Source organism: Neovison vison, chromosome 10 (genome assembly GCF_020171115.1).
Source record: "Neovison vison isolate M4711 chromosome 10, ASM_NN_V1, whole genome shotgun sequence".
Lineage (NCBI taxonomy): Eukaryota > Metazoa > Chordata > Mammalia > Carnivora > Mustelidae > Neogale > Neogale vison.
The window spans coordinates 57,748,920-57,807,553 of NC_058100.1; the positions used below are offsets into that span (position 1 = coordinate 57,748,920).

Sequence of the window (58,634 nt, forward strand, 5' to 3'; positions counted from 1 at the left end):
GACAGGCGTGAGGAGCACAGGTGCACTGAGCACCCCTCCAGGAGGCCCACAGAGTTGCCCCAGGCAGAGCCAACCCTTAGCTCAGCAACACTGGGGGACAGCCTTCCACAGAGGTAGGGAGTTCTGTCTGTATATTTGTAAGGGCATAAGAGACAGTGTTCAAAAGCAACAAGTATGAGGCCAGAGACCCAAGCTCAAGTTCCATTTCTGCCCCTTACCACGTCTGACCTCAGCAATCCAAGACTCAGCTTCCTCATCCATGAAACGAAGATAATAGTGGAATCTAATGATCAAGGTCATTGTGAGGATTAAATAAGACAATGAATGGAAAGCAGTGAGATGTGGTAGCACACAGTAAGCAATAAGGGGCTAGCACATAGGGCTCTGCTGAGTCATACTTGAGCCTGAGATGGAAGGAAAACTCAGTACGACTGAACTTGTCTTTATTTGAAATCTTGATAATTTGTTCATCATGAAGTTTTTGCATTGCTCAATTTAAAAAGAAATATCACATTAAAGAATTGCTTATCTTGGTTGTTGAGGGTTTCTTGCCATCCCCTAAATCTTGCACATGCCTACAAATTCAGGAAATGTTGCTTGTTATCACTTTACATCATCATACAATGACTGCACAGCACAATTTAGTACTTAATTATCCAATGTGTCCTATTAGCCCTTGTTCCAAGTGCTTATGTCCTGTTTCTCCAACTAATTTGTACCCTTATTAAGGGCAGAAATGATGACATATGTCTTTTATGCCTAACACTGCTCAGTACATAAGAGATTCAAGTAAGTACATGTCCAGCGCTTGCTTATAGCCTATGGTACACAATTCACCACTCTGCTGGGCTCAAATTCTGTCCTGTGCTCGAAGATTTTGTTCCGTGATCCTTGCAGCCAGGGATGACATCTGACATTATCCTTTGCCATGTCTGGCACAAAGATGGAAGGAAAAAATCAAAGAACAGGCACGAGCTTGGAGTTTATCTCATCCCACCTGCTCACTTCACGGATAAATTATTTGACACCCAAAGAAGTTGAATGATGTGCCCAAACCAATCAGTGATAGCACTGGGATGAGAATTTCGTTCTCCTGGGCTTTTTCCACTCTGATACTTTGTGAATTTCCTTTTATCTCTCTATTCCTTTCAGCACCAAGCGCAGAGCTTTGCATGTAGGAAAAATTCAGTAAATGGTGTAGACTATTGATTCCTAGACTTGAGTAATCTTTGCTTAAAGGGGGAGTACAGAGTCATTGACTGGGAAAGCATAAGTATATTTAACAAATCTTCCCAGCCCCTGGCTCAGTGCAGTAAGGTGGTTAAGAGAATACTGGGTTCAGAGTTAGACAGCTCTGAGTCTTGTCCTGCCTTCACTATGTGGCTTTGGATAAAATGAAGTTTCTTAACTTCCTTTTCCTCATCCAAAGTATGAATATAATGGTACTTACCTCACAGAGCTGTGGAAAAATTACACAAAACAAGACACGTAAAGGAGCTGACAGACTGCCTAACATAGGAAGTGCTCAACTAATAGGAGCAATTATCACTCTAAAAATAAGCTCTAAGAGTTAGGCGAGCTGGGCAGATGGATAGTGTTATATGCATCATTGTACAATATACTCCTATTCTTATATTATCGTGGATTAAAGTTTGGAAATGGGGCAGCTAAATCATCAGTTGAGCATTCAGGATTATGCTAAATCTATCCCATAAAGCCTCATAAATAACTCTAATACCAATTGTATTCTGTGGGATCTCAATTTCATAGCAGCATGACAAGGACTCGACCGCCCCTACCCCCTTGCCCCTACCAGCTTCTCAGCTCCTGAAATTTCACAGAGTTCCAAAAGAACCAGGAGCCCAAACCAGCAGACGATAAAAAGGGACCTGTCGTAGACTCAACAGTACCTCACGGTGATGTCATTTTTAGTTCCACTGCAAAAGAAAACAAACCATATTAGTAAGGATGCCCGATCAATAAGCGGAAGTCTAAATATAGTAAAGACATTTCGCAACTTGAAATGTTGCCGGCTCACACCCGCGACTATCAACAATGGTCAGAATAACACGGGGAAGCCAACCTCACAATTCGCTTCACACAATACCTCTCCGACATTTGCTTCCTTCAGAAGCATATCCAGTGGTGAAGGTACTTGTTGGGTATGTGGGTATTATCAAGGACATTCCTCAAGCTTTTTGGCCACTTTAGCATCTGAACCCTTTCTGTGTTTGGGGAGTCCCTCTCCCTATAATGCAGAGCTGGTCTACGGAGGTGAGCTATGATAGACACTGCCGAAGGAATGACCATGAACTAGGCTCCACCAATCACCTCCATCTAGTCCAGACTTGAAATTGGAAATTCATGGTACGTAAGAGCAGGAGTCACACAGAATCCGTTCTGACAACGCAGACAGCTCCATCCAGTTGACTGACGTACCAGTGACACCAGACCCGGGGGCATTTTCCAGCCCTTTGACTGTGTGGCCTGGGGACAAGCCTCGGCACCTGCGTTAGTAGGAGCCGCATGGGGCCTTCAGGAGACCAACCAGTTCTCCTGCACAATCTGGATCATTCCCTTAGCCACAGATTCCTCAGCACACAGCAAGACTCTGAGCCCAAACCTCCACAACTTCACAGGAAGATGTGAGGTAGAAGTCTCTGTGAAATGCAACTGTGTTTTAGTACTTAGAATCTGGGGGGAGGAAACGGACTGGAGTACCTCAAATTTCCAATCCAAGACCACAGTATTTTGCATCTTTGTCCAATCTTTATTCCGAAATCCTCACACCGCTTCAACTTGTCTGGCATTACTATCCCAAGGAAGCCACTAAGGGTGCGTAGAAACCACAAAACTTACAGCACTTTGGTAGGAAAAATGAGGGAAGATATAAGGAAAACCATTTCCATCCTGCTTCAAACCCTCCATGGGCACACTGAAAGTTCTCTTAAAATTCAAGCAGGGTGGTACCCTAAATAGGATCCTAAAACAAACAAACAAACAAACAAAGACATTAGTGGGTAAACTGCTGGTAAAACGCAGATTCCATAGCTGAGTGAATAGAATACTATCCACGCTAATTTCTTAATTTTTACAAACACACCACAATTACATCAGATGTTCACATTAGGGGAAACTGAGTGAAAGTATTTATCTTTGAGATCCTTCTGTAAATCTGAAATTATTCTAGAGTTTTTTCAATTTTATTTTTGAAGTAGCAAAATAATAATAATAATAATAGTAAGTCAAGATTTCTTCACTGAAGAGCTTTGGTGGGAAGGCGAAGGATCATTATTTGTTCCCCCCTCCCCCCGGGAAAGGTCTATTAAAAAGACAAAACCTCCAGCCTTTGACTAGAGATCAGCCAAAAGATGGCAACCAATTCCTTCTCCCCTGAAGGTACACGTTGGGAAGGCAAAGAGAGCTGGCTGCTCTAGGATTCAGGCTGTCCAGTCTCTAAAATGGAGAAAACAACTTCTCTCTCAAGTGTCCCTGTGGGGAATAAAGGACACAATGGATGCAGAGCCCTTGACTCATGTCAGGAGGTGGGGGAGGGGCATTGAGTTCCCTTTGCCCCTTCTCAGGAGCCCCACAGGCAGGGCCTGTCAGCCTCCTCTGGGGGGAAAGAAGGGCTCCTCTGTCTTGGCCACCAGACAGGGCTCCCTGTGTTGCTGGCCTCTGGAGAACCTGCCAGATGGCTGAGCACCTGTTCAGCGAGCTGCAGTCTCTCCCTCTGCCGGCCTTCTAGAAAGCAGCTTGCACTCTGCTGGGCTCCTCTCCAGCCCTTTGGGAGTAGCTCTGTCCTTGCACCACTTTCTAAAGCACAGCCCGCCCATCCCTCTGTGGGGATAGGGAAACAGGACAGCCTATCCCTTAGTTACCAATTTGTTTTTTGGGTAGAATGAGAAGGAGACAATGATCCAGGAGCTGAGGCTGGAGGACTCAGCCCCCGCCCCACAGAGTGTCACCAAGCTATGTCACCTGGAAGTTCATTTCTACGGCAGCCTTCCCTCCCCTGGTCTTGACTCAACTTTAAGTTTATCCATGTTGACTCACCATCTCTTGCTTCCAGGAAATGCTTAAATTAACTAGACCTTGTACTGTGTGACCTGCAGAGCCCCTCCGTTCTTCCCGGCATTGTCTGCTCTTGCAGATCGAGAAGTGGTGAAAGTCCCAAGCTTTTATGTTCTACCTCCATACGTTGTGAATTTCTTAAATAATCTCTATTCCAAATATCTGGGCTTATTATCCTAGCAACCATCTAAATGTCCCAGAAATCTGAAATGTTTCAGTGTGTATTCTCTCCCAATGGCCTCGTCTACCCAGAGGCGGCCGCTTGTTCCTACCACACCCTGGCTTCCTTCAGAAGCATACCCAGGGACGCCTGGGTGGCTCAGTTGGTTGGACGACTGCCTTCGGCTCAGGGCGTGATCCTGGAGTCCCGGGATCGAGTCCCGCATCAGGCTCCCAGCTCCATGGGGAGTCTGCTTCGCTCTCTGACCTTCTCCTCGCTCGTGCTCTCTCTCACTGTCTCTCTCTCTCAAATAAATAAATACAATCTTTAAAAAAAAAAAAAAAAAAAAAAAAGAAGCATACCCAGTGGTGAAGGTACTTGTTGGGTATGTGGGTATTATCAAGGACATTCCTCAAGCTTTTTGGCCACTTTAGCATTCTGAACCCTTTCTGTGTTTGGGGAGTCCCTCTCCCTATAATGCAGAGCTGGTCTACGGAGGTGAGCTATGATAGACATTGGCTTACTAACCTCCGCACTGCCGAAGGAATGACCATGAACTAGGCTCCACCAATCACCTCCATCTAGTCCAGACTTGAAATTGGAAATTCATGGTATGTAAGAGCAGGAGTCACACAGAATCTGTTCTGACAACGCAAACAGCTCCATCCAGTTGACTGACGTACCAGTGACACCAGACCCGGGGGCATTTTCCAGCTTTGACTGTTGTGTGGCCTGGGGACAGGCCTCGGCACCTGCGTTAGTAGGAGCCACATGGGGTCTTCAGGAGACCAACCAGTTCTCCTGCACAATCTGGGTCGTTCCCCTGGCCACAGAGCCCCTGAGTCTGGCCCTTTTGACCTTCCTGGAAATTCTACAAGCCAGAGCCTATGAACTGGGATTCATGGGTCAGCAACCTGCGCAGTCACAAAGGGCCCCAGGCTCAGCATGGTCTCCTGCTTGGTTTAATTCTCTGATGTCCGTCTTCCAATTCCTAACATTTTGACCAAAAGACCTCATACTTTCATTTGGCGCGGGGCCCTGGAAGTTATGGAGCCAATCCTGCTGTAAGCTAGCTAATATGCTTTAGGTCAGGGAGTTCTTAACCTTTTGTGGGCCTGGTAAATCCTATGAAGTATATGGAGAACGTTTTGGTTTTTTTAAGATTTTATCTATTTATTTGAGAGAGAGAGAACACAAGCAGGGGGAGGGGCGGGAGGGGGAGGGAGGAGCAGATTCCCCACTGAGTATAGAGCTCAGCCTCACCCAGGAGTCTGGAGTCTCCCCTGCCTCAGGGCTAGATGATCCTGAGTTCAGGACCTGAGCTGAAGTCAGAAGTATAACCAACTGAGCCACCCAGGCATCCCAAGAATGTTTTTAAAATGCGCAAAATACAACAGCCAACAATCCTGAAATATAGTTAGAAGTTTCTTTAAAACAAATATATGATAGCATGATAACTGTGCTTTTTTTATTAGTGCATTAAATAAATCAAGTGGTAGGTCTAATAAACTGCTCTTACGCAGAAGTAATAATGAGCATAAACAACATTTTGAAATGTCTGCCACAACTGAAATTGACTTAAAAATATCTATGATTTCTAACAGTAATAAATTCACAGATCAGAAACCTGGTTTGTTATCTGCATTCAAAACTTATGGAAATGCTAAACTCAGGGTTTTTTAAAGATTTTATTTATTTTTTTGTCAGAGAGAGAGCAAGAGCACAAGCAGGGGGAGCAGCAGGCAGAGAGAGAAGCAGGCTCCCCACTGAGCAGGGAGCTCGGTGCAGGTCTAGATCCCAGGACCCTGGGATCATGCCCTGAGCTAGGGGCAGACACTTAACCAACTGAGCCACCCAGGTGCCCCTGGAAATGCTAAACTCAGTGTAACACTAACCAAAAGAAGTGATTCATTCAACTCGCAGAACCCCTACATTTTAATTACAATTTAATTTAATTTTAAAACTAAATTAAAATTTAATTTAAATAAATTCTTTTTCTGCTTCAATCAGCCAAAGTCATTACTTTGTTGCTTACAACAGAGAAGCCTGTAGGATAGAGGTGCCCAGGGCGACCCAGGCTCCAGGACCAGCTCCGAGTATGCCAGGGTTCTCCCCCAAAACCAAGCCAATATAATAGTCACAGGGGCTGCGATGAGTCAAAGAGGCATCCAACACAGCCCTGCCCTCAGCTGTTAGATCTTCGAGGAGAAAGTGTCACCCAAGGACACTGTCTGCAAATCAGGTGATAAGTTCCACGTGTGGGATATAAACCAAGTGACGGAGGTGGTCAAGCAAGTGGAGATCCCTTCTAGCTGGGAAGATAACTATTAATAACAGTTCTACATCATAAGAAGGGACCTAAGACACATAGTAGGAGAGTTGTCCCTCCAAAACCTCCAGCAAGCTAACAGAATGTGGAAAGAGTCCCCTTTCTCAATGTCCCGAATCCTCACCTAGGAATTTCTGTTCTAGCGTAGATCACCTCTCCAGTGTTTTCAACAGGAGTTCATTTTTTTCAGATCTCAAAAGAAATATGATCAGAACATACCTCCTCATGTACTGTTTCCTTGCCCCCCTTCTACTCCTTCTTTTGGGACAGGCCACTCAAAAGCCCTTTGAGGCAACAGGAGGATCTACCTTGGGGACAGAGGTGAGAAGCCTGGGTTTGTTTAGCAAAACTAGAAAACAATTCATCTGCAGATATCTTGAACTTTTCAAACTTGTTTCATAGATATTATTGCACTTCAGTTGTAGGCGAACAGTGTTATGCCCACTTTATGGATGAGTAAACTGAGGGTCAGAGAGGTTGTGACTTGCCCAAGATCACCCAGGCTTTTTGCCTCTGAGCCCAGTGTCCTTTCCTGGGCCTATGCATCTGCTGTGAGTAGATCATAAAGGCGAGGCTGTCTCCAAGAAGGAAGTACATTCATGCAGATCATTTAAAAACCAAGATACCCGCAGCCCAAATTCTCTAGGGCAGGTGTCAGCTAATAGAGGAAAGGCTCAAATAAGAAAACAGACCACTGGGTCCTCTGGCGCTGGAATAGGTTTCCAGATCTGAGCCCCCAGCACAGGACAGAATTCATTTGGCTGGTGACCAGCACACAGATTCCTTCCCATTCCTGCCTGGGAGTTACGCTCATAACAACAGCAACAGCAGGAAAAGGGCTTCACGAACATAAAAATAAACAAACTTTCTATTTTTAGCAGGGCTGCAGCTGTGAGAGCTTCATTATTTGCATTTTAGCTGCAGCATTCTGAGGGAGGAGAGGGGAGGAGAGGCAAGGCCAGAGGGGTAGGGAACGAGGACAACTGGGGGCCGTCGCTCTGGGAGGCAGATTTTTCCAATGCTGAGCCCAATTACACAGAGGCCACAGAAACCAATGTCCAGCCTGCAAGTCTCTGGAGTCTGCAGGTCTGGAATAACTGGACAGGGTCAACCAAGAAGCCGGCCCATGATTGGGCTCTTTTCTGGCCATATATAGAAATAAATAATCTTTTACCCACATGGTATTTAGAGCCACAGAAAACTGTTGCCTAGTGACTCCATCAGAGGACTAGAAGCTCACTCGGAAGTAGAGACGTTTTTTGTTTTAACTCAGGCTCTCAGAACCTACGGGGATCTCACAGGAACTCAGCTCCAGCGTGTTCCAGGTTTAAACACTGTGTCCGGAATTCTCAATGAGCCGGCAGCGTTTTCTCCTGCCCACCCCTCCCTGACAGCCGGCAGCATCGGGAACTTGACAAAGGACAAGCCTAACGCTGGAGGTGGGGAAGGACAGAAGCTATCTTGTTCTTCTTTTCTGTTTCCCTGGAACAGAACCAGGTGTTGTGATCCAAGGCTGCCACAGAGGAGGGGTAGAAAGGTCCTTTCCTTACGATAAATGTCACAGCAGCTTTAGGGAAAGTGTGTACCTGATCTGATTTCAGAAGGAAGTCTCTTTGCCCATGCTAATCCCTTTAGCCCTGCCATGCCTTGACCCCATGTCATTTTTAATTATGTTCTTTTCCCTTCGTGTGTCCCTTTTCATGAATCATTCCAGCTATATTTTCAGCCTGTTGTGAGGAGACAGAGTTGTAGACCCCAATTTCCTGACATAAGAAAGAACCCAGTGTTTCTTCAGGTGCTTACAAGGAGGTAAATTCAGAGGAAGGGCGACATGTTCTTTCACACTTGGGGAAGACTCCACAACCTCCCAGGTTTGGCCCTACAGCCAAGGAACTTCCCTCACCGGCCTATGTTTTCCAGAGAACTGTACCACCCTGCTCATTCAGAGCTTCCAGCCCAGCATTGGGGACAAATAAGTGGTGATTTCCTCACTGTGGGTAGTCTGTATGGTGGATCAGCCCAGAGTCCCTTGAGAATGCAAAGGCCTAGCTTTTTCCTCAGTCTTGGAGAGCCAAGATGTTTTCAGAGATGATGGTGGCTAAGCAGGGACTCAGGCAGGTAGAGATGAGGTAAGGGTAGGAATATCTCTTCAAAGGCTCCTCATTTAAGAGCAGCTGCCAAATAATACGGCAAGAGAGAGCGAGCAAGGCTAAAATAGACAAGAACTAATTTCAGCACCACAAATATAGTTGGTTTCTACCTCCCTGTAACATGTATCTTGTCACCCAATGACATTACTGAGCAAACCAATTGTGATCCAATCACAAGAAAGAGTATCATTCTCTATTGGAACGTGGATTTCCACAGCTAGCAATGTAAGCCCTAGAACTTGGGGTTGAAAGAGATCATATGGACTAAATCTCCAGGGATAGCAATCCCTTCCACAGCATCCCTGAGAGGTGGCCACCCAGCCTCTGCTTGAATTGTTCTAGGGATAGAGAGCTCTACACTGATCAAGGCAACTAGTTAGTTAGTTAGTCAGTCAGTCAGTTAGTTAGTTAGTTTTAAAGGCAGGAGCTAGAGTATATAGTGGCCTCCTACTAGGCTAGAGTTTCTGGCTCTAGTCCCTCAATCTCTCTACACTGCATTAAATCCTACAAAAGTCTACCAGCTTGAATTTTTTTTTTTTTGAGAGCAGTCTGTCCATTGTTCAAAGTCTGCAGTGACCCCCAACTACCACCATACAAATTCTAATCTGCGTAAAGACTAGACCAGCCCGTATCAAAATGTAACCATGGTTATCATTGGTCACCAGATTTATAGATGATACTTGGTTTTTCTCCTTCATAGTTTTGAGTCTTGCCCTAGTTTTCTGCATTAGAGAGACAGAGAGATTGAGAAAGGGTTATCAAATAATTAACGTAATTTACAGAACATCCCTACCATTTATTCCCTCTCCACACCTTTGTCTATGTTGGGTTCAACCCAGAAGGCTTTCACACTCTTTCCCCATCTTCAGATTCTTCTGCATCTCCTCAATTCTGCACAGCCCAGCTCTATCACGAAGGTTTCCATGAATGCTCCAGCCCTTACTTCCCTTAAATCCAAATTTTAAAACTTAGCACCTCGTTATGAGCAGTTTTCTGATATCTGCTAATCATTACATGGGTCAGTTTCACAGCAGATTGTAAATTCCTTAAGGGCCATTTCATAGTGCCTACCTAGCGCAATGCAGAGAACACTGCAGATTCTCCATAAGCAATTGCCCATGGCTGGCTGGCTGGCTGAAATCCCACTAAGTTTCATTTATTAGCTCAGTTGGTTAGAGCACAGCTAATAAGTGTCATATATCGTCTCTTCCTATGCTTCCCAAACTGGGGTGGGGGGGCATCCCTGGAGGTATAAGAAAGTGTGTCAAGTGTATATGAAGCTACAAGATCTCAAATAATGTCTTCCTAAAGCAACAATTTCCTACCCTTTAGGGCTACTTTGGTGGAAAAGTTTGGGAAGCATTTTGTAGCCCATGCATTTCCGAGGGCAGGAATTTTCCAAGGCAGATATCCAGATTCTGCTTGAGTTTATCAGTTTAGGCCTTGCTTCCAGCTACTTTCAGATGACCAGGAGGTCTAACACTCCACCAAGAAATATTCCTGGAGTGCGTCATTCATCCTGCCTACAACAGCACTGGCCTAGGAGCCAGAACACCTTGGTTCTTGTCCAATTATGTGACGATGGTGGGCAACCAGCCTCTTCAGGCCCCAGCTTCTCATCCATCCTGCCCTCCTAATAAAGATCGGGTTAAATTAAACAACACAGGCGAAATGTCTTTGTGAACTGAAACTTATATATAAGCTTCAAGAAGTATTATTATTTTTGTTACCATCCCAGAATCAGATCATTTTGTTTGTGTCCTGGTTGATTAAAGTGGGCAGCCGTGGGGTCCTGAATCCAGAAATTTCTGGGTTCAAGTCTGATCCTAGTGTAAGCTCCACCACGCCAGAGCCTGATACATTTTTGTATATCTCATGTTTCTCATACTCCTGGGAACATACATGTGCTGAATAAATGTGTTCCTATTTCTCAGAATCTTACCATTTACCGGTAAGATCATTACTGACCATTTACCTGCTCTTTGGAAAAAAATTTTTTTTAATTTTCCAAATTAAATTTTCCAAATTTTTTAATTTTCCAAATCCCTGTGTCCTCATCTATTAGACCGGTATGATAGTATGTCACAGTGTTATGAGAAATGTAAAGGCATGTGCCTACACTGCTCCACACATAGAAAACAATAAGGCAATGGTAATAAAACTAGAGAGAGGGGGAGTGTATATCCGCAACTTAGTAAATGAAGGCTATCCCATTATTTCGTGTTTTTGTCAGCCCTTCCTTTTACCTATTATGAAAGAGCCAGCCTAGGGAGAGGAAGTTTGTTGGTGGCAACGTTGAGGTTCTGAGTCACTGAACTAGTTAAGGAAGCAAACTTCAAAGGCACAGTTACTTTACAGGCCCTACAGGCAAGAGGAATAAACAATTTCAGCCTTCACAAAAACTTCTGCCAGAATGAATGTGCTGGGCAGGGCAGGCTGGGGCTTCCCAGACATCTCGCTGACAAAGTGGCCAGAAATGTTTTCTCTCGTCCATGTAAACTCCCTGAAACCCACACACACGGTGGGCTCACTCAATAAAACGATGCGTAAACCCATCCCCAAGAGAAGAACAGAAGACAAGGGGAATCACAAAAAGAGGCAAAATGAGAATACTAGGGGGCTGTCCTCCAGCCCTGAGACCCCCTGCCAGAGGCCTGTTGTTTCCATTTGAACAAAACCAAAGCTGAATTGCACCAAAGAGCGTGGAATAGTAGTGCTGGAGAGTTTAACCACAGCCAGCCACAGTGCCGTAAACATAGCTTCCAAGACACAACTCTGGGGGGCTATGCACCAGAAGCAGGAAAGGAAAACTGAGCCCCTTCACGCCCCAGAGGTATAAACAAAGGGCTTTCCGAGCCAGCCCTTGCCCCCCACCCCATCATCCTTAGTTATGGAAGCGACAGGGCAAGGTGCTCTGGCCCTGGAACATGTAGGAACCCTACAGAAAGCGCAAAGCGCACGCAGCTGTGGGACGTGTATGCATGGGGAGACACGTGGATTATCAAAAGAGACATCCAAGAATTTCTGCAACTTTCCCCAGTGCCAAGATTTGGAGCTACAGCCATAAAAGTAATATTTTTCCTGGCATCCCTGATGCAGCATTGAAGGCATTTTGGATGCTACGTTAAATAGAGTTCCCAAGAAAAGTAATTGTCGCTGCTCTTTTAGGAGGAGCTTTCATAATTAGAGTAATTTCTGTCAGAATTCAACAGTTTAGAAGGGAATGTCTGAACAGAAATCTAATCACAAGAGGGAAATATAATAAATGGTAGGAAAACGGGCTCTCCAGCTCTCTTTAGAAATCCAAAGCCAAAATGAAAAAGCAATGCCTTTTAAAAGGGCTGTGAGGGAAGCTGGTGGGGAGCAGAGGAAATGCTTTCTTAGAATGACTATAATTAAGCTAGAGAATTTGCTGGGGTTCAGATAACCTGCTAAAACTGAAACACGCACGAGACTAAAAATAAAAGACGGTATCTGCAGAAGATCCCTGGCTAAGGTAAAAAGCACAAGGTTTTGCTGCCTTCGTGAGGCAAAGGCCACTGGGACCGGGGATTGGGCAAGGAGCACTGGCCCTGCCGATTGGCTCAAATCCCAGCTCTAGCGAGGCCAAGACTATTGTCCACAAAGACCCCTTATAAGCACAGTGAAATGACCTGGTAGGCCACCCAGGCCACCCGGCCACCCTGAACTCCCCAATCCATGGAGCAGATCTTAGCTTCCTGAAGCTCTCCTTTATGGCTCTGCCATTCACACGTCTGTCCAAACCCTTCTGGAATTCACTGATGTTACCAGCTGGTGCCATCTCTGGGAGATAATCCATTCCATACATTCATTACCTGCTACGTGGTATAGCATTTCCGCTGACTTGTCTTGAACTTGCCTCTCTCGTGGTTCCAAGACACTAATGTATTTCAGGATCTGGTGAACAAGTCTGTGCTCATCTTCTCCATGCCATTTGTAGGCGGGGTCATTCCCTCCAAACAGCCTGCACCTTGTCAGAAGCCCTTCTGACTTCCAGTGGGTTCCTCAGAAAGTCCAGGCTGACGTTTGGTGACTTTCTGGAGCCCTGTTTATGCTTCTAGATACTCACCCAAGTGTCACAGGTAAGAATATGCCACAGTTTTAGGGGAGAGGAAGATAAGATTCTCAATGTAATATTTTCCATACCTGAAGAATATGCCCATTTGGAAGCAGAACTGTCCTGGGCACGAACACATTATCTTCTAGACTCAGGGTATTTGCAAACTGATGGAAGAATGTGGATGGAGGCCACACATGGCAGACTGAGTCTGGCCGGTAGTGCCAGTCCACCTGGCTAAAACAGGGTGTGGCCAAGAAAGAAAAGCCAGCGTAGACAGTCGGCACCTTCATAGCAGGCTATGGCTGGACACTAAATACCCTATTGATTCTCACGACACTGAAAGAGAAGCTTTTTGTCCTCAACATACTGATGTGAAACCAGGTGTTAAATTAGTAGGGGGTGATCACACCAATTTCCAGTCTCAGTTCACATATCTGCTTATTTTGGCTTCTTTTTTTTTTTTTTAATTAGATGTTAATGCTCTGATTCACTCCATTTAGAGCCCACTAACCCCCTGACCACCTTCAAATATCTTTACTGAAAACACGAGAAATAATGAGGCTTAAGCAAAATGTAACAGCACTGCGGTTGCCCGGGGCCTTTTATGAGTTCATCAAAGTTAGGATTTAACTGCCAAGGGAATAAGACAGGAGGTGGGTGCTCTAACCTGCTTTTTAGTAAGGGATACATCATCCGCCCAGTGTGAGAACATCTGGCCAGATGCCCACTCCTCCTTGTCTTCTACTATAATTGCATCTTCCTAGTAAGGTCGGCCAAGGCAGACCTTGCAGCCTTAGCAACCAAGTGTGAGCCAGTTCGCCATCTTGCTCGCCCATGGGTCACTGATTTCTCTGGGCCAGAAGTTGTTGGCTTTCTGTGCTTCACTGAGACCTCACAGAGATACCACCTTACAGACAGGACTCTGATTTTCTTTCTGACATTTGAAACCATGTCCATGAAGCCCTCAGCTCAAGCCAACAGTCTCCATTTCTCCATCCAGTTCGGTTTCTTCTTGTTTCCTCTCAAAGGCAACCTTAAATAGCCAATCTGTAATGTTGCTCTGGATTTCCAGAAAAGTCTTTTCTGTAGCCTTCCCTCGGTAGGACTCATTGCAGCCCTGAACGTTACCCTTGCTCAAGTGGGGAATTCCTTCCCAGAAGGCGAGCCACTTCTCTACTTGATGGTATAGTAGTAAAAGGATGAACTGGGGAGTTCAGAAACACTGGAACTCCAATCAGGGCTCTGCCATCTATTAGTTCTATGACTCTGAGGAAATTGCTTCACTTCTCTGAACTTGTTTCCTCATAAAGCGAGAATACATCTCATAAATGAGTTGTGAAAGGTTTTGTGATATGTGTAAAGCACCTGGCACAGTATCTTGTGTCCTTCCTCAAGATGGGAGGACATATCCATTCCCCAACACTTGGGCCAGCATTTAAGGCCTCACTGCTAACCCCCTGCCACACCCGTCTGGGTTTCTCAATGCCCTCAGACTCTACACCTGGCTCTAAGTTCCGGGAGTGTTAGAGGACCCAAGCCTACATAGGTAGACATCTGCAGGCTCAAAGTATGATTACAGAAGGAGCCACTGGGCAGCGTGGTAAACCCATCGACAGAGGGAAGCCCCTTAGTCTGGACACTTCCAAGCAGCCTTGCAAGCGCAATCTTCCTGTGTCTGCTGGGACTACCTGTTAGCCCACTTGCTTCTTGAACCCGCTTTCCCCCTTCTCGTTCAGATCTACATTCAGTTCACTCCACCTGGATTTCTGGAAAGACAGTCTCGTCTCATCTCCTCCCGCTGCAAGAAAAAATTTTTCTTCCTTATTATTCATTCTTGGCATTTCTGACCAAAGGGCTGGGTTTTCTTTTTGGCCATTCAACTCAGCCATTTGGTTTCTCCAGCACTAACAAAAAGGAGTCTCGTTGACCTCAAGAGTCATTTTAATTCCCACGTGCAGAGAAGGCAAGACCCCGCTCAGCATCTGGCACCTGGTCCCTGAGCACCTGGCAAATACGGTCAAGCGGGCAGCACCTCAGGTCTATGTCATGGAAGGAATTGCCCAGATGACTCTGAGGAGGCCCCTCCAGGGCCAGTTCCTGGCACCACCCCACCCCCAGCCTGCCCCCCAGTAACCTTGCAGACACTGAACAATCTCCCTGCCAAGGGTCCAGATGCTCCAAACTAGACCCACAGAAATCAGAATAAAAAGCGAATGGAGGGCAGCTGAGGAGAACGCGAAGAACCTCTGAGAACTTTCTGCAGGCAGTTTCCCCCTTGGTCTCTGCTCAGACAGTTCAGGTGGTGCAGGGTTATCCTCTTTTTTTTTTTTTTTTTTCCCCTTAAGATTTTTATTTATTTATTTGACAGAGATCACAAGTAGGCAGAGAGGCAAGCAGAGAGAGAGAGGAAGGGAAGCAGGCTCCCTGCTGAGCAGAGAGCCCGATGCAGGGCTCAATCCCAGCACCCGGGGATCATGACCTGAGCTGAAGGTAGACGCTTTTTTTTTTTTTTTTTTTTTTTTTTTTTTTTTCCCCAATTTATTTATTTTCAGAAAAACAGTATTCATTATTTTTTCACCACACCCAGTGCTCCATGCAAGCTGTGCCCTCTATAATACCCACCACCTGGTACCCCAACCTCCCACCCCCCCCGCCACTTCAGACCCCTCAGACTGTTTTTCAGAGTCCATAGTCTCTCATGGTTCACCTCCCCTTCCAATTTACCCAAATTCCCTACTACTCTCTAACGCCCCTTGTCCTCCATGCTATTGGTTATGCTCCACAAATGAGTGAAACCATATGATAATTGACTCTCTCTGCTTGACTGATTTCACTCAGCATAATCTCTTCCAGTCCCGTCCATGTTGCTACAAAAGTTGGATATTCGTCCTTTCTGATGGAGGCATAATACTCCATAGTGTATATGGACCACATCTTCCTTATCCATTCATCCGTTGAAGGGCATCTTGGTTCTTTCCATAGTTTGGCGACTGTGGCCATTGCTGCTATAAACATTGGGGTACAGATGGCCCTTCTTTTCACGACATCTGTATCTTTGGGGTAAATACCCAGGAGTGCAATTGCAGGGTCATAGGGAAGCTCCATTTTTAATTTCTTGAGGAATCTCCACACTGTTCTCCAAAGAGGCTGCACCAACTTGCATTCCCACCAACAGTGTAAGAGGGTTCCCCTTTCTCCACATCCTCTCCAACACATGTTGTTTCCTGTTTTGTTAATTTTGGCCATTCTAACTGGTGTAAGGTGATATCTCAATGTGGTTTTAATTTGAATCTCCCTGAGGGCTAATGATGATGAGCATTTTTTCATGTGTCTGATAGCCATTTGTATTTCTTGATTGGAGAAGTGTCTGTTCATATCTTCTGCCCATTTTTTGATGTGTTTGTCTGTTTCGTGTGGGTTGAGTTTGAGGAGTTCATTATAGATCCTGGATATCAACCTTTTGTCTGTACTGTCATTTGCAAATATCTTCTCCCATTCCGTGGGTTGCCTCTTTGTTTTTTTGACTGTTTCCTTTGCTGTGCAGAAGCTTTTGATTTTGATGAAGCCATCCAAGCCTTGCTCAAAAAATTGAAAAATCCAGAACACACCAGCTGTCTCTACACCTTAAAGAACTGGAGGATCAACAACAAATCAAACCAACTCCACACATAAGAAGGGAAATCATCAAGATTAGAGCTGAGATCAATGAGGGAGAAACCAGAGATACAGTAGAACGTATCAATGAAACTAGAAGCTGGTTTTTTGAAAGAATCAATAAGATCGATAAGCCACTGGCTACACTAATCCAAAAGAAAAGAGAGAAATCCCAAATTCATAAAATTATGAATGAAAGGGGAGAGATCACAACTAACACCAAGGAAGTAGAAACAATCATCAGAAGTTACTACGAACAGTTATATGCCAATAAGCTTAGCAACCTAGATGAAATGGATGCATTCCTGGAAAAATATAAACTACCAAAATTGAACCAGGAAGAAATCGACAACCTGAAGGTAGACGCTTTAACCCACTGAGCCACCCAGGCGCAGGGTTATCCTCACCGCCTTCAGGAAGCAGCACCAAGGCTGTGTGCACTCCCCCCACCCCCCACCGCACCCAGCGGTTGACTGAGGCAGCTGGGTGTTTTCGTTCCTCCAGATAGGGCTTGGGAGCTGGCACTGAGCTGGCGCCCCATCTGTCTCAGGGCCTCCCTCCCACATGCCTTCCACTCCCCCCTGCCCAGAAGGCCGCTCTCTGAGACAACACTGGGTTGTCTTCCCCTAAGCAGAGTTGCCCCGGAATTGTCCCAGGTCCCTGGGAACTTGGTGCGTCTGTGAAATGGACTGAGGACGGGCGCCGCAGGCGGGGAGAGCGCCGGTCCCGCAGGAGGCGTGTTCCGGCCCTGGTGGGGCACCGGCCCGCGGTGGCTGGGCGGGGGCGGAGGGGCGGGGTGGGGGCGGCGGGGCGGCGGGAGTCCGGGAGGAGGGCGCGGCGGGGCGGGGGCGCCAAGTCCAAGGGCACTGGCGGTCTGTGGGCCCGGGAGGGGAGCTGGGGCCCAGCCCAGGCGGCGGGAGAGAGGGCGAGTCGGATTCAGGAAGTTGTGTCTCTGACATCAGGGGCAGGACGGAGTTGGAGTGAAACCTCAAAAAAATGCGAGGCGTGGCCCGCGGGAGGGCAGAGAACGCCGAGGGTGCCTTCCTCCAGGCAAGCGGCAGGTACGCGCGGCGCCCGGCCCCCGCTGACCCCTCCACTTGGCACCTGGCTCCGCGCGGGGGGCGGCCTTCCTCACCCCGACCTTGACCTCACCCGGGACCCCGCCGCTGTCAGACGGGCCGCGCGCGCGGGAGACGGAGACCCCCTTCCTCCCGGGCGCCTGCAAGAAGCCCTCGGGTGGACTGAAAGGTGAGTCTCCAGACTGTGTGTGCGAATACATTTTAACCTGCGTATGTGTGTTTGACTACACTTTTAGCCATGTGTGTTAATATAGCTTGAGCTTGTGTGCCTGTGCGTGGGTGTGGGTTAAGTTGCTCTCTGTTTGGAAGGGAACTTTCAGCTCACTTTCGTTCTTTATAAGGATTGACCGGCCCCAGAGATAAGTGAGATGTAAGGATCGTTTCTAAATAGCCACTTGGCCCTTCACGACTCTGGTTCTAGTTTGTTTCGCTTCTTTGCGAGGGTTCTCTGCAGGCTGACATCTGCTTCTGGGCTGAGTCCACAGGGCTCGGGGTGGAGGAGTTGGGGTGGGGTTCCCTTAGTCCAGTTGACAGTATGGCCTGTAGGTGCTTTGGGACAGTGGGACATTCTATTTGCTACTGAAAAAGTCAAGGCCTGAGACCCACTAAAAAGCATCTCAGTCCTAGATGTTTCTAAATTATTCTAAGTGAAGCCAAATTTTCAACCTGGCTAAGAAACCAGCCGAAAAGAAAATATGGCCTGGAGCCAGAGGTGGAATGGGAACCTGCCTACTAGCCTCTGAGCCTCCAGGGGATTTACTGTGACACGGATTGCTTCCTAATTTCTTTGAATCTCTAGATGGTCCCACTCCCAGCACCCTGCCCCCCAGCTCACCCATGAAGGTAGAATTGAGGACACAAAAAGACCTGTTTCCCTAGTATTTTTAAGAGCTTCACAGAATACATTGTATAATAATCGAGTTAAATAAGCTATATACGTTAGCTAGCAGGAACATGTGTCCTGCCTGACCGAAAGGGAAACCAACCCTGAGGTGCACTGTCCTAATTTCACGGAGAGGAGACTGCGGGCAGCCCACATGCTAGCTACCTGGCAGGACTTCTCCACGGAGTCTGTTCAATGAGGAAGGGGGAAAGAGTGCACTTGAGAAGATCACTCTTTCCTCAGAAACCCCCTTCTTCAAAGCCGTTGCATTCCATTCACTCAACTAAAGTTTGTAAGAATCTGAAGCTAATTTTAAGCAACCCTCATCTAAAAGTCTGGATGAATGATGGGAGAGCATCGCGCTATGAGGAACAGGTCTGAAAAGAACCACTGATGTGTCATTTGTCAAGTTAGCAAGAGTCTTACCATCATCCTCCTACTCTGATGTGCCTTCCTTTTGCCCAGTGCTGGGCTAGCCAGGCAGCTGTGCAGGGAAATCTGATTGAATCCTTCATTTCCTCTGAAATTCTGGCTCCCCATTCCCACCCAAGATACAATCTAGGAAAGAAATACAGGACAAAACAAATGTTTCTCCGGCCTCTGTACTTGGTCAATATTTAGCCTGTAGAATAAAGAAAGAATGACTTCTGCCCTTTTCTATGAAAACTAAACTCTAGAGAATAATAAACACTCAATAAGTTAAGTCACTGACTTCATCCATTCATACAATAGTTACTATACCTACTGTGTGCTGGGCAGCATGCCAGGCCCTTGGACTCCAAAGATAATGAGATCATTTCTGCTTTTGAGGACCCACAATCTGATAAATGACACAAGATACAGAAACAGACTGTAGTTCAGAATAATACACATTATAGTTGGGGCGCCTGGATGGCTCAGTCCGGCAAGTGGCTGGCTCTTGATTTTGGCTCTGGTCATGATTGCAGGGTCCTGGGATCAATCTCCGCATTGGGCTCCATGCTCAGCAGGGAGTCCACTTCAGGATTCTCTCTCCCTCTGCCCCTCCCCCATTCTCTCTCTCTCTCTCTCTCTCTAAAATAAAGAAATAAATCTTAAAAAAAAAAAAAAAACACAGAATACACATTATAGTTGCAGTAGCTATGGGACACTAAAATGATCCAAAGAAGTGAGTGATAAACTCCCCCAGGAATTATCCAGAAGTCAACACTGCAGGAATGATGGATGAGTGAGATGTTGGAAATGATTAGGGAAAGAGCATTTCAGGCAAAGGAAAGAGTATATGCAAAGTCAAGGATACGGTGGGAGAACTGCAAGAAATTGTGGTTCATAGTACTATACTAAGAAAATCATTTTGGGTGTTCAAGCAGAGAAATGGTGTGTTCAGGTTTGTGTTTGGAGAGAGAACTAATGGCCAGGATGGCAGCTGTCTTGGAGATATGGAAAGCAGAGATAAGGAGGACCTCAACTAAAATCATGACAGTGGGAATGAAGGAAAGGGAATAGATGTTAGTGGTGTTTAGGAAGTAGAGTCAAAGTACGCCTCATGACCAAGTCAACGTGGTTAGGGGGGAGTGAGCGGAACAGAGGATGATTATAAGGTATGGAGCTGAGGGGCGGGGGGGGGGGATGCACTCTGATGTCCAGAACGCAGATAGTATGAACTAAGAGAGCAGTGGCCTTGGGAAGTGGATTGTGGGCAAAGGCATCGATTAACACTTTACACACATTTAGGTTAGATGTGACCAGGAGAGGCCCAGGCGTAGACACATGGTAGGTGGTGGTCTACAGATACAGGTCTGGATTTCAGGGAGAATGGAGGGGGCTCCCATTTAACTGCCCCAAATGATATGCATAAAAGCAGTGTGGAAGGTGGCCAAAGAGCCTGTTAATAACATTGCCAGTGAGACTATGTTAACACTGAAGAGGCTTGGATTTGGCCAATACTGATTGGCCTACAGATATTATTTTCATAATATCTATATTTCATAATAATGAAAATAATTTTATTATTTTAATAATATCATAATATCAAGGCATTCCCAGGATGCCTTGAGGGTGACACCTAAATGTTGGCAAGTATTATGTGTTAATGGCACTCAGGCAGTACGGATGCCTTTAACCAAACAAGTGAATCTCCAGGAATCACTTCACCCTATGAGAAATGCATCTTTTAGTTCAACTTCAAGAGCTGCCAAGACCTCCCCAGAGCTCATACCCCAAGCCTAGTAATTGTATCTGTATAGGAGAGTCCTACCATCACTGGACCAAGAAGGATGACTTTCTCAGACGGATTCTAAACCCTCATAGAATAGTACTTAAGGCGTAGCTGCCATGACCCAGATCAGGAAATCATGTGACCCAGTGTGGAAGGGGGAAAAACCCTCAAACTTGGAACTAGACACGCATGGGTTACATTGGGGGCACCTGGGTGGCTCCGTCAGCTAAGCGTCTGCCTTGGGCTCAGATCAAAATCCCAGCAGTCAAGCATTGGGCTCCCTGCTCAGTGGGGAGCCTGCTTCTCCCTCTTTCCCACCCTCCTGCTCTCTCTAGATCTCTTTCTCCCAAATAAGTAAATAAAAATCCTTTTTAAAAAAATGGCGGTAATTGTTACTTTCCAGGGCAATAGTTAGAATCAGAACCAAACTGAAAAAGAAAGATACATGTAATGTATCTGCAAGTTTCTATAAAAATGTAAGTTGTTTTGTTATTATTACTAATCTTTCCTCTTGAAGCTGCCAGCTAGACGGATTGTGTACGTGTAGGATCTGGGGAGTATCATAGGCCCAGACATGCAGCCTTTTAACTATATCGTAAAAGTCTCCTTCCGTCTTATCAATGGCATGCATCTCTTCTGGCCACTTCTTTTATTCCTGATCTCCAGTAGTCAGAGCCCAAGGACGTAACTGCTCTGTTTGTGCGGCTCTAGCACAGCACAAGGACTCCTGGGAGCTCGTGGTTGAAAGCAGCCAGGATTGCACCTGTCAGCCCGGGGACCCAACCGCAGTTGCACTGAGTGACCTCTCAGAGGGGATGCTGTTTTCCTCATCATCAGCACGGTGCCGGGTAAACCAGCACTGGCCCTGAATCTGAGCATCGACTGATGACTTGAGTGGAGCTGGGGTCCTTTTCGGTCCCAACCAAGGAAGCCTGACCTAGTCCAACCCCCGTGAAGCTCAAATTTGACGCCAACACCCAAACTTTCGATACAGCTGACTTCTGATGAGGGCTGGCTGCTGATGAGCAAAAGGAAATAACCACAGGCTCAATGACTTCAAGTGGAAAAACACTTAGAAATGAGCCAGCCCCGCCCCTCACTTCACAGATGAGCAAACTCAGGTTTGAGAGCTGAAGTGTGTCCCTGGCTCCGCAGCTGATGAAGGGGGGCAGGGGAGGGACCACAACCCAAGCTCCGTCTCTCTCCGCTCAGGAATAGCAGACACTCTCTAGGGTTTCTATCACCTGGACCTTGTGTACCTCATTCATGAGGACACACACTCAGACAGCTGGCAGAGATGCAACATGAAAAGACTCCACTTGAGGGCTGAGCTTTCCCCGAGTGGCCTCCAGGGAAAACCAGGAGCGGATCTTCCAGAGAAAGGGGCAGATCTCCTCTTTAAGGCCGTCTCCATACCACACAGATCCCTTCTGTTTCCTTAACTTCTGTCCTTAAACTTCTCAAAAATTTCCAAATACCAGGGCACCCAGGTGGCTCAGTCGGTTAAACGTCTGACTCGGTTTCATTTCAGGTCACAATCTCAGGGTCATGCGATCAAGCCCCAGAACCAGGCTCCGTGCTCAGCATGGCATCTGCTAGAGAGTCTCTTCCTTTCCTTCTCCCTCCTCCTCTGCCCCCTTCCTCTCTCTCTCAAATCAATAGATAAAATCCTAAAAAAATAAAAATGCCCAAATACCCCTGAAAAAAGGAGATAGCACTGGGTGACTTAATTAACCAAAACCCCTTTAATGTTTTATTAAACTTGTCAGGAAGATGGTTTTGAGACGCGTGGACAGGTCAAAATTAAATATCTAATCCTGATTCACACGTCCCCATTCCATGAGAAAGGCTCCAAGTGAATCCCAGGAGTTCAGGGATTCATCCCAGGCGCTGTAAGAGAGAGAAAACAGTGGCAGATAGACTTTTTTCCCCTCTCCAGGCAGCAAGAGGAAAATCAACAGCCAGTTCTTTGAAGGGCGATCCCCAGGGCCACAGACCAGCTCAGGTTTCTGACTTTTCCACCCGCACTGGCCTGAGCCATCTGAGCCGAACACCACCTGGGAACGTGCGTGGACCTCAACGTAGCTGAGTTCCAAAACGAACCTCACACAAACACAACATTTCTCTCTCGGGGCAACTCCCAAGAGGCCATGGCAGTGTCCAAACCAAATCCTGTCCCCTGGCAAGAGACTTACTCCAACGATCGTAAGCGAGCTGCCCCATGGAGCTTGTTGCTAAGAAATGAAAGAAACCCTAATCATTGCTGTATTTCTTGGTCAAATGGTAGATTGTTTCTAAGCCATCACAGGCTTGCCTTTGCTCTTACCCGTCTACAATGTCTTCCTCCTAGGATGTTTTTCAGTTGACTTTTATTCTCCTTAAACACACTCCTGATTTCAAAGCTGGTTAGGCTTAAGAAAAGTCCATCAGGAGCTTCTTTAGTTTTCCAAGCAAGTCCTAAAAGAAAATTGGCAGGAGAGAGGGGAAAAATGTAACAGCAATAAGGATGGTTGTGTGTTATAATACTTTCTGTCTTCAAATTGTCCTGAGAACACAGGACACGGGTTTCGAGGTCGGTGCAGAGGCTGTGGGTTAAAGTCAGTGGAAGAAGCCGTGGAAACTGCAAAGTTCCATTAACTGTCATGTTAGGGGCACAGGAGACACACAGTGGACATGCTGTGTCTTAACCCGCATGACTTGTGACTCTGGCTGTCGTAACCAGAGAAGAGAATGGTTTAGTACAAGTCAGGAGCTTGCTTTTCTCTCCCCGACCCAAGTGAGGTCCTGAGTCTCTATCCTTCTGGTCCTGGTTTCCTAATTCTGGCACCTTCTGTAGCTCCACCAGGGGGACAAAGTATGGGCTTTCAGAAGTCCTTCTGCTTGAAAAGCCCTGGCCATAGCCTGGAGGCTCCATCAGGCTACCCATGCACAGTGGCCTAAAATCCCCCAGGCACTCACAGTGGGCAAAGTCCCCTTCCCAGTGACGTGGGACTGGGAGAGAGCAAATGTACCGGGAAGCATTTGTTGGTTCCCTTACACTTTCCGTGTGCATGCTAGGCTCTCAAGAGCCGTTCGTTGAACAGTGGAGCTAAGAATCTGAGGCATGCAATCTGACAGCACCCACCCCCGCCAGGTTGCTTTCTGAGCATGTCAAAATTGTTTATTCAATGTTAAGGGACAGAAAAGTGGCAAAGCTGAAAGGAAACCCACCACTTTGAAGGCCAGCCCTGCAGACTTACCCCATCTGTCAAGCCCATTTCTTGTAAATGACTGAGGTTTACACCCTCCCCCCTCTCTCTCTGCCTTCCATGCGAGACCTCAAACCTTCCCTCCTGCCCAAGGCCCGCCATCTGCTCGGCAGCGATGACCAGCACTGCACCGCAGAGCTCTACAGTAAAAGCTCCAGCCTCACTGCCAGGATGACCCACACTCGCCCATCACGAAACAGCCTCTGGGAAAGGGCAGCCCATTTGCTCCCCACACCATCCAGACATGACCTGCTCCGAGCTCTCCTGGTTTCCGAAGGAGAACCTCGGTTCCTGTCCTGCAGGGATGTTTGGCCCAACACTTTCTCTGGTTCAGAAAAGAGGCCACGGTGGGCCGAGTGCCTCAGGATACTTGGTGATCTCCAACTATCGTGCTCTTGGTAGATTAGAACGGGAATATTCTTGACATCTCTGAGGAAGAGCTGCTTTTTACTGCGTTTGCACAGATTTTCACAGCTGGCCACGGAAAGACTATCTCACTTCCAGACGGAAACACTGCATCCCCCCCACCAACTCTGTCTGGGATGAGGGAAAAGGACACAGTCACAAAGCATGTGCCACATGGGGAAGGAGGTCTGATGTCCCTGACAGACATTTTCCAGGAATAAGTTTTCAGTGGTTTAAAAAATACGATTGCTTCAATAACAAATACTTAAATCATTGAGATATGTGGTCATTCAACATTTGGTATTGTAGTGAATGAATAAATACACACTAGAAAGAATCCATGCCCTTTTATACTTCTTAATTACTAATAAGAACACCACCATTTTTTCCCGTTTACCGGCTATTAGCTTTCAAGAAATTTTACATGAGCTCTTCCCACAATTTTTTTTGGAAGGTGAAGTTCACATTACATAAACTTAACTTTCTTTTCTTTCTTTTTTTTTTTTCTCTTGAGAGCAAGAGAGCATGCACGGGAGGGCAGGGGCAGAGAGAGAGGGAGAATCTTAACAGACCCCACACTGAGCGTGGAGCCCGATGCTGGGGTCCATCTCAAGATCCTGAGATCATGACCTGAGCCGAAATCAAGAATCAGACGCTTAACCTACTGAGCCACCCAGGCGCCCCAAACTTAACCATTTTAAAGTGAACAATTCAATGGCACTTAGTACACTCGCGATGTTGTGTAACCACCGCCTCTGTCTAGTTCCAGAACATTCCCATCATTCCAAAATAAACCCCTGTCCCCATTCAACAGTTACTCCCCATGGCTCCCTCTTTCCAGTCCCTGGCAACCATGGGATTGTGGGATCTGAATCCCATCTCTCTACAGTTATCGATTCTAGTTATTTCATATAAGTGAAATCCTACAGTATGTGGCCTTTTGCGTCTGGCTTCTTTCACTTAGCGTGTTTTCCAGATTCAGCCACACTGTAGCCTGTGTTGGTGTTCCATGCTTTTTCGTGGATGAATAATATTCTATGGTGTGTAGCCATCAGTTTGTCTAGTCACCTGTTGAGAGACACTCGGCCGTTGTGAGCAAGCCCGGATGAGGATTTGTTTGAGCACCTGTTTTCGGTTGTTCGGGGTAACCTACCTGGGAGTGGAATTGGATCCTATGGTTATTTTATGTTTAACATTCTGAGGAACTTCCAAACTCTTTTTCCTCTTCCCACATTTTTATCATCATCCTTCCTTGACGGCAACAAGCATCTTAAGTAAGCATCCTTTCCCATCCCGAGCCTCTTAATTTGTGGCCTTTGATGTTGTGCTTCAGTGAGGGATTGCAAATCCTGCTCCTTGTTGTCCTAGAGATGGAGTTATTTGGAGCTTGAGAAAGAAAATATTTGGATAAACTATAAACTCTTCTTGGTGTGACTGAGGAGGAAGCCGGAGCTGACAACCACACTGTCCCTGCAGCATGGTCTGTGGCATGGTGGGCATTGCAGGAAGGACTCGGCCGACTTCCCCTTACTCGGTGCTCAGAATGGCTCCACTGTTAGGCCCATTTTGCAGATGAGAAAACTGAGTTCTCTCCCAAGAGCTAAGTGCTCTTCCTGTGGCTCCAGAGGATTATCCATTAGTTTCTCCTACAAAGAAACTCTGCAGGTTTCCTGCCAGTAGTGAATCAGGAGCTCATGGTCTATCGTGACAGATGGATAAAGAGGCAATTAGAATACAGTGTAATAGATGCCGTGAGAGGTGTCACAACAGGGACTCCGGGACCAAAGGAGGACCAGTCAGCCCAGCTCCGGGTGACAGACTTCCCAGAGGAGATAAAATCAAAGTGTATTACTTTATGTGGAAACATTTCTGACCCTTGGTAAGGTTTGGCTCTCTCCCATCTCCCTTCAGTGCCAGTATGTGGTGATTATGTTCCCAGGACACAGGGCCTGGCACATGGTAGCTGCTCATTAAACACAGGCTAACAGACTCGAGTGCTTCTGCAGGAAGAGCTTCTAACCCCTGTCACACTGTTATGTGACTCCTATACCTCGGGCCTACGTTTTGTCTCACAGGCTTTCTCAATTCAATATGGCCTGAGGATCAGGGGAAGAAGACGAAGAAAGGCCTAGAATGGCTTTTGTGGTTCTCTCTGCATCTGCACAGGCTCCGTGTCCACGCACGAGAAGACAGGAGAAGCGAGGGAAGAAGGCTGGGGAGAGGGGCAGGAGGTCGTGCAAAGGGCATCATGGAGAGATCCTGGCGTGCCCCGCTCAGGAGACTCCAGGGTTGTGTGGAATTCTGAGGAATAAACTAAATGAACTGGTAAACCACTTCCTAAAAGCATAATTTCTCCGTCCATCTCAAGATGGTATGGGTTGCTTCAGTGCCTCCTAGGTGATGGCTGTGCGGGGTCTGGGGGTTCACCTCAGCCAGCAGATACAAGAAGCAGCAGCTTCATGGGAAGGTCTGTTTCCCAGCGGGTAATTCTTGCCCGTCTGTACCAGAGATCATCCGTGCGATCTGGCCTGCCTTCGGTCAGTCACCTCCGGCTCCTGTTTGCAAAAGGAGAATTGTAAAATTCTTAGGAGGCCTGGAGGCCTTGCTCTAGAAGGCAGAAGCTGCCCCAACGTGACTCGGGCTGCCTTCCCATACACATTTCTTAAAAACTTCGTGTGTGCCTGGCATGACGCTAGACGCCATGGGGAATTTAAAAACAAAACTGGAGAGCAGCTGGCACAGATCCCACCTTCCACCTGGGAGGCTGTACGCACCTGGGAGCGAATCCGGGCCCTCGCATGCGTGGCTCTGAGCAACAGCCTCTTCCCCAGGGTGAGCGTCTCCTGGGATCTCAGCTCACAAGGGCCACCACCCAGGCTCAGGATTGTGCCACTCTCAACATCCCCGATGCCTGCGTCCTCAGGCCGGCGGCCTCTCCAGGCTCTGACCCACTGGCCTAACCATAAACTGTTCCTCTGGGCTCCACCCCAAGTGTGGAAGCACGACCCACAGCAAGACCTTCTGCCCAGGGGTCCTGGACGCCTCCACCTGCTGCTGTAGCCTGACCTGTTATACCACCTGTGACCTGGCCTGGCAGAGGCCTCTAGAAAGCACATGTGAGATAGGCAGGCTCAGGGTTGAGCATCTACAATGTGCCAACAAGAAGCAAGGGGGATTCCTGGAGGAGAAGCTCTCCGGTAGCTTCCAGGCAAGTGGGACAGTAGGCGTGGCACAGCTTCTGTGCCTGACCTCCCTGGTAATCTCTCCCTCGTCAGGGAGAGGAGGCAGGAGAGGGGGGATGAAATTTTCAGCTCTGGTAATCTCTCTATAAACCATGATTCCAGAGAAAGCCCCTAGGCCACCCAATCCTCCTCCTCTCACTCCCAGCCACCAGGGTCTGCACAAGGCCCATCCTTGCTGGGGTTCCACAAGCCAGAGATCTCCTCAGCGGATGCCCCAGAGGCCTGGTGGACCTAACATTTATTGAACATCTACTTAGTGCCAGGCACGGTTTTGCCGCATTATACAGATTATTTAGCTCCTCTGATTTCCACAGCAGTCCTGTGATGCCAGGGCTCTCCTTACCCTCATTTTACCGTTGGAGAAATAATTTCTGAGGTGAGGCAGCCATTGAATGGAGGAGGGGCCGGCTTCAACCCCCGCTGGTGTCCCTAAAATAGTACTGCAGGAGGTGTGGGGATATGGAAAGGACGTGCTGTGGAACCAGAGAGCCACAGATCGAACACAATCTGGCCACTGGTCACTGGTCACCGGTCACGTCTACCTCATGGGCTTTCAGTTCTCAGCCTCTGATGTAGGTCTTGCCTCTCTTGGGTGGACTTCTTGTTTGGTTTTCACAGACCTTGTGCTAAACGTTAGCAGTATTGTTCCATGGGTGGGCTAGCTACTGAGTGTGTGTGTGTCTGTGTGTGCACAGAGAGAGAGAAAGATGCCTTTGACCTTGTGCCAACTGGAAGCAGCTTTAGTTACACTTGTGACCCCAGATTTGAAATTGGGATTAGTACCACATTTAAGGATACAGAGAGGAATACAGTATGGCTGGAGCTGGGAGAGAAGGGGGCCGAAACTCACTAGCCTCCTCAAGTTTCCTCACACAATAATCTGCCTTCAAGGTTGGCCACGGAAAACACCGTCTGAAGGGCCTTGGGCCCCACACATCACCAGCCACTCTCAGCCCTGAACTTGGGCCTTTAAGTCAGAAGAGGTGAGGTGGCCTGGGAGGCCTGGGAGGTCCCTGTAGCAGGCCCCCTTCTCGAGCCACAACCCAGAGGAACCCTTGCTCTGGGGCCCTGGGCCAGGCTGCTCACTGGATTGCCAGGGCTAGAGTCTGGGGCTTGGAGACAGGCTAAGGGCGGGCCTGGCTGGAGTGAGGTGTTTGTGCATTGCCATGGTAACAGTAGGAGGTTGAAAGGCGCCAGATCTGGGCCACCTTGATTGGATTCTTTGTCTAAGCCAGCTGTGCTTTCTTGAGCTGCTGGAATGCCTTTATTCCCAGCCTCACTACATTTAATCATCCTACTCTCCGGGCAGATGCCAAGCCCAATCACACCTTCCTTGGAGCCTTGCCGGGATCTCTCATGGAAATGACAGCTTCCTCCTTGCTGCTGCTTCCATAACCACTTGTTTGCCTTTCCCTGCGGATCTTAACTCGTCCTGCTTCGTGGTTCTTCTTCTATGCTCCTCTGTTTCCCCAACAAGAAGTAAATTCCTGAAGTCCATGGGCTACATCTTTAGGTCAGCTTGGAATTCCTTACCCAGGTAGTTAGCAGGTTTCTGCTTCTTAGGAGGCAGCATTGTCTGGAAAAGCCTAGAAAGGAGAGAAGGTCCTCGTGCACAGGGTAGCTACTGGACATACGTGCGGTGAATTCAATTTGCTGCTCTACTCTGGAGAGTGGAGATGGCAGGTCTTGGCCCCTTCAGCCCCAACTGGGTCAACAACGCAGGCTCGGGGAAGGAAGGAAAGAGCTAGCAAGGGGAGTTGCTCCCTCTAGGAAGAAGCAGGGGGCGCCTTTTGCAGTAATCACAGAGAGGTACATTGAAAGTGCTACACACACGCATCCTCTCTCCTCCGTCGGCCTGGCAACCAGAAATTGCCAGATGAAATGTACAAGTCATGTACATCAAAGTGTGTCAGAAAGACATCTAACCAGGGCTTTTCAAGAACACGGTGGTAGGTCGTAACATTCAATATGGCACCCTGTGAGGTCAAGTGCAATCTCCATTTGGGCCCGCCGATCACTGCTGTCATCTTGTTTCTTGGTACTGATAGCCCAGCTGGATATTCAGAAATAGCCAGTCACCCAAAGAGGCCTGCAGAGCCTGCCGATACTCTAGAACGTCCAAAGCATCTGGCACGTAAGCACTCTGAGCTCCCGTTGAAACCCTGTTCTAGACCCAGATTATCGAAGATCCAGTTGGTGGATTTTCTTCCGAGTATCTTCTTCCTTCTGACCACAGTGCTGTGTGTGAACTCAGAAACCAGCATGGCAGAGAGGAACACGCACTGGATATTTGGGGGAAGAAGAATGACCACATCATCCTTGACCATCTATGAGACCTTGAGTGTTTAATCCAGTGAGTCTGTTTTCTCACCTATAAAAATGTCCATTCATTAATTCAGCAAATATTTTCCAAGAGCAAACATGTCCCAGATGCCACAATAGAAATAGATTCTGTCTAGAAAGGAAGACAGATGATTAAATCTACTGTTAGCCAAAAGCAAGTATGGGCTATGGTTAGCAGTATGAGGACAGTTAGGGGTGCTGGGCAGGGGGCTCTCACCTTCATGAGGTCATGGAAGGCTTCCAAGGGTAACCATATTTCTCTGAGACTCTAGTGAATAGAAGCCCGGAGATTTGGTGTTAATGGCTGGAGTGGGATTGGAGAAAGACTGGGGGTTCTAGAGGGAGAAGCTTTTTGAGGTCCCACAGAGCTCAGGGAGTCAGAAAGTAAACTGAAAAGACGACACGTCACTATCATTTGCGCCACTCTCATGGCTTCATAGGACTTAGTGCAGTGCGGACAACATCACCCTGGGAAACCAGAAGACTGCAACCCTGTCTGCCCTTGGCCGCTAACCAGCTTTGCAATTTTCAACAAATTTTGAACAAATTTCTGCTCCTTGGTTCATCCATCTGTGAAATAGGGCAAGAAATTCCTCCTCTCCTTACATTACTGTAGGTTGAGTAAAGAAATGTTTGCAGAAGCCCTTAAGAAATTAAAATAAGTTCTAAGTGCAAGGTCTTTGATACGACTTCCCCCAGTCATAAATAAACACAAGCCCATCGGGTCATCAGTTCTCAGACTCGAGAAGCAAGCCCATTAGGGTTTTATCCCCACCACCCGCATTCCCAAGGGATCACGAGATAAATTGTAGTTTCTTTCCGATGGGTTTGGTGATATTTCATTTCAGTTCATAATCAGATTTTGTGCAAGAAGGAAAGTAGGCTATTAATAAAACTTTGCTTTTAATTGTAATGTTAGTGATTACTGAGCCTGGCTGGAAAAGGCAGACTGCCCATGAGCCCAGGAGTGGGGGCTGGCTCCTGCACTGTCCCCGACTCTGGCCACCGCACACTTCGGATGACCAGAGGGTTTGGGTTAAGAGTCCATGGCCTCTGAAACCCTGATTCTGCCGTGTCTCCCCAGCTTTCAGGGCCTCCCTGGCACCCGTGACAGTGAAATTGGGTTCAGCTTCAAAGCCGTCTGCAGTTCCCCCAACCCTGCCTGAACCACCTCGTTCCCCACTCTTCCTCAGGGGGTTTCTGTGTGTGCGGGCCTCTCTCCTGTACCCTTGCTCCCCCTCCCAGCCAGCTCACCCCAACTTCCCTTTCCCCACCCAACGGACCAACCTCCCTGTGACGAGGACATCCCGTCCTCGCAGGAGTCAGAACAGCCTCCCACCCCAGGGTGCAGGGGACCTCCCGCTTTCAACCCAAGCCAGCATTGATCCCTCTCCCTCCTAATGGGGTGTACACTTTGGCATTTTCTGATATTTACTTTAGCCTCTAACTGCCTTTATTATATTTGAAAATTAAAACTTGGAAGAGCATTTTCAGTTTATAAAAGAACTATGCATATTATTGTTTGACTTTCAGAGCGAGGCCGAGGGGGCAGGAAGTCAGTGTGATTATTACCTTCCCAACTGCAAAGGGGGTGCTCACGGTTGGGGGTGTGTGTGTGCAGGGACCTGCACGGTCTCTGTTTCCTGACCTCTCCCAGGGTCGGGACCTCCATACACCTCTGTGCTCCTCCAGCCCTGAGTGGATCACATAATAGTTTCTTAACTAATGTTTCTTGAAATGAAATCCACATGCAACTTCAGGAAGAGTAATTCAAATGGCAGACTTTATTGATGGAAATAGTTGCTGTAAGTTCTGCCGGCGTCTTCAAGATACAAAGAACAAGATGCCTGCAACACTGCTGGTCTTCTGGTGATCCCGTCCACAACCCAAGGGAGACTCACACACATTCCATCCAAACCTCTCCCCCCACTCCACCCCGGGGTCAATCCAAGGGCAGGCACAGATGCAGGGAGCACTCCCTCTGCTCCCACCAAGCAGCCGGGGCCCCAAGGCCTACTGGCAAAGGATGGAATGTGCTTGTCAGAACTTGCTTAGCAGGGAGGACATGCTCGACTAGCCCTTGAAAACCAGGGGCCATTTGGGCAAAAAGGAGATCCAGGTTGCCCAGCACCTCTGCACAGCCAGGTGGGGTAGGGGTGAGGGTGGGGTCCGTCCATCCAGACTGGGGTGGAGACAGGAAGACCTCCCAGCATGGAAGACAATGTTCCAAGAATTTCAGGCCACTTTGACAACCTGGAAGAATTGAGGCGTGGCCTTTTTTTGTCATGTCCTAGCATCTGCCTGGAATGATACCAATTATGGCTCTGGGTATCTGTATAGTTCCTAACAGCCTGGGAGTGAGCTCACGTACACTGTCCATTTTGACCCAAGGACTCTGTGAGGCAGCTCACTATGACTTATTTGTTTCCCCAGGAGGTATGTCCGTGTGATGGGACCTTCAGAATCACACCAAAGGAATGAGACAAAGGCACTCGACCAGCCCTGTCCCCAGTGTCCTTCCATTCAGACAACACGTCTTAGCACTTTCTTGAGTATTTGTCCAAATTTTCCCCCATTTGAGATGGAGAAATTGAGGCCCAAAGCGACTAAATGACCTTCCCAAGGATGCACACTAAGTCACAAGTGAGAGTTTGAGCTGACTTCTCCCACAGTCTCCTAGCTTCCCTCCACTCATGGCTCTCGGTCTGTCTTTCAGCCAAGAATTCAGCTCTGATGAAAACCTACAGGAGCATAAACAAATAAAACCAGACCAAAGCCAGAGTTGGAGCCCCAGAGGCTCTCTCCTGACAGGCAGAACTGCCTCTCCTATGAGGACCCTACAAGGACACCCCCTCCCTCTGTGGCTGCTATAAGCTAGCCCCCAACCCTGGGACACCGCCCCCCCCTTCTAACAGCAGAGGCACGGCCACACCTTCAGACCCTTTGCTCTATCAAACTGTTTCCAAACAATGTCCTACTTCAAGACCCTGATACTGAGTGGGTCTGAGTTTTTAAAATAAATAAATAAATAAATATTCTGGCCTGCTTATGGGAGATAAAACCAAAAAGCTGGTGTGGAGCCTGCCAACAGCCCAGCCCTGGGGTTACCCATGGAGAGCTGGAGCCAAGGTCTGAGCTCCCCAGCCCCGCCCACCCTCCCTGCACTCCCAGACGCCCCTTGTGCTTTCTAGAGGGTCTTGCATAAAGCTCTGAGGTCTCCAGGCAAGGATGGAGCAGAGGTGGTGGAGGGGGAGGAGTGGGGGCTGAGGGAAGGGTGTGTGTGTGTGTGTGTGTGCACACGTGTGTAGTGCTGTCTACCCACACCCCCCCTTCCCAGGACAATCCCAGGACAATCCCCAGCCTAAGCAGTTTCTTACACCCTCACTCCCAAATCACGTATTTGCAATACCTATAAGGCTCCTTTGAGAAGGGCATTTCAGGGGCCAAGAGGAACACACCCCGGGGGCGCGAAGCAGAGGATTAGGGGTGGGGGCGAAGCCAAGGTCAGTTCCTCAATTTCTCCAAAACAGGAGTTTAGGAGGAGCAAGCTCTTTGCAGGAAGGGCCCTAAGCCTCCTTTGATGAGACTAAGACTGAGACAATGTATCAAAGGAACAGGGCGCTGTCCCTAGACTGACTTGTATGTCCTCCACATTCACCATTATTTACCAAAACTGTTAAAAAAAAAAAAGAAAAGAAAGAAAAGAGGGGCGCCTGCGTGGCTCAGTGGGTTAAGCCTCTGCCTTCGGCTCAGGTCATGATCTCAGGGTCCTGGGATGGAGTCCCACATCGGGTTCTCTGTTCAGCGGGGAGCCTGCTTCCTCCTCTCTCTCTCTGCCTGCCTCTCTGCCTACTTATGAACTCTGTCTGTCAAATAAATAAATAAAATCTTTTAAAAAGAAAAAAGAAAAGAAAACCCACAAAACTCTCCATATGACATTAGGGATGCAGATGGAAACCCATGCAGACAGGAAGTGAGAGGGTCCGCGGTCCTGGAGCTCACACTCCTCCTCACACGCACCCCCGCCCCCCCAACCCGGCTGGAGCCTGGGGCCCAAAGCCTGGCGAGTCAGAGATATCCCACACCGTGCATTCCGCAGGGGTGAGTTATGCCTGGAATGAGAGTATTTCTGCTTCCTCCCTCTACGATTCGGCCTTTATGTTTTCAGCCTTAATCTTATGGCAAGGTAGCTTTTCGCCTGTCATTGCCCTGAAATTTAGTGAACATCAAAGGAAAGGAGGAGATGGAAAAGAAAGGAAAATTGCATCGGTATTGCTTTGCAGTGGCATAATTGTATATCTGTGCCACCCCATTGGTTTTCAACTATTTCAGTCTGTAAACTTCTCTTCCACCACCACTGAGAAAAATCAATCAGTCAGTCACTGGGCCGTGGCTGCGAAATGTGAGAACGCGCAGTTCTCTAATATTAAGGAGAATTGCGCGACTTCCAGTTTAAGGCCTATTTTTTAATGACCACCCGTGTGGGAGACCCCGAGTCACACAGCGCTTGATTGTCTTCTTGCTTTTCCAGAAAACGCTCTTTCCCTCCGAGAGGAGGTGACGTTTGCGGACTTAAGTGTGCGTCCCGCGGGGTTAGCCACAGAGCGCTCCCTTTATTTGGGGAACGGGGAAGGCACGGCCCGTCCCCACCGCCTCCCTACTTAAAGATGACCTCAGACCCCAAGCTCACACTTTCCAAAAATAAAGCGGCACCCGGGCGCTTCACCACACCCGCAAAAACTGGCTCCGAAATGTTTGACCAAATAGTTTGGAAAAAGGAAAATGAGAGCTGTTGTAAGCCAGGTAATTCACGGTAACCATGGCTACGGGGTTTATTAGCACTAATACCAGGATGTGGTCAGATCAGATATAGACGGCAGCAAACACGAATGTGAGTGCTGTCAGTGTGTGCGCCCAGAAATTCTCCAAACTGGAAACTGAGCCCCTAATGACTGTGATTCATAGAGGATAGGGTGGGGGATTCGGGGGTTCGGAGGGTGGAGGGCCCCATCCATCCGAGAAGCTCGGGGTTCTAATTTTAGCTTTAATTCAGCTTTCCAGCACAATCCTCTAACTCTACTACCTTGCATTTCGATCACAATTTTCCCTTCTGGGTGATCTTTCCTGTTGTTCCTTCACAACAATCTTGAGAGATATCTGGGGCAGCGGAATGGCCTCGTTTCTCAGACCAGGAGAGGGCTCAGCCAGCTTGCCCGGTTTGCCCAAGGTCAGAGGGTTGGAGGACAACCAAGCAGGGACTGGAACTGGATCCTCTGACTCTAAACTCCATATTCTCTGTGCTGCACCCCTCTGCCAGCTTTTTGTATTGTGCTCAGGACATTATGATCCTCATTCATCCATCTTGCAGACATCCCAGATCCTTACTGTGTGTCTGATCAGCCAAAGATCAAGATTCTGGAGGCGGCTGGCGGGTTCGGCTTGCCTTTTGATTTTTGTCCTCATTTCTCCTTTTCAAGCCCCTCAGAAGGAGGGCCTTGCTCTCCCCAACATACATTACAGCGCAAAGAATAGGGAACGCGGTCCCTTACTGTCCAGGGTGTTTGTAATCCATGGGCTGCGGGTTTTCAGTGTCTCCAGATACAAGGTAGGGGACGGGACCGGGTGAGCCTGGCAGGGTGGGGACAGGGTGTGGGATGAGGGTTAAGGAGGGAATGCAGGCCCTTCTAAAGCCCCAGCAGACTGCAGGTTGGTGGCCAAATTTGGGGGCTAGCTAAAAATTAATAATTTTACATGAAGTTAGAGGAGGGAAAAAATAACATAGTAAAATAAATAAAAGTGCCTATGGGTTGGAAATAGCTCTTGGACTGTCCATGGGCACTCACAGGGACTTTCTGGGATTTCTGGGATTTTCTGGGATCTGTGACCTCTAGGATTTTCTGCCTCTGGGTTCCTGACACCTGCTGTTATATGTGATACTGTATTTCTTTTCTAACGTTTGTGGCCCTATTAAAACATCAGCTCCTTGAGGTCACAGAATACACCAGAGGGTAACCCTCAGATGTTTGGTGGGTGACGGATGCGGTCAACACCCACATCGTCTGAGAAGAGAGGGTCTGGAGATGGAGCACAGTTTCCTGAGCATGGCCGCTGGGTAACAAACGTAGGGGTCACAGCAGAATCCTCCAACTCAGATCGGACGGCAGTCAAACCTCTTCTGACGTTAGTAGCTCTGCAGCGTCGGGCAAATTACTTAATCTCCAATGGACTCCGTTTCCTCCTCTGTGTGGCGGGATAAAAAAGACCCACCTCCTGAGCTGTTGAACCAGGCCACGTCTGTGAAGCCTTGACACCACGCACAGAGCTGGGGCACTTAGAATGCAACAGATGGTGACTTTTTGATTCGGCAGATTATTCCCTGCGTCTGTGAAAGGTGATAAGACATTTTGCCAACCTTCTGTTTTGAGGCTTTGCCTCCTGAAGTATCTGTGTCAAAAGAGGCCAGTCAAAGAAAACAAGTGAGCATTCTAGCTGAACGGGGAGGAGAAAGTGGATCGTAGCAGACAAAACAAGGTATTACCCCTGAGAAACTAGATCCTGGAGGTCAGAAGGGCTGAAAGAGGGAGACGCAGCTAGAAAGGAACAGAAATTAAGTTAGCAAGAAAGCGGGAGGAAGGCAAACACATCTGCCCTGATTCCTCAGGAGTTGGCTAACTAACTCACTTCTTAAACCAGTTCAGGGAAAAGCTGATCAAAATCTGATTAAAACATGGATACCTGAGTGGCTCGGTCGGTTAAGGGTCTGCCTTCGGCGCAAGTCGTGATCTCAGGGTCCTGGGATGGAGCCCTGAGTTGGGCTCCTTGCCCAGTGGGGAGTCGGTTCTCCCTTTGCCTCTACCCTTCCCCCTTCTCATGCTCTTTCTCTCTCTCTCTCTTGCTCTCTCAAATAAATAAAATCTTTACGGTCCCCGCTGTGTGAAATACACGTAGGTCAGATGCTTGGCGCACGTGATTTCTTTTTGCTCCTAGTGATGCATTCATTCGCCCCTCCATCCACCCCACAAGTACTTCTTGTCGACCCCCCTTAGACAGGACACTGTACCAGGTACTGAGGAGAAAGCAATGAGGTACAGTGGATAAGAACGCCTAACCCTCTGAAAAATGTGCTAATATCTCTGTTTACAGGAGAAAAATTCTAAACTCAGAATGTTTAAGTAAACATTGCCCAGACTCCCCACCAGTGTGAGCAGAAGAGGCAGAGTTCTTCACTGGACGTTTTCTAGTTTAGGGGTAGGAACATCAGGAAATTTCCATATGATCTCAAGGACGTGAACAGGAGGAATTTGTTCACCTGCTAACAGGTTGCAGAGGTGATATTCAGAGCACTGTTGGAATTTTCAGAGAATCAGAGAGATAGCATGTCTTATTCTAAAAGGTGACTGAAAAGGTTAATCATGAGTGTCCAGCATGGACCCTTTGGAAACAGTGTAATTAGGGATGAGAAGAGACCAAAAGAGGGACGAGAAGGAGCAAAGGGAAAGAAAGGGGAAAGCGATTCCAGGCGTTCCATCACAGAAAGCCAGAGAAAGCCCAAATGGAAACCTTTTTAAACTCTTTTCTTTGTTCTTAAATTATTTTCTAATTATTTCCCTGGGATCCTCTTCTAGTAGAGCGAAGATGTCTTCCACCTCCCCTGTATTTCCTGGCATAGCTTAATTAATACTTGATTGATTGAAAGATTGACTCACTTGAACCTGGAGTGAAATGGAGCTTTTTAATTTTCTTTTCTGCTGAACCTGAAATAGAGCATATAGTAATTAGGAAAAGATCCCTTGTTATCAGAAAGTCCCAGCTACAATGGGCTCTTTATAACTGAGCAAAAGGAAGGTAGGTGATAATGTGGGCGTTGATAAAGCACACCCCCCACTCCCTACTGCTTTCAATGATATGGAATTTTCTTGATCATTATTTCCACCTGAAATGAGTGAGTTGGCTGGAGGATGTGGCTGGATCGTGGGCTAAATGACAGGTCATTGTCATCAAAGTCCGGCCACAGATGTGACTGATGGTCATGTTTCTGTGCTTTTCCTGGCCCCAGCTCTCTCTCCCTAATGACCTTGGCTGACTGATCCACATTTTTTCGAGATCTCTTCTCCTTCGGGACCCTCGGGTTAGGTGGCATGACTTCCTTCATTGATCCAACTACAATGCAGACTCTGGACATCCAAATGGAATGAGACAGGTCAGGGCTGTGTTCTCCTGGAGCTCAGCTCCCATGCAGGAAGACAGTCAATACATATGCAAACTGAAGTTACCAGAATATTCTGTTGGAGTGGGAAATGTAAGGGTGGAAAACACTACAAAGGTTAAGATAGGATGATGTGGGAGAGGTGGACTGGAGGCTGAGCTTCTTAGTTAAAAATGCTTCCTGGTAAGGTTCCATTTAGGTGGAAATGCATCTGAGCTGAGCCCTGACTGTTATGAAGTGGTCAAGACCTGAGAGTCAGCGTACCAAAGAGGCACAGAAGGTCCCGAGGGGATGGGCAGTCCTGAAGTCAGATGCATCCAGGACACAGAGAGTGAGAAAGGGGAGCAAGATGAGATTAGATGAAGGAGACACTTATGGGATCTGAGAAGGGTTTGGACTTCACTCTACAGGTCTCAGGAAGCCATAGGGGGAGTGGTGGGGCATGGGGGGGGGTGGGGACAACATTGCCTAGCTTGTGCCGGGAGAAGAGCCCATGGAGAGGGAAACAGAGAAGCAGATACTGGTTGAGAAGGTATCTTGGTAATCCTAGCCTTGGAATGGAGAGGCATGAATGCATTGGGGGTTTATTTTGGAGACAGAGTTTATAGGACCCGCTGATGGGGTGGGGATGGGGGTGAAGCAAAAGGGACCTCCTAATTTCCTGGGGCTGCCATAGCCAAACACAAGCTGGATGGCCTAAAGAGCCAAAATGGATCTGTCTCCCATTTTTCTGGAGGCTAGGAATCTGAAATCAAGGTCAGGTGCTTCTGAAGGCCATGAAGGAAGGATCTGTTCCAGGCCTCTCTCCTTGGTCATCCTCTCCCTCTGTCTCTTTCCATGGTCTTCCCTCTGTGCATGTCTATTTCAACGACCAAATCTCCCTTTCTATGAAAGACATTGGTCATACTAGATTATGGGCCCTCTTCGCTCCAGCACAATCTCATCTGAACTAATCACATCTGCAACAACACTGTGTCCAAGTAAGGTCACATTCTGAGGTACTGGGGGCTAGGGCTTCAACATAAAAATGTGGGGAGAAGTGAGACATTCCACCCTTAACTGGGGGAACCGAGGATACAGTCAGTCTTCTGCTTGTTCTGAGACTGAAAGAAACCATCCCTTCATCAGCTATGAATTAGCACCTACTGAGGGACAGGCATTGAACGAAGGTGTCACATTGAACAGAAGAGTAGGAATCACTGGCATGTAGGATCTTGCAGCTGAGGGCAAGAGAAACAAGTCAGCAAGTCCTGTGTATATTAATGTATGGAGAGAAAATATTCATATAGATGACTTTTTGTACTTTTCTGTATTCTTATCATTTTTCAGAGAAAACACATCATTGTAATACAGTAAGATAAGGACTGTGGAAGGTTAGTGGCTCCGTGAGAGCTCAGAAGAGAAAGAAAACAATGTGGGGAAGCTTGGGTGTAGGGGGCGCTGAGAGTCCCAGAAGACCTCCCAGAGGAGGATGAGGGGCGCGGTTCTCCAGTCCATGGGCCGAGGGAAGAGGGCGAGAAGACATTCCAGGCAGATGGAATGGTGTGTGTCACCGCATGACAAAGGAAGAGAGCAGGAACGTTCTGGAGAATTCTGGAAGATGTCATAGGGGTGGTGGTGGGAGATGAGGCTGGGATGATAGGAGGGACCAGCTCATGAGGGATTTGTCCTCCTTGCTAAGGAGCTGTGATTATCAGGTAAGAGAGGAAGAGCTGAAGAGAGGCTGAGCCAGGGCATGTGACCACTTGCAGACTTCAGAAAGGCGAATTGTAGGAAGGAGGAACCAGGAGCCAGTCCGAGGGCTTGGACAAATATGATCGCAATGGAGACAAAGAAAAGGGCCTCTGTACTTCCCAGACCCCTTTCTTTGCCTCTCCGACCACTCTCTGCCCTCTGTACTCACAGCCAGAGCTGCCCAGCTTAAACCACGCTTCACCTTGGACTCCTGGACCCGGGCTCACAGGCTCCCAGGCCCTGGCCACCTCCTCTCCTAGGGTCGGCCTAGCTCCTTCCCTCTTCAGAGACTTTTCCTGCTGTCCTGACCCCTGGAAGGCCCTCTGCAGACAGCTGGATCCCCGCCTTTCCTCGGACCTCTGTTCAAAGTCATGTCCACACGGGCCAACCAGTTAATTCCTTTAAGCACTAACAACACAGCTCGGTTTATTTGTTTGTGCCCTTGTTTGTTATCTACCTTCGCCCCGTAAGTAGTTTGACCACATCTGTGTCATGCCTGACTGGGCCTGTGGTGTCTAGGACAGGAACAATGCATGCTAGGAGCTCACCAGTCCATTGGCAGAAGGAAAGAAAGAGCGAGGAGAGGAAGGTTGGTGTAGTGTGGGGGTGAGGAAGGAGTGTCCTGCTCTGCCCAGAGGAGGGAGGGCAAAGAGACTGTATCCAAGTCCTCATAATGCTGCTTCTGATGGACCCCTGTATGTATTTTAATTCGGAAACGGTTGCTTTGAAAAAGAATGATAAGTGGAACAATGTAGAAAGAATCGTCTTACTATATAAGAAAACTAGAGAAGGGGCATGGAGAAAATGCTTTTTAAAGGAAACCCATAGAGTCAAAGTCATGACTTCAGAACCATCCCAGTTCTAAAAAGACAAACAAAATCATTATGAGCTCAGGAGCTGAGGGATGCTCCTTCGGACCAGCCTGTTTGTTTGGAGTCAGATAATAAGGGCTCACAGGAAGGGCCAGGCTCAGCTCCGAGAAGCTCTACGTCTACCGTCTACTGACTCAGTTTTCACAACCGCCGACAATTATCAAGTCCACTCAACAGATGAGAAAACTGAGACCCAGGGAGAGAGGGGAAGTGACCTGCCCCGTGTGATGCAATCAGTGAGTAGCAGAGCCGGGATTCCAACACAGGGCATTTGGTCCCAGAGCCAGCACTTGGAAGCACTTGGCTAAACCCCTTTCAGGTCAGAGCTGCAAACTCTCTAGGAGAGTTGTTGGCCTCATTGTGTGTGTGTGTGTTAATCTCTACCAACACTACCTCTTTGCTGCTTGTGTAAGTCAAGGATGGGCTAACTGCTTTAGCAAATAATCCTTGGAATCGGTGGCTTTACCGACCAAAGGCTTATTTCTCACTCACTCCTGTTCACTGTGGTCCAAAGGGGCGCCCTGCTGGCAGTCGTTCACAAACATCTTCTTCTCGGCCCACCCCGGGGGCCTTGAAGTTCTCTGCCGGGTCCTCAGCGTCTGGCCAGCCAGGGAGGGTGGACGAACCTAGAGGATCTTGGGACAGATTTCAGGAGCCAGACTCACGTTCCTGTGGCCAGAACTCGGTCACGTGGCCCTACAAAGATTTAAGAGGACTGATGAGGACAGTCTAGCCTATGCCCATGATGAGGTTAAGGTGGGCATCTTGCCAAGAGCTGCCTCAGTGTTTTATTTTTAAAGACTTTCATAAGGGAGACCTCGGCAGGATGAGGTGCTGGGAGCCAGAAGACATTGGTTCTGGCCCTGACCCCACCAATGGTCAGCTGTGTGACCTCCAGCAAATCACAGCCTCTTTTGGTCCCAGATTCCTTATCAATAAAGTGAGGGTACCCACCGAAAGGACCCATATCTGATTCTTCCCATTCAGAACATCCATATGATAAAGCATGGTTTTCTTATTTTTAATAATCATGGTGCCTTAGTCATTTTTATATTGATGACCTCTGTGTGCCTTTGTTCAAAATTGCAACCATAATTATAACATTGATTCAGAAGGGAAAACCTATCTATTTTCCTCTAATCCTCAATATCTAGTTACACACCATAAATGTATACACTGGAGGGGGGAGAGAGCTTCCAACTTTGCATTGGAACTAGTTACTTGAAACAATTAATTACACCAGGGAAAATACAGGTATCTATTTCCTCATGCCTGGAACCACATTTAAGTTGTAAACACAGTTCTCCACAAGCAGATTATTGCTGTGATCTGACCATTTTTGTACAAAACAGTACTTAAATCTATTAGAGGCATCTGAGCATGGCAGGTTAGCAAGCTGAGAACCGTCAAGAAAATATATATCCAGAACAGCAGAGTTAATGACTGCTGAATGAGAGTCCTCTCCGTGCCCCCACTTCCAGAGCGCCCTGGTTTCTGAAGTACCAGGCATTATTGTACCGCCGGGATTTTCCAAGGACCGCAGGGGCAGGGTTTGGGCAGACGGGGTTGGAGAAGCCTGGGGCTGAACAAGATATTCCGAACCTCCAGGAGAAATGGCAGGAAGTCAGGTAGAGGCTGATGAGATTCTTATCCTAGGAAAAATAAAATATGCCAGACTCAGAGACCCGACCGGGAACCAGGGTTGGAAGAGGAAGAGGGGAGCACAGCCAGGGACATGTCCTCACGGCCCTCTGCCCCAGAGCTCGCCCACCACACCTGTTGGAGAACCCGAGTCAGGCCACTTGTCCCACCCTCCATGCCCACCCTCATCCCTGCTGGCATTTTCCGTGAATAATTGCAACCCTGCCTCCCCCTCTTAGCCCCACCAACCTGACCTCCCTCACCTCCATGACACTGTTCTTTACAGAACACGGATCGATTCTGTCCCCTCATTGCTGAAGCCCTATGGCTCCTACAGGACACACCAGCCACTAACATGGCTTACAAGCCCTGTGGGGGTGGGGCCGCCTGCCCCAGGGGCCTCACGTCACCCCCGTCACCCCCATTCACTGCCACTGCGTTCAGTCACACTATCCTTCACATCCTTTTCAGAAGAAGCAGTGGGTCCCACCGTTCATCTGAGAAAAGGCACAAAACACATATTTCCCTGTGTTTCTAGAATTTTTGAGGGACACTTCATAACGTATTAACCACTGAACTCATTGTTTCCGCTTTAGAGGCAATTCACTGAAAAGGTGAGCACTGAAGAAAAACCTAGCGTACCTAGCATGTTGCCTGAAAATGCTTTAGATATGTTTATTCTGTGTTTTGAGACTTCTCAGATACCCTGTCCATGTCTTTGTACTGACCACGTTTTTGTAATTCAGATCTCAGTGAGGCCGTCCCCACTCAGAGCCCGCCCCTACCACCGTGGTGGGCATTACCCCATCACTCAGTAACATCACGGGCTTCTCCTCTGGTCGTGCTTTCCATATTATACTTTCACACGTGTCTGTGGGATTCTCTGATGAGTCTTCTTCCCACACTAGTCTTGGAGCACCAAAAAGGACTGGGACCTGGTCTGCTTGTTCTGGATACCCAGGACCTGGCACGGTTCCCAGCCTCTCAGAGGTGCTCCATAAGGAGTCATTGAAGGAAGGACTGAACAGACACCTGTCCTGATTAGAATTTCCTTTTCATTTCTTTCCTGTGACTCTGCTCCAGGCCGAACTGCTTACTCATTCCCCTGGGCTGTTCTCATGTCCCTTCACGCAGAGTCTAGAATTACAGCCACAGACCCTCAGACCAGCCATAAGCAGCAAGGTTACCCGTGAAGTTCTTTTCATTTAAATGGGCTGGGGGGGGCCCATGATTTCTTGGTGGTAAGGACTGGCCTTGGAGGTAAGGGAGGGGGAAAAGAAAGCTCAAGGCTAGAATTAGTCCATTGTCATCTGGAGATAACCCACTGTTTCTTTGATTGTTTTATAGTATTTTACACTTTACAAAATGCATTAACTATATTGAGCTCTTTTAATCCTCACAGCATCATTAAGACGAAACTCATTAACTTCATTTCGGAGCTGAGGTTCGGTAACTCACCAAGGTTACACAGATGGGCTCAAGGCTCAAACCCAGGTCTTCTGGCTCTAGGATCATTATGACCAATCAACACCTTACATACAGACAGACTGAAGCCTCTTGGAAGAAAGAATGAATGAATGACTTTCTTCCCGGAGAGATACCACAGAGGATGTAAAGAAAGTCATTTCTGGTTATACAGAAAATGAACATAATGTTCCTTCTCCCCTCTCTCCTCCCACCTGCCCCCCAATCAATTTGGTTGGCTCCTATTTTTGGTTTTGGAGGAAGAGACTAATTATCTTTCAAACAGTGTCAGCAATACTTGAGATCCAGCAAAACGATGGGGTCTCCCAGAGAGCATTCCCAAGACCCAAAGTGTGGCTCCTTTTGCAAAACAGTCTGTGGAAGTTCTAACTTTTAATTCATACCACCAAGGAGATATTTGATTGTTTCCTGGAAATGCTCACAATGCGAGACTCATAAATACTAATGAAACGGTATAGATTAGCAGAGCTCAGCGAGTAACCTGGGGGGCCTGAAAGAATTCTTAGATTAAAAAAAATATAAAGAATACCTTCCTAATTGAATTTTCCCCAGACTGGGCTCCCAGATGTTAATGAATGCTCTCCTTGGCTATATGGAGAGTAGACTCAGATGAGTACCTTCAGGAATCCAAAAGTGAATTATCGACTTAGCTTTCGCTTGAAAAGAAATCTATTTACTCAAAGGCTATTTTGGAGTGCCATGGGATAGACGAGTTTGAGACAAAGGTTGGGAGGGGTAGGAGGGCCTGGGACACTGAGTTAAACACGTAATTCAAATGCTTGCTTCTATTTCGGCCAACTAAGCAACCTGAGTTGAAATTTGCTTAGTATATTTGTTTTTTACAGCATGATCGCTCAATAGTAATAACTCTCCTGGAAGAGGCTCTATGTCCTCGTCCCTCATCACTGAATCCTAACACCTGACACAGGGCATGGCACATGTTAGGTGCTTAATAACTGTTAGTTTAATGCATGAAGAGCTCTCTTACTACATTTTCCAGAGCTGTTCTCACCCCTGTTCTCTCTTCTTGAAGGGCATCCTCCTAGTACAAAGCCCCCAGATAAACACATAATCCTATGGAGGCCCTCTCTACCCTGGCCACAGCCTACAGTCCTCCTCTTTCCCACCCTGAGCCCCAGGCTCACCAGGCACCCTGCTCTCCTGCCATGTCCTAGAAGTTTCTCTGCCTAGAATCTGTGCCCATTCTTTTACCCATGTTTCTCTGCCAACGTTCTGCTCCTCTTTCCAGGCCCTCTTCAGATGGCTTTGCCTTCATGAAAACTGCCTTGATATTCTCCAAGGGCTCAAAACCTTTCCTCTCTCTCCCTGGCCAGACCCAAAAGTGGGCCCCTGATGCGTGACTTCTCCCTGCAGGGACCGGTGTGGTATCTGGCAAGAAGAGTTTGTCCATGAATGTGGTGGTGGTAGTGTCTAATCGGAGTCATAGAAAGGCAGTCCAAGGAGACTTTGGTCCCGGGAACATATACGTGCAGATCAAATTAGGGAGAAGTACCCAGAGCATTCCCTCAATAGGGCAGGACCATCCTTCCAGATGGGCCAGAAAACTCTGGGGCTAAACGAGGACTGGAGTAAAAGCTAAGGTGATGGCAAAGCAAGAAGGAAAAGCCAGAGAGACGAGTGGGTGGGAAGGAGAAGGCAGCGGAGTGACCTTGATGGCGGGTTTGAGGATGTCCAAGAGTGTTTTCTCAACAAAGAGGCTGTGGGCTTGAGGGTGTGTGGGCAGATCCGTGGCCTGTGATGTTCCCAGGGCCTCCAAGGGGCTTGGCAGAGCCTTGGGCAAGGGGATGTGACTGCTCAGAACGCTCTTCTTTGTCGCATGTTGAGTTTAAGTTCAGGCAGTCAGAGGCTTCCTATAAACCTCCACTTGAGCAGGCCTGGATCTTTATTGTGTGTCTCTTCGTGCCTTTGTGAAGTAGGTAACAATGCAAGTAAATCATTCTGCGGCCTTTTTCCACAACGCACTGGGATAAACATCGAAGTCAATCTGGGGCCACACGTCGTAAGCGTCTCTAAATCCTGGGCTACTTGCCAAAACGGGTTAATTCCACACAAAGGAGTAGGCGGCTCAGAGCAACTCCTGTGAGAGGCTCACCCTTCGGGGACCTGGAATCAAGTTTTCCGGAATCTGTAAGGTCAGCTCTGCCAGGCACTTGCCGTGTGACCTGTGCCTTGCGGGCTCCCCTATAAGATGAGGGAAATAACCGTACCTGCTTCATTAGGTTGTGATGACATGAACGGAGTCAGTTGGTGGGAAGTGCCTAGAACGGTGACAGGCATCTCAGGGCCGTCCCATGGTGCTACTTCTTTTTCACGGACCAGATGGCACGGGAGTAGGTACCAATGTATACAATTGAATAATTTGTATAAATAACGTCCTAAGGGTGTGAGTCCACATGCCAGAAGACTAGGACTGAGTTCAGATGGACTTTGGAAGAACACACGGGTACATGGGACACATATTGAGTACTCCAAGGAATCAGACATCTGAGGACAACCCCCAAGGATAACCCCGTACCCAAGAGGGGCTACTCATCTGTATCCCAGTGCAGCACAACAGAAGGAAGTCTGGACTTCATGCTGACTGTGAACCCAGGTCCCCCAGCCCTTTTCTCCATAGACAATGCACCATCCTGTTGCTCTCTTTAAAAATATAATTCATATGGAAATGACTGGAAAAGTATCAATTAAAATACAAATATAAAGTAATATCATCATCCCGAACTCTGGGTGTTCATTGCATCTCTCTGTGGCCTCAGACATGTCGTCTCCCCCACACTGGGCCTCAGATTCTTAATCTTTAAGTGAGAGTTTTGGTTGGGATGATCCGTACGGTCTCCAGCCTGAAAATTGATGAATCTTTGATCTTTGGGTGCCAGGCCATGTCTGTACCGGAAGGTGTCATGGATTTCCTTGAAACATGCTGCCCTCCCAAGTCTTTAGACGTGGGAACCTGTGGATTCCAGAAGCAAAGGAGCCTTTAAGACCTCATACTCGAGAGCTGAGGCCTGAGATAGATGTAGAGAGGTGACAGGTACCAGTAGAAGAAGGGTCCCTCTGTACAAGCAACCAGAACAGCCCTGGCTGTAAGTTGAGCTCAGGAGGGCAGCTGGGACCCCATCCCAGTTTCCAAACACCATAGCTGAGCAGCCCATAAAACTCCCTATCCACTGAAAAGAACAGGACCAGGCAGAGAAGGAGACTGGGGAATGTTTGGTTGAGGCACAGAAAGCAGAGATGAGTGTGATGAGAGAGAAGAAGATAGAAACCGAGGGAACCAGCAAAGGGTCTCCCTCTGCACAGCTCAGCGAGTCCTCCTTGGGCACAGGAGTGGGATGTAAGGAGGGAGGACACAGAGCAGAGAAGAGAGCGTGAAGGCAGGGGGCAGACAGGACAAGGACCACTGACCTCTTCGCTGGGGGGAGGTCCAAGCCCCTTATGACAGGCGGCAAGATTTAGACGTTTCCCCTTGTGCTTAAGCTTCAGTAGCTATTGAAAATGGCAAGTTGTATTCAGAGAAAGTCACACGCAGCTGTGAGGAGTGTGTGTTCAGCACCTATCCGGTGAGCTGCAGGGAGAGGAGATGGGAACTGCTCTGGGAGAGGCACGGACCCCTGCCCAGAACACGAACTCTGCACGTGGTTCATTTATCCAACAAATGCTGAGCAGCCACCATGTGCCAGGCCTGGTACACTACTAATTCTTGTACACGAAGTCCTGTATAGTGTGTATATGAATTAGTTAGTAGTGAAATGCATGCATTTATTTTGTTTATTGGGTTTCAACACCTCTTCCGTGAACTCTGGAAATCTCCCAAGTCCCTCCCTTCTCCTATGCCTAAAAAATATGATGTTGTTAGAAATCATAGACATTTCCCGCTGCATTTCTCCTGATTTATGTGTTTTGCTCTCTTCAGCTGCTGGTGTTGGTATGCCCAAACCCAAAGCTGGAAGAGGAATAAGTGACAAGTGGACAAGGCTGCCTCCTCTTGAGCCCAGGACTTGCTAGCGAGCTGAGAGCTTCCGCTGGCCCCAGTCTAGCCAAGCACCATGGAGAAAATCAGCTCCTTCTTCAACATCATTTGGGACACCATCTTGACCAAACACCAAGAGGGCCTCTTCAACACCATATGCCTGGGCATCCTTCTGGGGCTGCCATTGCTCGTGGTCATCACATTCCTCTTCATCTGTTGTCATTGCTGCTGGAGCCGGTCAGGCAAGAATGGCCAACCGCCAGACCGAAACAAGGGGAAAAAGAGGAAGAAGAAGAAGAAGAAGGCTGAAGAAGACCTCTGGATCTCTGCGCAGCCCAAGCTTCTCCAGATGGAAAAGAGGCCATCACTGCCTGTCTAGTTAGGCAGGAAGCAGAGGCGTCTCCCTCGGGGACCAAGCCACCGGCTAACTACCACAGGCTAGAGAGCCCTGATGTGAGGCTCTCATGTCCACAGAGGAACTAACCAAGGGACAAAGCTGAGGCTGAGTGCCCCCACGGAGGACAGCCCGGGAAGAACTCTAGACAATCCTTGGGTACTGTCAAGGCAGCTACGTGTCTAATAGCAATGCTCGTTGCCACTGACTCAGGCATGCCTTCCACCTGTCTCCAGCAAGCTCCAGATGCTAAAGCACAAAGAATGTCCAGACATTTTGACGTGTCTCTGAAATGCGCACACATGCACACACATACACACATGCACGCACATTCCGGCAACGGGTACCTGGGCTAATGTATTCTGTTCATCAAATGGTCATAGAATATCTACTTGGTGCAAATACATTATCTGCTCTCCCAGAAATGTCTCATGGGAAGGCCCAGCCAGATTCTAGCACACGTGCACAATTATATAACCAGGAAGGTACCTCTGCACTGCCTACCCGTCTACCACTCAGGTCAGAGATATGTGCTTTCCTGTTCTTGTCCCTACATAACCTTTTACTGGAAATCCCTATCTTCGGACATTCCAGCAACCTGGTACAGTTCCCATCCCTGTATATTGATACAGACACGCCCAGTTCCCATGTTTCCCATCTGGGAGGCAAAGTTCAAAGTGAGAAGGATCTAAATTCATTGAAAGCTCCATCTTGCAACCCATGACAAGGTTCCCATTTCCTTGTTGGGCATCTGATGTTGTCTAAGACCTCTCTTTGAGATGCTACCCCCAGAACCACTCAGCAAGCTACCCTTCTCCAAGCACCAACAAACAGCTCTTGGTAGTGACTTTTAGAATCCTCTGGAAACCAGGCATACTCCACCCACTTCAGTGAACTCCAGCGGTGGACCTGGGCAGTGTCTTTTTTACAGATGGGGAAGGAATGCTCCACCTGAGTTAGGGATCTCCTGTGTAACCAAAGCAGGGAAGAAATTAAGACAATTTCTGGTGCAGTCTCCCAGAAGGCACACTGCAATCATGTTTGTAAAGTTGTAATGGATGCGTGGTATGCTGCCAAAGGGATACGGAAGTTACAGAGTGTCACTGAAGGTAGAATGAAGCTGTGTCAAGGTTTATGCTTATTTATCTCGAAGCTCAGGCATGTGCCTTGCACACAGTAGGTACTTAGAACTGTCTGTGGTTGCTGTTGGATATGCAATGATGTTAAGGGTAAACGCATAATGCCTTACCAATCCCCCCAAGTGACCTTCTTTTCTGAGCCCACTAATTGCTGCAAAGGATGGGAGGTGGGCATTGAATGCTCCCCAGAGGCCGCCTACAGAACCAACAGCCAGGTTGACGTGGGTGCCCTGAGCCCCATGATGACAGGTAGACGAGGTCCACAGGGAGTAGCGGGCTGAGGTTGGGAGGCCGAGTTAATTCACTCATAGGACAAACTGGTTGGTATTTTGATTGTACTGTGACCATATTACAAAGGCAGAGACTTCCCAAATTGGGAGCAGGTTGTGCTCTGAAAGGTCACTTGCAAATCTGCTGGGTAGCTCTCTTGAAATATTTCCCCACGAAGGCTGTTCTGCTTGACAGTAAAATTGCAATTTAATGAACAATGTTAGCTAAACTTCGATAGCTGTTCTGCAAGATTGGGTTCGTGGACAAATGTGTGCTCTTGGCTCCCTGGGGCTCCCCGGTGCTCACGTGCCCTCCAGATAGACTCCAGGCCAGAGGAGGGCAGGTGTCTGGTGGTGACCGCTGCACCAAGGTCTTCTAACAAGCGACCCTGTGAGTCATAATTCTGGCCCTCATGTGTTTTAGAACCAGTCACATCCACCTTCCAGCACCAAGGGGTCCCAAATGCCCTGACTTCTTAACCCCTTTGAGCAGAGAAAGAAGCACTCTCTACTTCTCTGTCCACTTGTACATGGGCAGCCTGTCAGGGAGCATCTAGCCGTCCCCTTCCCATCATCCCTTACCAAATGCCTGTGCCTCCCCATGCCGGCCACTGCCCACTGGGAGCAGCTGCCCTCCCTGCCTCCAACTCTCAAGCCCCATAAGATGGATGAGTTGGGGGAGATGCAGCACTGATGGCCAAGGCTGTGTGTCAGATGTGATCTAGGAGAGAGGATCGCTCCGATCGGAGGACCACACAAGGAACATGGTTGCCATGGCAACTAGCTGCTAGTTTGAATTAAGACGGCAGTCGGTTGTCATTGCCTTGACAAGGCCTCTGTCTCCAGGTGCAGTGCCCTGCTGTTTCCTAATCAAATGGATTTGAACTACCTCCAGGCGCGAAACACCCAGAAACCGTCCTCTGTTGCTTCCATAGCCTCGGACTCAGGAGACTCAGATGCTGCTGAACGAGGCTTAGGTTTTCTCCTCCCCAGTCTCTCCTGACAACCTCCACCAGGGACCCTCCAACAACACCCGGGGTACCCTAGGCCCCCAAACTTCTTTTGAATGCATGGGTCCATGCAAGGAACCCAAAGCAGTCATCGGAGCCATTCCCCATTCTTCCCGCCCATCTTCGTCGTTCTCTCCTGTGTTTTCTTCTTCTCTCATTCCTGCTTCTCCCAGCACCCCCATCCCAGGTCCAGCCCTTTCTTTATTCCTCCTCACATTTACTCCTTCTCCCCAGCCTCTTCCCCAGAGCTGCCACTGGCAGCCAGGGGCACCTTGGGACCAGAGCCTGCTTGGCCCATCTCAAAGACTTTAAGCTAATGGAGGCAAAAAGCATGATAAAGAAGAGGCTTCCTAAACCACCACGGGCTCGGGGATCGGAACAGCTCCAGCCAAACTTGGCCACCACCATCAGAGATGGTCTTCTCCCCCACTGCTCAATGTATTTGCTTTTTTATTTCTTGGGGGGAAGGGATGGGGGAGGGGAAAATGTAGAAAAAGGGTAGTCACCTTTTCAAGAAGAGTATAAATGGTCCAAGCTGTATAGTATTTGTCAGTATTTTTTTTTTCCGGAAAATTCAAAAACATGCAAAAGAAAAATTTATTTAAATAAAAGACTTTGAAAATAAAAAGCTATGCCTGGCATCCTTACCGTTGGCATCAGTTACTTTCTTGACATCAGATACTGCCCTCTCCCAGACATCACTCCGAAATGACAGACGCAGCGACTCCCACTAGGACACAGAAGACCCGGCTGTCCCAGGATTCCTGACAAAGGACAAAGGACCAGGACTAGGCTCTCGCCCCACTGCCTGCAGGGCAGACACTTTGGAGACCAGGCACCTGAGAGGTGCCAACTGTGGGAAAAACACTGATGCTGCCTGGCAACTCTTAGCATTGCCTTCAATGAGGTCAATCAATGTCTTCTTAAAGGAGAGAGAGGAAAATAGCAAAAACTAAGTAAAAAATCAACCTCTAAGTTAAACCCAGTGTTGGGAAAGGGAGCGCTCCAAAGTGTCTATTGTAGCTGCTGAGGAGATAGTACATGCTGAAGTAGACACACAGATAGAGACATAGATACATACATATGTTCATAGGTACTTAGATAGGTACTTAGATACACACATACACACATAGCTAGCCAACCAGCCAGGAAGACACACACACACCAAAGTATAAACGCCCATTTCTTTTTCAAGTAGACCACCCCTTTGCACTGGTTGTGAAATGGAATGCTCCAGAGTCCTCCCTCGAGGATACCAAGCCAGCCATTAAGCAGAAGCCCTCCAGACCAGTGCTGTCCAGTAGAAGTAGAGAAGATGGGAATGTCCTCTATCTACACTGTCCAATATGGTAGCATTTGCCACTGTCCAATACGGTAGTTATTTAAATTAATTAAAATTAAATTAAATTAACCATCTAGTAGGTGAGGTATAACCACCACAGTACAAGCGCTCAATGGCTATGTGCGGCTGCCAGCTGCTGATCGCTTGGTGGGGATGAGGCTGGCAGAGTCAAACAGGCTGATAAAACTCTGTTTACTGCATTTCAACGAGGGCCTAGGAAGATGGGCCTACGGCACCGGCTCCCCCTTGCTTTCTTTCCCCCGGGCAGGCTGACATTTCCGTAGAGGTAGTTGATTCCTGGGCTCCCTTCCTCATTGCCGCACACTCACGGCAGCCCAAGGAGAGTCTTCGTCCAGCCCTCTGTTCTTTCCTCCAGGACTTCCAAACTTTCCAGTACAGAGCAGGGACTGTTGTCCAGAAACCAGCAGGAAGCAGCTGCTACACACCTGAGGGGACACCAGGGCTAAAGGCCACCAGCCCCACCCGCCCAGGCTTAGCCCTGCCCTCAGCGTTGGGCATGTGGATCTGGACAAGGCTTTGAGCATTCTCAACTCACCAGAACCTCTGCGCTGGCCCCTTGTCCTTTGATTTTACTATTTCTCCCCAAATTCAAAGTCACAGGATTACATGGACTAAGGAAAAAAAGAGTTCCTTCAATATAGCTGTCTGTCCCCATCATGGGTTCAAAGGGATGTTTTCAGAAACCTGTGATCCTTCATTGGGGAATGGCCATGTATGCGTGTATCTAACTCCCTCTTTGAGATGACTTACTCTGTTAGCATTTTGGGTTCTTTAGCAGATGCCAGCAACACAGAGTGTTTCTGGAGAGGCTCACAGCCCAGCTGGGGAGACAGGCAATCTAATAGACCATTACAGCCCAATGTGGTCACTGCTTCCACATTAGGCTAGGACTCAGGACTAAAGGTGTCCTGAATCTGATGCTGACTCCACCGTCCCCTGGTTATGGAATTTGGGCCCTGACTCCACCGTCCCCTGGTTATGGAATTTGGGCCATGACTTAATCTCTGTAAATTCAGAGTTAATGATAGTCCTCTCTCAAAGGGACAGGGACAAAGCAGCAAATAAGATAAAGCATATAAAGCGTTCGACACAGAGCTCTGGAAACGTCAGCGGTTGTAATTAAGGGTAGAAGGAAGATAATGAGAGAGTTGTATCCTTGAAGCCAAAGGAGAAGAAACTTTTAAGAAAAAAGTGAGTCCATAGAGTCAAATGATACAGACAGATCAAAGGACATAGGGGTTGAAATTAATGTGCATTTTTCTACTCCTCTTGGCGTGATAGGGTCCCTAATTTCACCACACACTGCACAGTGTACAGTAATACAGATACTCCCAGTTTGCAATATGCCATGGGTAGGGTTCCCGCTCACCCTGGTCTCGGCCCCCTTCTGCGAGCAACCAAGCCACCCTGTGTGACAGTGCTCCCTGTGGCCAGATTGAGAAATACTTCGGGTCAACATCTTTCCACTTCCTGTGGTTTCCCTTAGAACATCCTTCCAGCTCCACCGCTGGGCTTCAAACTAAATGGGCTAAAGACTTCCGGGTTTTATGGGATGTTCACAGATCCATCAGGATCAAGACTGCCATGCTCCCCTGACAGATGAGGGATTTTCATAACCCTGAGTTTTAATTGTCCTTACACATTTTTGGTGAGGTATTTCTAGTGTACATCATTGCCTCCAGGAAAATATCCCTAACCACGCAAGTCCTTCCAAGAGGATCGCAAAACCAGACCATGCTATGCTCCGTGTGTTCCTGTCCTTCCGTGCTCCCCTCCCAGCCCATCCTCATTAGAAGCAGCCTTTGTGAGGCCTGAAAAGTAACTCTCTTACTCACTGCCTTATTTCCAATGACTAGAACAGAGCTTTGTGCATACCATATGCTAAATAATGTATTGATGAGGCGGGGGAAAAGAAGAGTAAAGGGATCACTGGGGTGTTTCTTACACGTGCAGATTCTACATCCCTCTGCCCTTTGGATAGATTTACTAAGTCTATAGTGGGTCCAGACCACCTGCTCTTCTAACAAGCACTGGTAATTGCCAGTGATCCCTGAACCACACCTTGAGAAATATTATCTACTCAGAAAACAACAGCAAAAAAAAAAAAAAAAAATCTTATGGTCAAATACATTTACAAAATACTACATAACTACATGACTTCCCCTCTTCACCCCATGGGATCTGTGGGTGCCTCATATTATCTGTCATGCCTCATACTAAATGTTCTAATGGGTACTATAGTAAAGAAACTAGCATAACTCTCCTTAACTCAGAGTTTTCCCAGCTTTTTTGGCCAGGAAAACTCTTTTTGTAGCAGACCTGGATGGGGCGAGGGTCCCGAGGAACACTATTGGGGACACGCTGCCATGTAGAGCTCCTGTACTGCTCAATTCATATCATCTCCCAGAAACCCCTGCCTGATTCTTTCTCACCCTGCCTTTTCTCTTCCTTCCATCTGTGATCTGTGAAGATCCCATTGTTGGCTATCCATGGCACATACATCTTAGAGCTGGCTAGAGGTACACCGTTATCAAAGAAGAGAGAAGATTCAAACATTTCGGTTGCAGTTACAAGCACTAAAATCCAAGCCCTCTTACCATTCCCGGGTGCTATGTGTTACATAAGAGTGTTTTCAGGATCTTATTTGATTCTTACAGGGAGAACATCAGGGACTGAGGTCATTCCTGTTTTATAAGTGAAGAACATGAGGTCTAGAGAAGATGGCAACTCGCCTAGACCTGGAATGGAAACCGAAGTCTCCAGGATCCTATCCTAGTGCCCCTTCCACACACGCCAGGCACCGTGACCCAGGCTCGTCTGCGGATTTGGGCTCCTCAAAGACCATTGGCTTGCCGTACCTCCTTTGAGTTGGAAAACTTTGGAATGCACTCAAGGGCTCAGTCCATAAGCCTTCAGAGTACTCAGAGGTCTCCTTCGGGTGGTCCATAGCAAGCCTCACCCGCCTCCTTCTCTGGTCCAATTAAACGTAATTTTCTTCACTTACCCAAGTAAAGAACCATTGCCATCCCATTTTGCTTTCTTCCTTTATTTAAATTACAATACTGCAATACCATCGTTTTCTGTTTCTGTCATTAAACGTGCACTGCAATTTATCGGCATTATAGAATAAACAAGCATGTTTGGCTCAGGTCATGATCCCAGGGTCCTGGGATCGAGCCCCACATAGGGCTCTCTGCTCAGCGGGCAGCCTGCTCCCCATTCCCCCGACTGCCTCTTTGCCTGCTTGTCATCTCTGTCTGTCAAATAAATAAAAAAAAAAGAATAAACAGGCATGTATGGGCTAACCTGGGAAGCTAACTTCCTTATAGAACATTGGAAGTGGAATTCTACCCATTCCCCATTTCCCCCATAGAAACAACCAACAGAAAGACTTTGGGAAGTGGATACATTTACACATTAGGAGCTGCCTAAAATCTCTTCCGAGGGTGCCCCTTTCACCTCTCATCAGGCCAGGGGACCCATCTCCTGTCTCAGCACCAGTCCAGGAGTTCTGCTGGGGGGATTAGAGTCCAGATTTCACTAGCCAACCTCTTCAAGGTATTTCCCAGTTTCCTGATTTGTGCATTAGTCCAGCAGCAACGTTACCTGCACCATCACCAAGCATGGGCTGGACGCTGGGCCGTCGCCCCTAAGCTGATTCTCCAGGCCATGTTACTCAGGAAGGAAGAAAAGTGAGGACCCCCAGAACGCCTCTTTATAGAGGATTGGAAGGTGGCCTTGAAGGGAGATGCTCCTAATGGGACAACACTGCCATCTCCTGGCCTGTGTGGATACAGCATGTCTACTTCGGGGGTGTGTCCTTTGTGAGCAGAAACTCCTTCCTGATCCTCTTCACTGCTCTGGTGGACAGCTTAAGGGAATGATTTGGAAATTTTGTTAGCAGAGGACCTGCCCCAGCAAACGACTATGTTTTGCCGAGAGCTTTTCATTCCTTGTGCTTGTTTTTCCTCCTGCCTGGCTGTAGGTCCGTTCGCAGGTCTCCCCTCCGCGGCTCCTCTCTTCTTACACCACACCTGGTGCTTGTGCTTCCTGACATCCCCGTGCTCACAATCCCTTGAGTCATTCTTAGTGTTTCTCCCTGGCTCATCCGGCGTGTTATGGCTTTAATGATCCTTGAATCCCTACAAATTCTCAGCTGAAAAGCTCAGAGCTTGTGATGTCATGAGATAAACATAAACTCTGGGGCCCGATTCCCAGAGGACCTGCTGTCAGAAACAACCAGCTCTAAACCGTGCCATGAAAGGAGCCCTCCCTTTACCACCCAGGCCCCTCAGTGCCTGCTGATCCCTCCTCCTAAAAATCTCTTTAATCAGTGCCTTCTCCCCTTTCCCACCATTTCTGCCACAGACCCAAGAGCCATGGTCTACGGCAAGAGCCCTTAACCTGCTTGGGCATCCCCACCCTCTCCCCAAAACTCTCCTGAGCAGCTTCCCATCATTCTCTATCCTGCCACCAGACGGAGATTTCCAAAAAGCCATCCTGACCACCAGCGCGACTGCAGCATTCAACACCCACGAATGCCCTGTGCTGCCCAGCTCGTTCGTCCCGGCAGAGGTCCTCAGGGCCCGTGGCATGATGGCTTTGGAAACCCTGGAGGCACAGGGCTCAGCTGAGACCCCTTGAGACAGAGTCCCTGGAGGAGAAGCAGGTTCCATATACCTACAGCCGAGCTGATTCGGATGCACGGTGCAAGCAGAGAGTGGCCCCTGCCCAGCTCTCCGGCATGGCGTCCCACCAAGCACTCCTCAACCCACAACCCACCAAGAAACCACGTTCCTTCCTCATGCACACCACCCTCCACACTTTCCCATCCTTGCCATCACGTTCCCTTCCCCCGAGGTGCCCTGCCTCCCAGACAAAAGCAGACTCTTCTTCCAGACCTAAAGCTGACCATCATGTCCATGATACTTGCTCGCAGGGTCAGTCCACACCCCTGCCGACTCTCTCCCCCCGACGTGCTCCTGCTGCCATGGTTTGTGCCCTCAGCTGTCCGTCCACACCGCATCCGAGGCTACTAGAGGCAGGGCCTGGGCTCTGTCCGTGATGGCCTGACCAGCCAGTATCTTGCATGGAACAGAGAATGGCTCAGAAACTTCAGCAGTTGCTTGTGATGATTCTGTCCTTGCTCTGCCCCCTGCCTGACTCGCAGCCCATCCTTCTGGGAGAGCCGTTGTTCTCTCCAGTCTGTCCTCACGGGGACAGATTGCCCCTGCACCTTCAAACCCCTGGGGGCTCATATTCTGACTCTGAGGTGCCCCTTTGAAAAGCAGGTTTGTCCAGACTCCCAGCCCGAGGACCTACACTCTGTGTGTGACCCCAGCATGGGGCTGCTAGAGCTGGTCCCCTTACAGTGAATCCCGCACAGACATTTAGGACTGGAATGTTCTCCTCGGTCAGATAAACACCCTTTAAATATGAACTTCTCTTGACTTCCTTCTCTGCCCCATGATGTAGAAGCTTACAGAGCAGCTGTTTTCTCTGCCAGTCCCTTCGGTCAGCAGGACTCCCGCTGGCAAAAGGAAGCAAGAGTTTACTCGTTTCCACCAGTTCTTATGTTGGTTCGCGGTGGAAAAACACTGTGGCGGGGTGGGCGGCTGGCCTCACAGGCAGCTCCAAAACAGAGACAAGCTCCTCCAGGAGCGCCCTCCAACAGGGCAGAGCCCCAGCTCAGACCTACCAAGGCCCAAGGCCTAACGAAGGGACTCCACGATCTTTGCTTGACCCAGCACGGTTACCAAGCATGTCAGGAGTCAGAAAGCATGTCTACCGCGTGGACATGTCCACCGGCCCTGAGTCATTCTGGGCCTTGATCCACTTTGCAAAGAAGCCCTTCTTTTCTAAAAAGCCTGCCTTTGCCGGGCCGAGCACCAAGCTCCCGACCCATCACGGTGAGGACCCTCCTGGGCCTACAGGGGACATGAGGACTCGGAACCGGGAAGCCGGGCCGAGGGACCTTCAAGAGGACAAGGAAATCCGTTCCGCCCCAGCCCCGACAAAGCTGGATTGGGACCCCAGTAACGTGGCAGGTCTCGGCAAACGTCTCCTCCTCGGAGAGACCTGCGCTGTCCCCCGCTCCAAGGCCAACCTCCACCTCCTAATCTGACTTTATTTTTCTGCCAGAGCTAGGCCCTCTGGACTGGTACATTTATTTGTTGGTTTTCTCTGTCTCCACCGACAGAACTGAAGCACAAGGACAGGAATGGTACACTGTCTGCAGTTCTTTAGCACTGGGACTCGGAGAGGGCCCCGGCCCTCACAGGGCCCCATCAGCATTTGCTGGAATGAGTAGTGACTGAAGGCATGAATGGCAGAACCCACACTGTTTGGTTCATTCGCCTCTGCGATGGCACCTCTATCCCCCCCCAGGGCAGGGCACGCTGCCTGGGACAAAACAGGCAGACGCAAACTCCTCTTGACCTCCTGTTTGGACCATCCTCACCAGACCCAGCAGTTACTGTGGTACGGGCTGCAGAAGGATGCTGGAAACTTACAGCAGCGACGTGAACCATTTTGAGAGTATGGCTTGGCCTTCCGCCAGAGGTTAAAGCCTAGAGAAGCCCAGGCAGGAAAGGATTCCTGGTCCTGGAACGGTGCTGTGGGCTTTAGGGCACGTGCCTCCCTTCCCACTTCCTCACCTCTTCTGGTTCCAAACCCCACTGTTTGC

General features: G+C 48.3%; 1 protein-coding gene across 2 annotated transcripts; it reads left to right on the forward strand.

The window, feature by feature from the left end:
• Positions 1 to 17,320: 17,320 nt before the first annotated feature.
• Positions 17,321 to 51,202, forward strand: KIAA0040 (KIAA0040 ortholog). Of its 2 annotated transcripts, none has more exons than XM_044267361.1 (2): positions 17,321 to 17,696; positions 47,718 to 51,202. In XM_044267361.1, exon 2 carries the CDS (start codon positions 47,851 to 47,853, stop codon positions 48,151 to 48,153), a length of 303 nt encoding a protein of 100 aa, XP_044123296.1. In that variant the 5' UTR covers positions 17,321 to 17,696; positions 47,718 to 47,850; the 3' UTR covers positions 48,154 to 51,202. The 2 variants fall into 2 exon arrangements, with proteins under 2 accessions (XP_044123296.1, XP_044123297.1); XM_044267362.1 differs by lacking the exon at positions 17,321 to 17,696 and adding an exon at positions 33,930 to 33,946.
• The last annotated feature ends 7,432 nt before the right edge of the window (positions 51,203 to 58,634 follow it).

What these genes read in the sequence shown, in the direction of transcription:
- KIAA0040 (XM_044267361.1), top strand. Translation starts at nt 47,851, where the DNA reads ATGGAGAAAATCAGCTCCTTCTTCAACATCATTTGGGACACCATCTTG.